The following is a 72089-nucleotide window of genomic DNA, read 5'->3' as shown; positions in this document are numbered from 1 at the left end:
AAAAATTTATGAACAACATTTGCAGTGGTTTCCTTTTGGGTTTGCTGGTCCAAAACCAATTAGCAAACTAAAGAAGCAGTCTACAGTAATATTGCTGTCAACAACAACATGTCTATGTATTACAGAGAAAAAGATATATACACTCCTGGAGAATAACAAGCCAATGAAAGCCAAAGACATCGCTAAAAAGTTGGGAAAAAACACAGCGAAGGACGTCAATTCTGACCTGTATGCAATGGGGAAAATAAACCTCCTCACTCACAACAAGGAGCACAACTACTGGACAGTAAAATGCCAGATTGTTACAGAATGTAAAGATGGGAATAAAGGTAGGACACTGATAACTGAGAGGCAGTATAGAATGGACTCCAGCGGAGCAGAGTATTTCAGGAGAGGAGAGTTATAGAGGAAGGAGCAGAGTCCTCCAGCAGAGTATTTCAGGAGAGGAGAGTTATAGATGAAGCAGCAGGGTGCCGCTCCGTCGCTCTCCCCCTCCCCTCTCCATAGAGCATGAACGGTGCTGTATGTACAGCATCGTTCATGCATCGTGCAGTCTTTTATCGTTGGAAAGGATCGTGAAAGATCCTTTCCAACGAGAAAAATTGCACGTGTGTACGCAGCTTTACAAGCAATCTTGTCTGTGTCCCTATTAGGGAGATGACACTCTCAGCAAGGTCCCGCACATGTTATCTAACACTAAAACAAACACACATCTTTATTTTTGGATAACAATAATATTCATTTTTTATTTTTGTTTATTACAGATGCCATTGTGCAGCCCCAGCCTCCTGTGGTATATAACAACTATTATGTATACAACAGTAAAAATGTTTCCATAGGCAGTAATTGTTATCAAGAAGATAACAGTGGATGCAATCAGGAACTGGGCAGTGCAAAAGGTAAATCTTTGTTGTATCAGCAAACAAGAGGTTTATTCAATACAGAGGTACCAAATATTTTTAGGGGGTTGCAGATGTGAATTTCATTGCACTTTTTTCTTTCATCCTTTAGAAGATTCATCCACTCTGGCCGATAGCTTTGATGCATGTGACCCAGTGCAAGAGCAGGGGCAAGAAAGGAACCCAGAGCGGGCTAACAGCTCCCAAACTGAGGGTGATTCTCTGAATGATTCCAATCTCACAGATGCTGAAGGTAAATACTTATGGTTCATTATTGGTTTACAAAGCTCTCTACATGCCATGATGTTGCAGGTTTCTGAATAGATGACCTTGGCGTGGATTATAGGGAAACGTGGATTTGCCAATGCAAAGAGTCTTTAAAAAGATATCAAACTTTGACTAAATGATATTCATGGTTTTGTGGAGCAAAAGCATAGCTACCCTTTCTTGCTCTACTCTCATTCTCTTTCTGATCATTGTTATATATTCTCCAATCAGCCAATAATCAGTCAATAATCCCAAAAAATAAAAATGTGGGATTATTGAAAGAAAATGTTTTTAAAATACAATCTAAAATACTTTGGATTGGATTAGTTTTTGGCTGGCATAACTGGTGCAAAAGAAACAAACAGGCCTAACAGGGTGGGAAACCTGAAAGGTCCAAGGCTATAAATCAAATAAAAGGATGTATTGATTGCTTTCAGCAACTACATTCAAATGGAATAATTTTTCATCGGACCATTGTTTTTCTGTAGAATTCCAGGGGCAACTACCACACACATCCTCCCCTGCCAACACTGATCAACCCAGACAAGGTTTAAACCTCTCTGCCATCTGCAATGGAATCGAACAATTGAACTTGGAAAACTAAGATGACTGCCTTTGATGAATCTGTTGCATCCTTATCTGAACAGGAATTGATTTGGGCTTCATTTCTTCTTCGAAGTGCAACCCCACCTCTGTTCAGATTCTATTGGCAGTGCCATTACCTGTTGCAAATGGTACGTATCTTATTCTGTTATCGGCATGGTGCTTCTTTGAGCGGTTTTTGGCCAGCTGGAAATGTTGGCTTGTTGCTCTGGGGATATGTAGACACATGAAACGTTGTGTGTCTGTAACAATCTTTGGATGGCTTTGGAAGTAAAAATATTCAACAGAGGAAACAAAAGATCCATCCAATCCAGTAACCATAAGGAAACTCCTTTAATAATAAAATAAATTAATCTCTTCTTTTCCTTTGTGCCTCATCACATCCTGCTGAACTGACAATACAACACCAGAAACTTTATAAAAGGAAATACCGGTATTATTTGCCTCAACAAACATATTACCTCCAGTTTTTGTAAAAGCAGGGCATTTTTTAAAGGAATTTCTGATCTGTGGGGGCTAAATTGTGACAACTGTTCAATAAAAATTTCAACAAGTCTTTTCCTTGGTTTGGTTATTATAATAATAACAACAAAGGAAAACATAATAAATGTGTAATAAACACAATAGGACAAGTAAAAGGGAACTATTGTTTATGATTCTACATATTAGAAGGAGTGTTTGTCGCCAACAGAGAAGAACCAGGGGTGCAATGGTTTGGATCACTTATTATTAAGCAAACATTTTATTTGCCTCCTACTTATTGCTATCACCTTACATGCTTTATATATACTTGGGTATGCGCAGTATGTCTAGCACATTAGTTGGCGGAGTGTTTTTGTATAATAAGAAGAGTCTACCATCTTGTGGTTTTTACTGGTAATGCAACCTGGAAAAATCCTAATTTTGTAAAATGTAATCATACTATTGCATATTTTATTAAATGTGTGATATTTTTATATAATATTTCTACTTTAAGCTAAAGGAAAAGAATGCTTGCTTGGATTTTGAGTGCCGCTCTTCTAAAGTTTTTATTTACCCCCCTAAACCCCTTTTAAACTTCCCACTGTACTATGCATGATACATACATGATAGCTGGTGTCATGGTGTCACAGATACTACTTCTTCTGGTCAGGTGTTAGAGGAGGTGTTTTTTTAACATTGCATAGAGGTTCCCATACGGTGCAGAAATATTGTAAGTCTAAACCAAAGTGGTAGTATTTAACCTGTGGGTATGTCCGTGACTCCTTTGGATTAGAGGAAGTGAGCTGGATGATACTAGGAGTCAGTTAACCCTGTAGATGATTGTATGAATGTGCACAAAATATAGTGAATCTTTTACTATAGGATGCTTTTTCTGGCCTTCTGAAAATCCTAGCTGCATGACTATTTAGCTGATCCACTGCATTCAGCACATTCTGTATCACAGACCTCCAGCAAGTAGGTCAGGGTCCTTAGCTCCAGGACATCCTATTGTTGTAAGGAAAACTGTTGGAGCCCAGTGAGCTGCGAACGCTCCCCTGCCATTCTGGGGGTTTTCTTCCTTCATTAAGGACTGTATCTATAATAAATCAGTGATTTATGTTTCTCAGGTATTTAAATATATCCATGTCTGACAGCAGCTGAACTGCTGGAGATTTACAAAGCAGATGGCTTGCTGAATAACATTTCAAGCAGTATATGCAGCTTTTATTTCTTGTGTCAGCTCTTTATTAATTCTTAGAACTTCCGATAGGAGAACAAGTTCAGCTATTTTGTAGTTGGCTAATAGTGTAAAGTGTTTTGGAAAACAAGTTTTTCTTTATTTGGAGACAGTTGTAATGTAATACTTACTCAAGGGCTGACTTCTAATTCTGTTTTTGGAGACCTAACCTTTTACTCTGTGTTCTTTTGAAATTGGCTGATGACTTACGTTACACAAAGGGCAAAATTAGTTCACCATGATCGCGAGGAGCCTGGAGCTTGGAAGGTGAAAGCTATGGCTAACACGTAAAAGCCTGTTGAGGGAGCAAATTCCGCTCCAACTTTAGAGTCTTCTTGCATCTTTCTAATGCTTTAAATTGCTTCCTTTTCTAGTTGTCTAATGACCTAAATTTCCCAAGGATATAGGAAAGGAGACCATAGCTTAAAGGGTAAGCGCTGTGTCTAATACTGTGAGTTCAAATCCCTGTGGTGTAGGGAAACGCTGCTACTGTGTGTAGAGTTCTAAAGACTGAAATCTGCAGCTTTAGATTGTTGTTTTTTCTAGTTGATCGATGACTTATATTCCTGAAACAGAAGAGTGAGCAGGTCACTCTAAAAGTGGAGCCTAGTGGTTAAGGTTTCATCCTCATGTGGATTCACACAGTATACCTCTGATTGAAGGTTTGTGATCTGGCCCATTCACTTCATATCCTGAGGTTCATAGTCCCTACTGTTTTCTTTTTGGTCAGTGTCTTAGATTCCTAAAGCTTGAACAAATTAGGCTGTTGTTTAAGTTGATAGCTCAGTGGGTTAAATCATGAACTTTTTACAAAAAAAGATGTGTTCTGATCTCTCTGAGCTAAATCTTTGTGGCTACCGGCAAGCCACTTACCTCCTAAATGTTCCATGAGTTGTAGTTTTATTCCCTTGGTTATCTACGCTCAGCTGATTTATTAAAATTACATCACAAAACACATTTTTAATCTTATCTGCAGGAGTTACCTTCTGATTAACTACATCAATATAAGCATGATGTCTCGATTGGGGATCAGAGTGGCTAAGTTCTGCTTAGGTAGTTCTATACTGAGAGATTTTGTTACCTGCCAGTTCTGACTTTAATTTGGAAAATACAGCTTTGGATGTGATAGTTTAGATGATAGGATCTCTGGCACGTTTATAGAAGGAAAGTCCAATGCTTTTGAGTGAAAGGCATCTTTCAATGAACAAACCACTTCACTGTAGTCCTAACCATATTAGTTGGTGCAATTTTCTAACTAGCCCTTTTTTAAAAGGCTTTGACGAAATTAGGAAAGGAAATGCATTATGAAGGTGAAGGGGTTTCCCAGGAACACAAACCTTAATAAAGAGGAATGCTGTCTCATTCTGCAAAAGCAACAGGTCTTACCCCCTAAGCTACAAACCACGCTCATAAAACTGGTTATTCACTTTGATATCTTAGGAATCAGCCAACTTGAAAAGGAAATATTCCCAAGATATGAACTTAAATTGGCAGGTGAAGCATCATTCACACAGCAAACAGGGTTTGAAACTCAAATGCAATGTTTTACCCTCTAAACTATGTCCTCCTCACAAGCCCTAAATCCCATCCTTATTTTGTTCCTTGAGAAATTTTGGTCATCAGTCAATTCAAAAAGACAATGTAAAAAACAAGGGGTTGGACCTTTAAACACCAAGAAGAAAAAAGGGGTTTGCCCTCTAAGTAATGACCACATGTGCTAACTCAAGCCCACAGGTCATCAACCATCTAGAAAAAGGAATAACTGAAAGCCAAGATGCTAGAGTTGGAGCAGCACTTGGACTTTTGATCTTTGAAGAACTTGATTCATCAACCAAGTAAATAGAAAAAAGCATAAACTAAGGGTTTAAGCCTCCAAACAGCAGGAGAGTGATTAGAACTCACAACTTGATTAATCTGTAGATCAGGGAATTTACCCTCTGTGCTATCTCAAGTGCTATACCAAAGGTGCAGCACTTGGGTTTTCTTATTTCAGAAGATTTTTAATATTGGCTAAGTAGAAACCTGCAAATAAATTGTTAGGACTACAGTGAGGTGGCTTGTTCATTGACAGAAGTGTTAGGCCTTCCTTTTTAAACTTCACAGATATCTTATCCTCCAAGCTATCACATCTACAGTCACTGTAGGATTTTTTTTCCTATTTCAGAAATATTGGGCACCAGCTGACTAGAAAATAACATTATCTAAAGGAAAAGGAACCAACCAACTTACCCACTCTCATACCCAATCAATGCATCACGTCTTATATTGATATAATTGATCAGAAGTTAAATTCTTTGGTTAGGATGAAACATGTTTTGTAACCTTTTCAATGAATCAGCTAAGTAGAGATGACTAATGGAAGATAAAATTAGAATTCCTAGGACAATTAAGAGGTAATGGCCTTGTCTGTAGCCACAAGACTTTTAATCAGAAGGTAAACTTTTCTTTTTTTTGTAAGAAGTTGATGCATTGCCCCACTGAGCTATCAACTTCTACCACCCCATCACCTACTCATTCCTTATTTTAGGTATTGAAGGTGCTGGCCAAATGCAAAACAAGCTCAATCACTTAAGAGGTAGAGGGGCATGGATACAAACCCTTGACCAGGTAGATACTGACATTTTGTAGGTGGATGCAGTCTTTACCTCTTGGCTACAACCTCCACCTATGCAGGGGCTTGTTCACTCGGCTGTTTTAGAAATATATTGCCTCAGCCAACTAGAAAAAAGTAACAATTCAAAATGGCGGACTCAAGCCTCTAGAAACTTACAGAGACAGAATGACACAACAGAGATTCAAACTCACATTATGCCCTAGGACTTCAGTTTTTACCCTCTAAGCTATGGCCTCCTTTCCAAAATTTAGGTCAAGCCCAATCAGCCAACTAGCAAAGAAAACATTTTAAAGAAATACAGTCAAGATTCTTTAATACACTAAAGTTGGGTGACCAATAACACAACAGAATGTCATTTGGAGAGATATGAACTGACAGGCGTGATAAGCATAGCTTCAACCTTCCAAGCTACAGACTCCTCTTGGGCGCTGTAAGCTCCATACACAATAGAGATATGAACTCAAGTTATTCCATTGTATGTTAGTCGAAGCTTTTACTCTTTTAGCTATGTTCCCCTTTTCATTCTGCCCTTTGAAGAATTAGGGTCATCACCCAACTAGAAAATGAAACAATTAAGAACAAGATGCTAGAACACTTATCAGGTTCTGAAGGTGGGATTTGAACTCACTTTTTGGTAGGGGTGAGAAACATGTCCTCAACCCTCCAATATTCAAATTCCTCCCAACTTCTGTTAGTTTCAGTTTGCTTATTGAGGAGCATAAATCAACAGCCAATTTGAAGAAACCCAGACTTTGAGGTTAGGTCTCCAAATTAAGATGAAGTGAGGAGGATTTGATTGCAGCACTCTGATCTTAGGAGAGCCTTTACCCTTTCAGCTATCTGTGGAATAAGAGTGAACCCCCTAACATTATTTATAAGATTTTAAGTAGTGTATTAACCAAGCAGAAACTAAAATATTTAGAATTATTGGGAAACAATTTGTTCATTGAATGGATCAGATCATCTTTTTTTCCTCTTCACTGTTGCATGGCTTGCCAGAGATCTTTTCCTATAAGCTATCTACTCCACATGCTGTGGGGTTCATTTTCCCAAGGACTGCAGCCAATGGCACCCTCTACAGGTGAAGTGGTATGCCCAGGACCAGAATACGATTTGAAGGGGTAAAGTCAAGATGCATTTGCACAATAGACAATAGGGATTTGAACTTCCAGTCTGAGATGGACATTGACCATAGTCTTTAACATCTAATCTAGAAGCTCCTTACGAGGTCTTTTCACTTAATTTTGTTATTTAAGGAAAAGAGAAGGATTAGAACTCACCATCTTAATAAGTCTTGTAAGGAAAGCATGTACCCTCTCAGATATTTCTACTGTGCCAGAATAGGCAATTTCTCTATTTAAAATTTTTTATCAGCCATGCAACCATTGGGAAATGGCTTGTTCATTGACTGAATCTTTTTCTCCAAAGGATCAGATCTTCCTTTTCTAAACTTGCCAGAGCTCATTATCTAAAAAGATAGGGATTGCAACCAACTTCTAGAGGTGAAGTGGCATGTCCAGGGCCATTTTCTTTTCTCTCAGATCAAATTTAGTTCTTTTATTTTTTTCCAGACTGACCAAACCACTTTTGCTCCAAGCTCAGAAATCATCTTCTTTTTTTTAATTCTGCTCTCTGAGAAATGTAAGGTCATCAGCCAACTTAAAAAGAAAATGGGCCTCTTAGAGCCAAGAAAGTCAAAAAGATAGCAACAGAGGTTTTACCCTCCAAGCTATGCCCAACGCAGTAAATTCAAGGGGTCATCAGCAAACTTAATGTAAAAAAGCTAAAATTTAAGCAGCATTTGCACACACAGCAGGATTCAAACTAACACAAATTGTTACATTTCAGCCGTATGTTGAGCCCATTAAGCTACAGGCTCTACTCATATACCTGGTGTTTATTTTTGCTATTTCAGGAACTTTTGTCATCAGCCAGCTTAAAAAGATCTAAAGGTTTAGGCTTCCAATCAACAGGACTATGCAGTGATTAGAAGTCATTACTTGTTTAAGCAGTGGACCAGTAAAGTGACTCTTCCAGCTATGTCTTTAAATCTGCATCAGTACACCTTTTTTTTTAAGAGATTTTAAGTTTTTAAGCCAAGTAGAAAAATGGACCAACTAAAATAGTTACCACTAAAGTGAAGTTGTTGGTCCATCGAGAAAAGCTTCAGTTATGTGGCAATTAGTTTATCACCTTTACTACATAGAAACCCAGGGTCAGTGATTTTGAAGGTATTCAAGATAGAGGATCAGAACTCCTACCAAGCAAGCTGTATTTTTTAGAAATATTATTAACATAATCTGTCAGTATGCTCTATGTAAGCAGAACTCAACCACTTTCGTTCCCAGCTGAGACATGTCACCATGCCCTAAATTGATATAGATGATCAGAAGGTAAATCATTTGGCTAGGAATAAGTTTTATTATTTTTAATTAGATTTTCCTATCTTTTTAATAAATGTGTCTTATGGAGATGGCTATGAGGTTGAAATTACATTTGTAAGAACAATAAAAGGTAAGCGCCTTACCCATAGCCACATGGTTTTTGCTCAGAGAGCTGGGAACATATGATCTATTTTTATTTTGAGCAAACAAAACATTACCATTCTGAGCTGTCACCTCCTTTCACCCCATTAGCTGATAAGTTTTAAATTATGGGAATAAAAAGCTTTGGCCAAATTAAGAAAGAAAATACTATGAACCTTAGTCATTAAACCAATTAAGAGACAAGGGAAGTCACCTATTTTGCTTTATTTAGAGGTGTTGCTCGCTAAGCTACAAGATCTGCTCTTGTGTCTGAGTCTTCAATATGCTATTTCAGGAATATGTCAGCAGTGAAATGGAAAAGGAAATGGTCTAAAAGCTTGAAATCAAGACACTATAGCCATTCCCACAACCAACTGACTCGTACCCTGTGGTGTTGAATGCTGCATTGTTTTTTGTGTGTTAGTTAAAGTATTACCCTCTAGGCTATAAACTTCCCTAAATCCATGTATGTTTTATTTTGTTCTTTGAGAAATTTAAATCATCAGCCAACTTAAAGAGAAAACAGACTGGGGGATTTGATCTATAAACAAGCTGTAAGGTAGCATGGCTGGAACAGAGGTCGTACCCTCTCAGCTATGACCTAGTCTCTAACTTTTAACTGTTCACTTCTATGTTTCAAGAATATAGGCCAACTTGGAAACGGAACAATATATAGAATTCAACTAAAGCACCTAGTGGGCTTCGATCACACGTTTTTTTTTGTATAGTAACTTGCACTTTAACCCACTGAGCCACGGCTTTCTCACCAGCATTGGGTTCCTCATTGTACTCTTTGAGGAACTTAAGTCATCCACCATTTTTAAAATTCCTATACTAAGGGGTTAGACCTCAAATAAAAATGAAAGGAAAGAGACTAGAACTCACCATTTGCTCTACCATGATAACAGAGTTGTTGCCCTCTGAGCTATCACTTTGGAGCTGTACCATGAATTTCCCCCATTTAGGAGATTTTAAGTATTGGCAAAGAAGCAAGTGTTAGTGATTTTTTGATGATATAGCCACATTTTTCAAGGCCAGACAAGCCGTATGTTTTAGAATCAGGTTGGAAATGGTAAATAGCAATCGCTCAGTATAGGTCTGTTTAAGTAGAAATCATCTGCTCTCATTTCCATATGAGATTTGACTCCATGCGTTAGATTGATATAATTTATCAGAAGCTAAGTTCTGTGGTTATGAATAAAAATATATTTGTTCTTTTTAATAAGTCGGTCAAAAAATTCAAGAAAAAAGCAGAATAGCACCTATTTGGGCAGATGAGAGGTGCAAGACTTGTCAAGATCTCAAAAGCATGAGCTAAGAGAGATTAGAACGTCCTGAAGATGCTTTAACCGAGTCAGCTATCACCTTATGGTGACATTAAGCTGCTTAATCTTCAGTGTTAGGAATATAAAGCATTTGCCAGATAGAAAAAGACGTGTGAACGACGACTATAAACCTCAAGCACTAGTTGAAAGAGGAACAGGACTGTGCATGGCCACACAACCTTAATAAAAAGGCAGATTGTGCTTTAGCTAGAGGTAAAACCCCCTAAACTACACCCTCAGCTTTTTTCTAGCTTGTTCACTCTAATATTCAGAAATATTTGTTATTAGCCAAATAGAAAAAATTTAAACAATCATTTACTGAATATGATTGAACGTCACATTTTGCTTTACACAATATGCTTAGCCATTACCCTCCAAGCTACTGACTTTTCTTAAACATCCCTATTTAATGTTCAGTGTTATAAAATATGTTGGAGCTATAAAAATCCTGTATAATAATAATAATAAACTTCAGCTCTCCGAGGAATTATATTAATCAGCCAAAAGAAATTAAAAAGAGGGCAGACTAGGCCTAGAACCAGCAAAAGAATAAAGCACTGAGGAACATTACAAAGTCTTATCTGCTAAGCTATGACCTCCTCTCAAGCACCCAACCATTCACTTTACTATTATATGAATAGATATCATCAGCCGACTATAACTACAGGCAGAATAGGAGGTTAGAACTCAGGTCCTTGGATCAAACACGGAGGAAATCAACAGCATTTATTCTTCTTAGTGTAGAAGTTTGGGCCTTTATCCTCTAAACTACAGCCTACACTCAACTATTCAGTTTGCCATTTCAGGAATTTAGGTAATCAGCTTAACAAGACAGCAAAGTTAGGCTTCAAGTCAACAGGAAAGAAGAATCATTAGACTTCACCCACTGAGCGTTTGACACCTTTATTTCCCCTATTTAAAGACATTTTAGGAATCCATCAAGTAAAAACTTGTTGAAGCTGAAACAGTACTAAAAAGAACCAGCTTGCCCAGTGATAGAAACCATTCTTGCAGAAGGAATAGAGATTTTATTTTTTAAATTTGCCACAGCTTCACCTCTTCACAGCTACTACAGCATTCATTTTCCAATTCAGGATTCATTGCATTCCAGGTGACTGGAAAAAATATATAATAATAGATAAGGACTTCAGACCTATGAATATCAAGAGGAGAATTAATTTGAACACAACCACCATGGCAGGCCATTAAAAAAACCTAATATTGTTTGCTTCCTCTTCAGGGAATTAATGAATTCATTTAGAACATAGCCAAGTATCGAATGGAATCATGTAGGAAGTTAGAACGTTCATTAATGTAACCGCAAGACTTTACTTTAAAGGGATTAGAACTCTCTTTATATAATAATGCCAACCAATAGAACCTTAACTATTACAAAGAATAAAACATTCAGCTGAGTAATTTAAAGTAGAAAACTGAACCAATGAAAAGGAGTAAGAACTGATGGAAAGTTGGCTTTTTATGAATAGAAGCTGCTGTGGGATTAAGAACTATCCTCTTCCTTATTTTACTAGAGCTCTTATCCTTTTATTAATCACCGCTTCTCATGAATATTGGGAAGCAAGAAACTAAAAATTAACAGCCATTTAAATCACGTGGGGGGTGACATGCCTCGTCTATGTTCTCTCTGGATTTAAGGGCTACATTCTGGTTTGCCTCCTCTTTATATGCTGTGTATTACAACTTTAGCACACAGTTTTCCTTTAGGGTTCCCATGAGTAATAGAACTTAGCAGTTGTGTTTTCTTATTAATTGCTCACCAGAACCTGCCAACTACTGTTTATATTGAAGTATGACCACTGTATCAAAGTAGGAGGAATAGTTCTAGGATCAAAACTGACTTTCCTATTTAAAAAATGCAAATTGGTCAATAGGAGTAAAGTCATGGATGGTGGCACAACTAAACCAGGACAGCAGATAAGCAAAGTAACTTGTGTTTATGTATAAATAAAAAAAAAAAAAATGTCAGCACTAACTGTCTCATAACAGCAGGTTAAATTTTAGGAGTTTAAGGCTTTGACAAACTAGGAATAATATAAACTAAGGGATTTGAACTTCATGAATAAAGCTGAGAGAAGTTTTGCCTATGACCTAAAATCAAATCTTGTAATAGATGAGAATTCCCTTTTACTGGAGCTATTATAGCAAATAAATCTTTGAGTCATAAGGAAAATATTTTATTCCAGATTTGGGTAGAAAGCAGCACCAACTAAAGTCCCAACACTTCCTATCAATTTGCTGATGTGGCTTGGTGACCACAAATAACTTACTCTTTGCACCATCTGATGCTGGTAATATCTATTCTCTAAATATAACCAAGACATTAAGACTGAAATCAAGAGACTTGTTCGCGGATACATGCCCTAATGTTTGTGTTTATGTAGCCTTTTAATTTATCATATATAATTCCTTTTAGTAGAACACAAGTTTTAGTAATAAAGTTACTATAAATTGATTAGACAATAGCCTGGCTATGTACAGACTGCAATAAAATGTGCCTGCTTTAATTTTTTTTTTTTTTAATTATATGTTCTTTACTTCATTCTGAGGGAGCCCACATCTTCACCCATTTCTCTGGATTCAGATTTTTAGCCTTCATGATTGAGCAGGCCACACTTGTTTATAATCATTCCGGACAGGCAGAAAAAAAATAGATAGAGAATCTCTATCCAAGAACACATACTACAGTTCCCCTAGGGCTGCAAGAGCAATCACAGGAGCAGATCTGACAGCTCCGCTTCCAATTGCTCTTGCAGCCCTAGCGGAACTCCCGTGCCTCCAACCAGCTGTGACCAAAAGTTCCCACACTCCCCAGTCTGTACTTATCAGCCCCGTGATTGTGGGAACTGAACTCAGATGAACTCTCAATGGAGAAACTGGAGTTCATCTGCGTTCACAGCTGTTTGGAAGCACTTGTGTGCCTTTAATAAGCTGTGACTGCAGTTCCCACGCACCCCCTGAACTGAACTCAGAGTACTTGGCTGAGGAAAGGTAAATCCTGATGACAGCTCAGGCATCATCAGGATTTTCCTTTCCTCAGCCAATCACAGAGGGGAATGAATGGGGAGACTTGTCCTCATTTAACCTCTAGTCCCTGGGGATCCCACACTGACCTGGAAATCACACATTCAATAAATTACTTTATTAAAGCTTTTTTTTTTTTATTTACACATTTTTGCGAAGCCAAATCCTGTGTTTTTCGGGTCGGGTCTATCCGAACAGCCATATTTGGGTTGAATATAAGGACAACCCGAATTCGAACACCAACACTAGTAGAAAATATCTTCACCAGGCAGCTAAGTTTGTTATTGCAGAAAGCATGCAGCCTGGCACACTAATGTGAAATAAACCTGCCTGCCAATTTACAGTACCTGACTGCTTTAGGTCATTGACCCTGCCAATGGAGCAGCACCAGGCCTATGAGTTTCATACTATAAACTGAAAGACAAGGCAATTTTTATCCATAAACTTTACCTATTTGCAATTGGGATATATTATAACCATGAACCAAGTTTCCATAGTCTTAATTAAGGCTTGCATTTTAACATGGGTAATAGACTGGGAACCCTACAATGAAAACTATAAATGACAAATATCTACTGCGCTTCCTGCATTTCTTCCAGACAAATAGCTACTTGCCAACTATTGATCTGTAGTTGGACCTCCAAAATCATTACCATGTAATATAGATATTTGAATTAAACCATTTAGGAGGAAGTGGAGAAGCCAAAATTACATACAGAAAAACATTTAGATTATGTATACCTTTCAAAGGGAACTAACAAGCATATGCCTAGAATAATCGCAGAAGGACCTTTGGATATTTAGGATAAAAGTTTGGTATATTCGTCCTCCCTTTGAACTTAAAGGGGAAGTTGTAGTAGATTCCACCACATGCGTTTCTGCCAAAAGCTTGGGTCTAATCAGTGATTGGAAAGCCAATAATCTAGAAGACAGCTTTTTCCTTGCAGGCACCAAGGGTTAAGAAATGGTTTTGGTATCACAATTACTACATAAACCTGTACAAGCAGTTGCATAATACTGAGATCTATGAAGGTCATACTCTACTAATATCTATGAGAATGTCTGCCTACTGCATGCCGTCTTTTGTTCAATGCTTTTGAGCAAATGTAAAATATTGATTCCAAGTTTAAACTAAACCATGAACTAGAAACCTAGATCAGTCTCCATGCTTTCGAAATTCTTAGAAAAGATGCCAAAATTCACATATATCAAGAAAAACAAGCGGCATAATATTCTTGCACTTTATTAATTTGACAGAATATACATTCTCCTCTCAATCAAGCACAAGGCCATAATAAAATCAGTCATACTTCAAGAAACTAGGCCATAAACACATGGAGTGAGGAGTGTGGAATGAGGTTTCCAGGACAAGTGACTGTCAAACTTATCTTATCCATGCATGGGGATTTGTGTATTGTGAAACAGATATTGTCGTCATTAAAAGAAAAAAAGTGTAGCAGTTCCAGGTGTCATTTTCAAAAACATGCAAGAAAAGGGAATTAAAATATTAAAATATTTACAGTTTCTTAATTATTGTGATATTTACCACCTTTTAATAAATATGATTAGATTATATAGGCACATTTTATACATATGAGTGTTTTCACTTATTTTGGTGATCAAAAAAGTTTAAAGCAACATTGACATTTACATTCAAATTAAAGTTTTAAACCCTCTCCCCACCATGGGGTGTTTGGAAAGTCAAAACTAAAAATGTGTTTTGGGCAGACATCTTAAAGTAACAAGACAATTTTATTTTGACAGGCCTAGTCATAAGACAGGACACACAAACATTTATTAAAAAGAACAAGTCTTCTCTGTTCCATCAAGGATCTCTATATGTTGACCTCAAGATTTGCTCAAGTTCAGAAAAGTCAAAGTTGGCTCCAGCTAAAAGGAAGGGGTCTTTAAGAAACCTTCCAAAGGTTTAATGTCTAGAGAACGGTGTGGCAGATACAGACATGCTCCGAGACTTTAAGCTTCCACCAGGGACCTCCCAGTGACCATTTCTTTTGATCATGTCCAGAATGTATTCTTGGCATCTAACGCATATGGACATTGAAGTCCAGTTATGTATTATCCTTTTGTGAAAGGAAAAGTCTCCTGATACATTTTTGGGACGAAACATCACCAGTGGAACACTAAGAAGAAAAGCCAAAGGTTTATTAAGTTACAACAGTTAAATTACAGTTAAATTAAAATTAAAACCTAATTTAAACCCAATCACTAGAAATATTGCAAAAGAAAATTCAAATGTACATTTTGTTCGTCTACCTGTTCTGTGCTCAGGCAGGTACCTTTAGAAATATTCCAAGCTCCATTACACTGCTGTGTTGTCACCTTATCACAAGGGCTTCTAATAGACCATGCAGATTCCAGGAACATTACCAACTTTATTGCGGAAAGAGCAGATATTACACAAGGAGCAAGACTGTACACACTTGTGTCTTATCAGCGTTGGGTTGATTGCCCTTAAGCTCCAACACCCACCACCAGACTCCATTTAGGTACCCAAGGACATTGCCCCAAAGGGTGACAACACTAGTGATTTGGGTCTATGTTTCCAGGCCCTTGTGGCTTTCATTAAATGCTCACCTGGAACTGTTCCAATGGTTTAACTCCTTGGCTCGGGTAAGATCACTCTCCTGTGAAAGAACCAGAGCCTTGAAGAAGCTGACTGGCAAGTGCATACACTTTTGGTGGGGCATCAACATCTGCAGAGGACAGTTTGAAGTTCAAATAATGGCATCATATTTGCAGGCATTTAAACATTTCCTTCTAGTAAAAGCATCAAAATGTTTTGAAGCATATCCCAGCTTTTACCAGCTGGCTGGGAGACCTATTAAAAAACCTATTGGCTTCTCTACAAGTGGTCTAAGGAACAGAAAGTACTCAAGTCACCAACCCACAGATGTCTGCAAACTACTTGTGCAGCCCTGCAGATTTTGAGCCTGGGAAACACGTTTCCTACTAATACCATTTGAAATGAGAAATGGACAAATTATTGCGTATGGTAAGTCAACTTTATAGTTTTTGCATGCTCCTAAAATTTGTCACACTCAAGAAAACTTGCAGATTAGAAAAACTAAGCCAACTGGGTATTGCTGAACCACAGATTTGATAGTCTGCTATCCAGCCTAAAAAATAAGCCATTGCCTTAGAAGCAGCTTGTCCCCTGCCTACATGCTGCAGTGCTCTCTGCAGTGATCCAACACTTGTTAGGGTTACACTTGACATTCAGCAAGTAGCAGGACCATTGTCTACTTTAGAGATCCAAAACTGACTTGGTGAACCACTGTATAGTATAGGTGAACCACTCTATAGTATAGATTTGGCAGAGCTAAGGTCCCAGGAAGCATTCTTTAAGGACAGACTTGCTTAGGTTGTGCCAAATATGCTGCATATTTTCATGACCTACAAAATGGTACACCTTTGAATGACCAGAAATTCATACTTATACTGATAGGTCAACCAGTTTTTAATGTCCATTAACAGACCAGTTTCTAGGACAAGATAGAATTCCATGGTAATACAACTTTTTTGTGTATTGCTGCAAAGTTTACTGAATACATTACAAATATATATATATATATATATATATATATGACTACCCAAATTCCCAAAGAGTATTTACCTCTACACGGCATTCTGGGCAGATGTTCCTGGAAAACAAAGGGCATAGATGACCCAACAGATGTAACAGTTTGGAAGTTATAAGAACACAACAGGGTATGCGAGGTATATTTTTTAGTGAACTATGAGTGTAAATACCCAATGCCAGTTTCATGCAATCACTATAGCAGTCAAGAAGAGTAACAGAAGGATATCCATTGTGCTGCTGTTACCCAGCCACAAGCTATGGGCACAACCTTGGCAATGCTGTGCTGCTGCAGTAATAGGGGTCAGGACCTTTGCTTTATAACAAGAGCATCTAAATAAAGCTATTTGTAGAAAACTAAACTTTTTAGTTAGCTTAGCACTGGCATTTTGTGGGTTTGAAGTGAAATAGGACAAATATATGATTTAATATCAAATTTAGGGATGCCAAAAAAACAACTCAGGTTTATCATGACATAGCATAGGTATTGGAACATGGCTATATTACCTTTCACAGAATTTGCAGAGCACCCGCCAGCACAAAAGTTTCTTGCGACAGCTTGAACAAGCCTGCCAGGCAGAAGATATTTTAACAATAAATTTTAGGCATTTGCTATACTTACATTTTAAGGAGCATATATACACAAACAAGCAAAAGGTAAGTATTTAAGTATCATGCTTTAGTGTTCTCCTTTGGTCTACCAATAGCACTATACAAGACAGCATAGTATGGTAAGATATTTCAGATAAGAGCTGCAATTTTATACTATAATAAACTTTTCTAAGGTTGTATCTATTGGGCAGCAGTGGCTGGCATTCTGGCCTTTGTAGTGCTAGGACACAGGTTCAAGTCTCAGTTTCCATGGGTTTCTCCCACATTTCAAAAACATGCAGTTAGGTAAATTTTTGGGGGAAGCCAATTACCCTTAGACTGTATTAAGACCTATGACTATGGTAGGGACATTAGATTGTGATCCCCTTTGAGGGACATTTAGTTACACTACAATGGACTTTTATAAAGCACTGCGTAATATGTTGGTGCTATATAACACTAATAAATTTACTCTAGCACTAGAGTCCTTGAGGCTGTTTCCATTCAGGACAGTTTCAGTATTTTCCCAATGTACAGCTCCTCGATTCCCACTTACCTTTTGCCCCAGAACATCTCTACTTGACATGAAGACTGGCATCTCAGTTTTCACCATCATTCGGCGAAGAGGAGCTAGTTCCAGGACAGTTGGTGGTAGACTAACTCTAGAAGAGTCCCAGCCCTGAGATAATGGAAAAAGTGCTAAATTTGTCATCACAAACCTAACAGGTGGCAAAGAGATTTCTGCAGGACTGAAGTCATATGCAGCATGTTAAATCACTTGCACCAGTACAGATGTATGTTGAAGGACCCCTGTAATACCTGTTCATCCTGTGCTTCCCCTTGTGCAAAAGCTTCAAAGGAGCTCGATCGCTTGTGGCCAAATGCCAGCCTCTCATGGCTTGACCCAGACGACATACATTTGTCACTAGTTGAGCCAAACCTTGTTTGGCGATCCACTTGAGTTGAACAGCAGCTCATGCGGAGGTCCAATTGGGATGAAGTCCACACCGGCAGGAAGGAAATCTCTTAAATATCAATTTGAGGGCACATTTACAGGATGTATTTAGGCAAAAAGTATTATGCATTTAAAATGTACCTAGTAAGCTGCAATTGCTTTCAGAAAATGCTGGCTTGGCTAACCTGAAACTAATTAAATTACTACAACTACATACTAGCTAATTCTTCCTAAGGTTGACCAAGCATTCTGTAATCAGTAGGTTTTTGCACTAATAGGGAATGTTTACTATAAATGTATAAATCAAGCTTTGCAAGGGTCTACATATAGTCCAAGTTCACACGCTATATTACAAATGTCTTGGACAACCTCCGATTTTGATTGATTTAGTGATCTTGCCATGTTGCTGGTCTCAGACCCAGCCCTGGAAGTGAGTAGGTCTTTATGGTCATTCCAAGCTTTGCTAGATCAAGGAGTCAACCACCAGCATCAGCTGTGTGCACAATGGCTTTTTTACTTGTTTGAAATGTTCAATCTGCACCATTCAGTTAAATCAATCTAAGCATCCCAAACTGATGAGAAACAAGGCCACTGGCAAATATTCATCACCAGCTTTCAAGAGGATTTCGCTGCATTCTCTAGACCTAAAGTTTCAGGTATATTCACGGTCTGCAGCTAAATCAAGCAGCAGTCACCTGAAGGAATAGGATGTAGCAGCAACCAAGAAAAAGGTAGTAAGGGAAAGGTTGCTACATTTTGCTAGCATCAAGGTACCCAAAATGCTCACCTGAGCTGCTGGACGTTAGGTCAAAAAACTTCTGTTCCAAAGAGGATTCCTGGCTGAATTCTGTGTTCCAGCTTACCCTTGTCTGATAATGAAAAGAGAAGACTATCAATTCAAAATGCTGCCATTACTTTAAACCACACAACTGGAAGAAGTGAAGACCAACAAAATTGTTGCTCCTTATCACAAGTTCTAAAAAATGCCAAACTTTCCCCTATAGGAATAAAAGTGAGGTTTGGTAACTTGCAGAAGGTGACATTTTTGGTGGGACGTTCCTTAACTTTTTATTGGCAGGTTAAGTACTACAAAATACTTTGTGTCCTATACCATGTCACTTACCTGCTCAATTAAAAGATTCAAATTTCTGAAAGCCTACATAAATCTGCTTAACCTACCAAAAAGTTGTTTGTGCAGTTCTGAGTCAGCTTTGCCATTGGACACATTTGGCAAAGGGGCAAATTAGATCTGCAAAAATGGAAGGACTGAAAAGATTAGGTTCATCTTTGATTCTGCTTCTCAAGTACGCAGTTAGCTTTGCAACACCGATTGGTTCTTTGTACACAGTTTCCATCCTCTTTATGAACATTGCACAGAACTGCAAGAAGCCAAAACTTAAAGGAAGTTATTTAAATTCTGCTTTTAAAAAAGGCATTCGAGATGTAATCCAAAGCTGCACTCATTTTTCTGCTTGAAGCATACCTATACTTTGTAAAACATTTTGCTAAAATTCAAAATCCCTTAAGTATTCTAGGTAATTCTCAAGTTTACCTCAATCTGATTATCCGGTAAATCAAACATTGGCAAGTTCCACCTGGATTCTAGTCGGCGTCTATAGAATGGGTGGTCGCGAGGAGCAGAGCACTGGCCATCTGCAATCCTAAATTCTTCATCTAGGCAAAATAATGTTTAATAAACATGTACTTAAGGCCCAATTTTGGAGGGAAATTTTTCAACAGGGTCTGCTAAAATGTGGACTTACCAATACTCACCCTGCGAAAAGACTTTTTTGCCATACATAGCAGACCTAAGTTTTGACCTAGAAGATTTGATTTCGGACATCAGGAGTTCATGTAAGCTTGGCTCCTCCTGGGGTTTCTCTCTCAGCTTACGGGCCGAGGCCTGAAACAAGACGGGTCCTTAAAAGACCTTAAAAGACCTAAAGGCTGCAAGTAAAATCACTTAAAAATACAATATTTAGATTGGAACGTTGTGCTGTGGTGGGAGAATTATCTGGAACCCATCAAGTGTCTGGAGCCCTTTCTGCTTCCTGCCAAACCAACTGTAGCTACTTACCGGTTTCAGTGAACGAATCAAATCCAAAATGATATTATCTTCACTTTTGCTTGATTTGCTTTGGTCACAGTCCTAAAACATTTTTAAAACTAGGTTAGAATATAATGAAATCTTTTAACTGGAAAGTCCCAGCAGTAACTATACATAACCGTTCCTTTTGTACTGCACAATCCATGTTTGTTGCGCACTCTATATAACCATTTCAGCTTTGTGTTTGGGATCAGTACTAAAAAGCAAGACAGCAAGACATGAGGCCACCCAAATGGGAGGCAATTTCTGGAATACCCCAAAATGTAATCCCTTATTGCTGCTGCCTTGACCCAGGAACAGTAACCCCCCCCCCAAACATACATCATTTGATAGGATGGAATGTCTAAAATTCATAGACCCAATTACTGCACAATGAGGCTTTGACCTTTTTAAGCAGATATCCCAATACATTTTATATACCATTGCTGCCACACATTTCTCTGCTGAACCACGTTTGTGACCACAAGAGCTTATAAAGATACAAAAATTGTTATAGCCATGGTCAACAGCAGCTGATTTGGATACCAAGGTTGCCCCTGCAAATTCATCACTAGCTTAATAAGCAGTGAAAAAAGATCTGTGAACTACAAACAAGATACAATCACAATGTTTAAGTATGAATTTATTACTTCTACAAATTACTTCATTAGGTAGGGGACAGGCAAGACTAAATAAACCAATGTGGTCATAAGTACATACCAATTTCCCATGTATAGCAGAGGCATAATAAATTGTTAGGTATTCCAAAACTTCCCATATTAGTGTCAGCAAGAAAGTTTGCATTAAGTATGCTATTGCAGTAACACTGAAAATCAGACTTCTAATAAGGGTCATTTGTTGAGGATCTATACATTTGTATACTCACATGAGTGAATAGACTAGAAGGCTTTGAGAGAAGGAAAAACCATGCAAACTGGATGGTAGAAAAATGTGCCTGAAGGTCCCAACCAGTGCAATTAAAGGGTACATACTTGTGGGCCACAACCAGTGGGATTAAAATCAATAAAGACTGAACCTGAAATTAAAGTGAGCTACAGTATTAGATACTCCCTATATATAATAAACCCCAAATTTGGTGATGAAAGCCCCAGTACTCATTTTATAGGGAATACTATATAGGAGCAGCCATCACCTAGATCGCCATTTTATAGGAAGGTTGTATGTAGTCAATGCTTTTCCCCATGATGTCCACTTCTAAAAAAGCTAATTTCTTAAATATATGGGATACACAGAACCCCACGGTCAAGCTCAGAGCGAGGCAAGAGGAGCGAGGCAAGAGGAGCGAGGCAAGAGGAGCGAGGCAAGAGGAGCGAGGCAAGAGGAGCGAGGCAAGAGGAGCGAGGCAAGAGGAAGATGAAACATCTAGAAGCTGTCGAGAAGTCACCCTCCACACCTCCACACAAGTCTATTACACGGGCTTTTCATGATCTCACCAGAAACCTTAAAACTTACTTGGACTTTTCGCAGTGTGTATCTTCTGCATCGTATGTCTTCCATTAACAGTTCATATGGTGCAAGTTCATATTCAATTGGTTGAGCATTATAAGAACGATGTCTGGATCTGCAGAGGTTCATTCCAATACGCATTTCATTCATCACCCCTTTCCACAAAGAACTCTGCAACAAAAATTCCAACATTTTCCAGTTTAAGTAATGTCAGAACAAAGAGGGCTCCAAAATAAATTACACCCCAATGCCTGACACTTGTACTGATATATACAACCCATATCCTAAAATGTTCATCTATTTAGAAAGTATTACAATTTGTTTATTTTTGCTACTAAGTGGGGTTTCCCAAAGCCTTGATCCCACTGACAGTGCTATTTACTATGTTTTACAAATGATATGCAAGGAAACCAGACATTGCATAGAGAACAATGTTTCCACTTAAGCATGGAGATGCATTTTGTTACTGCATGCATTTGTCTTTTTTTGCACTAACCATTCAGTGTAGTAATGACATGAGCATTGCAATGGAGAGCCACACAAGTGCCAAGTGTTTACGTATAATGCATGGCAAAGCATTTTTGTGGTGCAAGCACTAAATAGATTTCCCATGTTTTTGCCATTAGAATGTTCAACAGCAATATTTTTTTCTTTAAGAAGAGTATTGGTTTTAAATTCTTTTAAAATCTTGGCTGGATATATATAAGTGGAACATGCAAGTGAAAGTTACGGTGTCAACCTTACCCAGTTATCAAAAACTGCAGAGTCATCTCTCTCATTGGTCTCCAACTTCATTAAGTTCTGAAGAAAGAAACAATCTTTAAGGCTGTACAAAGCATAAAAAGCTTTTGATTATTTAAAAGCTTATTCTTGGACTGATTATATTTTCTATTAAGCCAAATGATTTCTTATCCGAACTCGGAAGTTAATTCAACAGACCTGATTTTATCTTCCTAATGGTGTGATTGGACTTGTTGGTAAACATCAAGCACGCAAATTGTATCCTATGTACAAATGATTAAGCAAACCTATCTAAAAGCACACATTCCTAGCATGTTCCTATAGTTCAGGAAGACAAAAAACTGTGTAAGCATTTTCTGATCAGCAAATCAATCAATCAAGCTCAAACTATTCAGCAAATGTGCCCGTGCCCAATAGGCCTTAAGACATCTAGCTAGGAGTTTAAACAAATCTGAGTTTATTACACCAATTTTAAGTGTAAAACCATACGGTACCTGTTTCGATTGCTTTATCGTCTGCAGGAGGTTGCAGATTTCTGCATATACTCCATATTGCTTGCGGCATACCGCTTTGTAGTGTCCAGGTGCTTCAGAGGGAAGGAAGAGCCTCTCTATGCACACCTGAAAAATGACAATGACAGACTGCAAGGGTCATCTTTTAGCAGATCTTCAGATGTGGGAATGCAAGGGAAAATAATTCCTATCTACAGACCACCTTAAAGTATCCAAATAAGCATTGCATATAATGGAGAGAATTGTGGGACAGCAAAGAGATCACTGATCTCTCCTGGTTACATCAAAGCAATAAGCCAGCATGTAAAAGTAAAAGGCTAAAGATATTGTATTACAAATATGGCATAAAAAAGGCACATTTACTTTTCCCTAAATGCACACCCTCAGCATATTTCTAAGGATTCATGCAAAAATCCAGTGTTCAACTCATGGACTACTTGCTCATGAATTTCCTGTAATAGCGACTGACCAGTGCTGCAATCAAATGGTGCAGTGACTGGTCCTGGATCCACCGTCTTCTATGCAATTCCATGCAGTGCCCATCAACAGCTCTGCTCAGGTTATGTGCAGCACACATCTATCTGCTATTATCTTGGTTTTCAATGTGTGTCTATATTCATTAAGGCTACTTTGTAAGTGCAAAGGATTGACCATCGAAAGGTGCAACTATAGCCAAATTAACCAGTATAAATTTTGTATTATACAAAGTCGGGTCTATAACAAGGAATATTGGAAAGCGTTTGGAAAGAGTTTATACATAACTACCACTTACAGCCTGTAGATGGAGTTCTAAGCAAATTTTGCAGCTGTTGTGCTCTGAACTTGATGACTCAAACCTTTACTGGTCAGAATGCATGGGCATGCAAGGACAGCTTCTAAAACCTTAAGGTATTTTCAGCAAAAAAATAGACATACCTATTGTTAAAGCTTACTGCTGCCATAGTAAAGAGAAATCATCTGCTAAAGCAACCAACAGAGGGCATGTCAGTGCTTTGGTATAACAGGCAATATTTTGGGTATAAAATCCAAGCAATATATTGGTTCTGAACATTCTTCAGTGGTCAAATTTTACCCACAACAGGTAACAAGGATCACCATCAGTGATAAACGGGACAAGCTGTAGGACATACAAACCGCTCAGCATGGAACAATGTTTAGTTTTACTAAATAATTTACTGCTAAAGAGCAATTCCTGGCTGTGTTAAACTTTATCAAAATACGTCTCTATCCTAGCTTAAAGGCAATTAAGGATTGAAGACTAAAAGTTTTGTTTTAATCACAAACCTGTTGCTCCTTCAACCTCCCTTACCATCAAGTGATGACAATATCCCTAATTCTGTCTCGGGGATTTCTTGTCCACATGCACTTATTGCTATGGACCAAATTCCTAGTGATCATGATGGACCATGCCTGCACATGTGCATTGGTATGGCTGCTTTTACTAGAGGTTCATGACTGGGTGACTGCAGGAGCACAAATCGAATGCACGGTTATTACCAATGGCAGGAAGTTGCTGAACAAGGCTTCCTTTGCAGAATCACCTTTTAAGATCTTCCAAAAGTACATTTAACCTTTTATAGATAAATTTTATGCTAGCTTCTTTACATATGGCTTCACAGTTCCATATCATACCTTGGAACACAATGTGGAGAACCAGAGGATCCCAGAATTAAAAGAAACAGAGCTATATCTTACATTTCCAGCAAAGTTAAGTGCTCACCTTTAGGACTTCATCGAGCGTGACTTTCCACAACTCTATGCTGGGGGATGTGCAGTTGGCACTCAGTCCTACCATACGGTAGAGCAGATAGAGCATCTTATCGCTTAGAACGCGTTCTGTGTCACTGCCAAGGCCCCAGTCTAAGGCTGAATACACCGCTTTACCAAGCTGCTCAATAACCTGGAGAAGACATTAAAGAGTTCACTTTATGGGTATCGTCCACCCAACTAGAGTTCAACTAATGCGGCTCAAATATCAGACCATTCCGAAGTGCTGTGCCAATCTTCCAGAAACAATTAAAATATTTAATGAATTACAGGTATTGCTCATTAAGTTATGCTCATGGGTATTAAGCCTAAAAAAACTATTTTTTGGAAATAAATGCAAGATTTTCAAAGATTGGCTGCACATTTGGGGAAAAGACTAAATACAAAGGGATCTAATATGGACCCCGTATCAGCAAATAGAGCCAGACCATATAGGTTGGCGAAGATGCATTGTACACTTTAGATGAGTGCAAAACGACAAGCCTGACAATTTCTGCCTCTGCTGACATCTTTATTAAAATTTGCAGTATTAGGGAAGATAGTGGCAGTGAAAGGAGAATGCATAGGACGTTTATGCTGGGGCATGCACTTTGTGATTTGCAACTGTAAAGCTGCAACCTGGAGAACAAAGCACTATTTAGTTTAAAGCCCATTCTCTCTTCATTGCAGTAATCTGGAAATGAGAATTTTGCTCACTGAACTTTTGGCAAAAGCACCTCAAATTGATTTCATTTCATTGATAGTACAATAATACCAATATTTTTAGCTCTAAAGCACTACACCCCCACCTTACCCATTCAACATGACCCAATCCAGCAGGTGCAAATACCTCACTCAAATAAGCATTCACCAGAAACATGCAATTTGGAGAATTGTGACCAAGCTCAGGTTTATAATGAGCAAAAGCAAAATAATTTGTACCCATTGGGTTGGGCCATGTTGAAGGGTTTGCAATAACGTAGTTCGTTTATATGGCCCATTAATGAAAATCTTTCAACACACAGCGATGTCCTAAAACTCCACTACAGATACTTTATTTTCATAATTTCTAGAAACCATGTTACTTTTCTTTTCAAATCTGCAAACACTTTCCAAAACTAAGGTACCTTATTCATTATGGCCAGTTAAAAGATTTCTGTACATGGTGGGCAAGAGAAGTTTCTGGCATTGGATTCATTAGAAGACAGATTGTCCCACTTGTTGAGGCAGATGTACAAATCTTTTTAAATATTTTGGAGCAAAATTCTGTATTTAGATAACCTAAGGATTGTTTCAACACTGGTGCACAAAATACACATCACTGCACCAAAATGCATCAAGTGTTCGGTGATGGTGCCTTAGGATGTCATTCACGGAATATTTCATACAAAGCACAAATGATTTATTAGTGTGTCTGAAAGGTAGAGAAAGTAAAAGTGTATTACCTTCTCTTCTGACAGACCGGCACCTGGCATACCTGGAAATCAAACATTGTTAGAAAGTTAAATTTGAGATAACCATGTCCTTTCAATGGCTAATCAGTAAATCTGAAACAAAACACACACAGCTATTTATAACTACAAAGAATAACTGAACAGGAAATCTTCATGCTAGACTGGAAATATTGCATCATATGGCGCTTTTATATGCGAGGGGTTACCCACCTTCACAGTAGTCAGGACACCGGTTATGTATAGTAAAGGATTCACATCCTGAAACACTAAAAACAAGCCATTTGTACCTCTACCCAAAAGCATAGTTCAGAAATTGTTTAATTTTGTAGTGTTTGCAGCTGAAAACCCTATTTTGCTGTCTTCCAATGTACACATACTACTAATGTTTCTAATCTGTTAGAGAGCAACATGATTTTGAATTTATGTTTTGGGAATTACATAACAAGCTAAAGAGGTCAAGGCTAATTTGAATGCTTTTGTTACTTAAGTATTGGACTATGTTTATACTGGCAATGAGAGTGCAGCGCATTTAACATCGCAATGCCATACTACCGCAGCCCCAGGGGGGAACGCTGCATGTAACTTCTCCAGGCAGCAGCTCCATTGAGAATGATTAGTGCTTCCAAACCAGTACTGCGAGTAAGCAAAGTGCAAGCCACTGAGCATCACAAGATCACCCAATCCTAAAGCAGGTCTGAATCTCCCCTATAATACATTTCAAATAAACATTCCACAAAGACGTAAGATCTGCTTCAAAAAGAAACGTGAAAAAAAGAAATATATTAACCAAACCTTATCCAAAACTAGATAGGCGGCCATTATTCTTCCAGGGAAGATCTGTGAGCATTTACCTCTAAAAAGTAGTCCACTGCAAAAAGTTTTCTAGAACGAGATTAGCTGCTTTAGGAGATAAAGTTATTTTATCCCGTGAAAGCCTTTCTCTACCTTTTGCCTTTTAAAGCATCTCACGTCAATGTGAAAGATTTCCTTACAGTTGGATGTAAGTTGAAGTATAGACACATATCAGTACTGTCATTCTTGCAGCATTAGGGCCTGACCTATGGCACCAGATGGGTTCATTGAGCTTTGGTTAACTGTTCCCATTGTCCTAAGGAACCCCAAGGTTCCACGCACCCCAGCTGAAAATTACCGCTCTAGGATACGACTCCTAGTTCCTTCACTTCTGTTTGGATTCATTTTACCCTGCTATGAGTGAATTCAAATAGAATTCCAAAGCATAAGAAGGCATAGCATTTTAATGAAAGGTCTGCTTTCATATCTAAACTGATACACATTATGTTATTGTGCTACAAATATATAAAAATGTTGATGCTTAACCCAATCTTATTGAAAGCCGCAGTTTTTTTTAGAAACACTGCTATGGCTTTAGTAAAGTTACCCAAAGAACACAAATGCATCTGTCCCCAAAAGTCTAGAAAAAAACATCTGTTTTAACCATTTTTGGTGCTTGCCTAAAATTATAAAGTATGGTTGTATAGATAGCTAAAACTCAGGATAGAGCCATTACACAGTGTACAAAGAAAAGGTTCCTCTCTGTTAAGTATTATAATAGAATTTGTATTGTAATCTCAAATGAAAGTGAAAGAAAGGCACAGAGGGTTAAGAGGCTGTTTTTAGGAAAATAGGTATGTATTTAATAATTCATACATAATTAAAATACAATCAATATACAAATATCCAAGCCCATTGTATACTCATGAGCATCAGGTCATCGATCTATACACAAAACCTATGCTAGTTTGATTTAACCGTTGTCTTTTTTTGCCCGTGTTTCACCTAGTTATGCTTCCTCAGGGGTATACAATGAAGACTTTTCAGTTTCTGTATAGATGGACAAATCTAGCACTGATATGGTTACAATCTTAGGGTAGAATAAGGTTTGGCTGGTGTTCCCGTTTATAAAAGGTAAAATAAATGGATAATATATTTCCTTGAAAATATGGAAGGAAGACTTGATTCTAGGTTATTGAAGGATGGTTATATACATTAGGAAAGCTTTTAAGTAATGTGATTTACCATGAAAAATAAAGGCTTAAAATATTCCAGATATAGTTCCAGCAAAGGGAATGTCGGATCTATTCTCAATCCAGGTGCAGAGACATGGCTGAGGGAGAAGATGATGAAGATACAGCCCAAACCACGCAATACATATCAGGTAAAAAAAGACTAAGTTAAAACAACCTACCCTAGATGCTTTTCTGTAAAGATCAATGATCCAAAGCTCATGAATATATAATATTTGTATATTGATTGTATTTTAATTATGTATGAATTACTGGATGAAAACTTTCTAAAACAGCCTTAACCCCATCTGTTCCTTTCACTCCCTTTATTTCACACCATGTAAGCTAATGTTTAATCAAATAGAAAAGGTAATGATGTATATCCTGAACATTTTCAGTTCCATATCATACAGCTTTCCATGTAAACCAAATTGTGCTTCATATTATATCTTAGGACCCTGCATGTATTGACCCTTAGGTTACAAACATTATTAGGTTACATTCACTCTTCAATGGAGGGGCCAAGAACCACATTACATGGCTTGCTTACAATTCTGCTAAGGAATTGGCACCATCACCTTTAAACAGGGAAGAAATGCAATAAGTTTGCAATATTTATGACATCACCTGATACCACAAAAGAGACCTCTCCATCTTGGTGAATACAAATACTCTCCAAACCCTTGAGGCCAGGTAACAGCCTGGAAGTGTGCATCATCTGCTTGAGTTTAGCACTGCATTGGTAGCACAGCGCCCAGGCTTGCTCCTCACTGATGGGTTGTCCAGAACTCTTCATTATCTCATGCAGCGTCACTTTACACCGAGGCTCAGAGGAGCCCCAATCAGTCATAGTTCATGTACCCCTGTAAGGGTTTTAATCGCTTTATAACAATGAAAATGTGGTCTACAAACACCAGCAACCAAACATATGGCTTCCACCAAACCTGAGCTCCAGCCCCTTCCTGTCTTTTATAGGATTCATCAAGCACAGCAAAATGCAATTGCCAATTATCTCCAATTAGGGCCAAACAGTTAACCTTATGATAGCTGCATGGTCATGTGGTATATACTGACATGGACTGCCATTTATTAGTTTATTAGAAAGCTATGAATGGGACCTTCACTAAAATCGGTCTAATAGTGAATCAATCACTGTCATGTAAAACAAATTCACCTGCAGTAAGTTATGCTGAATGTCCTATTCATTTCTTTCTAAATATGATTATTAGTTTACTAAAGCACTGTTTATTCTTGCTCATATCTCATACAGCCACATTTCATCTACAAGCACTCCAGCCATGGTTGCACGGCATATCGGGGTGGGTTTTTCTGATGGTGACAACAGCGGTCTATGCCTGGGCAATGCATGCTAAAAAAGCCGCTTGTAGTCACCATTGGATGGTAACACAGAAGCATAATAGGGTGCAAGGGACAGAGCATTGTCACCCTATAACAGGAGGTATCTGATCAAAGACCTACATGGCAGGATCATTGATAGCTAGAGATTTCAAAACATTAGAATTAAACAGGAATAGCTTGATGGAGATTTTGGAGATTGGGTACTATAAGTATATAATATAATTATATATTATAGTATTATATATTTTATACCTATATAATTAAAAAGCACTATATATAAAAAAACACCTTGCTGATCTCTTGAGCCCCAACATTGGACTGACCCAAAAGAAGCATGCAACAGGAGAAAGTTGGGTAAAAGATAGAAATCATTGTTTACACCAGTTCCAGGTCAGTGATTCAGAAGGCACTGAAACCAAATCATAAGCATCAAAGCCAGGTAACCTGCATACCTAGGAAGCAAGGTAAATTGCAGCCTACATGTTCCTCCTATGACAGGTTGTGAGCAGGGGTATTATTGCAGTGCACCTTTGACTTCCTGCCTAGCAGATCCTCATTAGAAAGTGTCATCCTGCAATTACAGCAGAACTCCTATTGTTTGGTGCAGATACAGGTAACATACACCTCTGTCAATGATATCAGGAGAATTGCATGCACAGAGCTGCTTTGCATGATATAGATTTATGCCTTGCTTGGTCTGTTTGCAAGTAATCAAAGGAAATGTGAACATATTGAGTACATTTTCTATACTTTGCAGTTTATTTATCAGAGCAGCATACACCATTCAAGGAGAGTGCAGAAAATATTATATTTGTGTCAGCCATTAATACTATAAATACTCTAATACATTTCTTTTTCCTTAGGCAGCTTGTATGTCTTGAATTTTCGTAAAGATACAGAAAGACTGAAATGTAAGAGATCTACTGGATGCAGGTAACATTTATAATATATATCATCTTCTAGTATAGTTATAACTGTTGTTGCTGGGACAGAACGTAATCTGAAATGCAAAACTTGACAGTTGTCACCAAAAGGTAGGAAGAAATGTTCCATTCATGTTCCAGTACCACAAAGCAAAGATCTGAATACATTTCTGTATAGTGGTAATACACACAGCATTTGCTGCCATGACATGTGTGCCATTTATTTGTAACTGCGCCCCGAGATATTAAGGTGCAGCATGCTACAAAGCGTGGCAATGTTCCTATATTTTGCTTTAAAAGGAGAACCCTTCTTTTAATCCAACACATAGCAACATTGTCATGCTTCCTAGCATGCCTAATGCAACACAAGTTATCGCACAACACAACGCAATGTTCATTATTGCACCTCAAAGAAGTAATTAGCCTTATACTCTGTTATATAAAAATTGTTATATTACACTTCCTATCCTAAAGTGATGTCACAAACATTACGGTCATATCAGAAAAGAAGGGAATAAACACTTATCACTGGCTGCACTGCAGAATACCACAATAATTTTGCAGAATCATCCAGGGGTGAGCCATCAGGACCCTACACTTCCAGAAGTGTCGATCTGATGTGTACTTTACTGTACTTTGTGGATTCTCCAGCCAACCCCACCTGGCCATCAACAAGTCAGATCCTACAATATCAGAGTGCTTCCAATGGAAGTACAAAAAGATCAGGTGTGAAAGTTTCTGTATATTAAACAATGGCAGCGGGCTTTGTATGCAATGGCTTTTAGGGTCTATCCAGCACAATGTAAGGGCTAAGGGGACAGGAGGGCATTGGAGACAGGCCATGGTCCTACAATATGACACTCCTAGAAAAGTCGATTTTCTACAACTATTATCCCAAGTCAGCAGACAGGGCTTCTGTCACTTAATAATTTCATGTGTCTGTTTACTATATGTGTGGCATCAGGACCGTTTGGAGAAAGCCATGTTTGAAGACAAAATGCACCAATGTTATTTAATGGGGCTTGCCAGGCCCTAGATGTGGTGGCTGCATTTGCTTTTCTTTAAGCTATATTTGTTTTCTACAAGTGCAGAAATATATTACTCAGCCCTGATAGAAATCCAGTATTCTGTGTAGTGAAAATAAAATCTCAAACTATGTTATTAGCTTTCCCAGCTGTCTGTTTTAGAATACCTACCTCTAATGTATGGGGAACAAGAAGGAGCGGGACTGTCCGTTGTCCAAATCATAAGAGCAGAGCAGTGAATGATAGTTCACCTCCACTACCTTACAAGGGGGAGATGCTAACCCCTTACAAAATATTAAAAATAAACAGCTTTGGGTAGAGCAGATCCTAAAATCCAACTCTGGTTTTAGGAAACCTGGCTTTGAGAATACACATAAAATATATCTGCTCTGCACTGTGTAGTGGGTGGGAGTACATGGGTATCTGTTATTCGAAGATTGACCTTTGCTTACTGATGGAGCCATATTGACGCAATATATATTATTGCCCTGGTGCAATCATTAAACGGACGGTTATTGGCTAAGAAGTCGTGTGTTTTTTTGCACCGGGGTTCGGCTTGATGTCTCAATGCTATAATATAATTGGAATGGTGCCCAGAATGGAGAATTGCATTAAATGACCTGTCTGCTTGTAAAGGGAAGGAGGTGGCATGGAAATAACAATTTAATCTATATTGTTGTTGCTTATATATATTTGTTGTGTAGTTTATATTCATAACACATTTTTATGTTGGGCTATAGAATGTTGGGCTGGACTTTAGTCTCATTAGATTTCTTCAGCAAAAAAACAAACCCACGCTTTTAACAACTACAAAAATAAAGTCCTAGGTCTGGCCAGGTCTCTTCTCTGCAATGCAGAACTTTGTCCAAACTATGTTTTAGTTCTACGCACCTTCATGACATCACCGCCGACCTCTGTGTTTACTTAGTGACATTTGTCTCTGCTAATCAACTTTACAGCTTTGTCATTTCTCATAAAAGTCAATAGATTGTGATGTCAAGATCTATAAAATCCTGGTGGGGCTCCACTTCTCTATAAATTAAAAAACATTCATTGGAAATAAATATGTTCCTTCGTCATTACAAAGTGTTCTGTATTACAGACAAGCAGAACACTGGGAAATAATCACAAGCACCTTCCAAAGTCATAATTCAGCAGATTTCTGCCCATCCTTTGTAATTGCACTTACCCTTTTATGAATCATGTATAAAAAAGCAATGGAGAATTAGAAAGAATGAGTAAACCCATACAGGTGGTATCTGCATGGGGATCAAACCCAGAAGGGGTACAAGTCACAACTACTTTGGGTCTGCATTTACCACAAATGGGCAAGTGCACAGAGCAGCAAGGAATGGGCTAAATACACACATTACAATTGTAATTTTATCTGCTACTGAGTGTTGGATTAAAGGGAAAATATACTAGCTCCGGTAGAAGCTTTTGGTAGCAAAAAACTGAATTTTTGTGACGTGGACTCTATGATATGGGAAGTACGCCTCGTGCAAATATGCTGCATGTAGGCTAATTTCAATCCGGTGGTACAAAAGGAATCCAGAGAGGAACCAAAACTGTTAGATTGGTGTTATGTTCAGTGATTGGATAGACTGGCCTTTCACTGAGTAGATATCTGATATGTAGGAAACCATAGCCCTTCAGGATCAGAAATCTTCAAATATTCAGTTTTGAGTAATATTCTGATGTATTTTTAAATATTGTTGTGGAATATATAGATGAAACTATAGTTAAAGCTAAACTCTGAGCAAACCTCTGCATATACTGATGACATATATGTGCAGAATAGGGGCTGTTCTACCTGGCCAAAGATATACATTTATTTCCTATTTTGTCTTAAGAGCTGCACAACAGGACCAGGGACCTGATCTTTCTTTTTTGCAGTTTCACAAGTCTCGTCACTAACCCCAATTTTGATTAGACAGTGAAAAGAGGAAGAAGAAGATATGTATATTTTTTGTATATTCTGTGCACTGCAGCAGACCTCTGCTCCTTGTTTTGCTTTTTGCTCCTCATTGTACACTGGGGTGAAAGAAGCTAGTACCAAGTCATATTCAGGTCCTTGCTCTTCTTGCTTTGAAAAAATACATTTCATGTAACGATTTTGGAGCAGAGCTAATATGCATGTTATATTTATTGTGTAGTAATGTGCAATACAAAGCTTTACCTCTTGTTTTCCAACAGATCAAACATCAAGGAAGACCTCCAATATTTCCTTATAAAAACAATTTATTGTGCCATTATCAACTTTCAGAAAATAAAGATTTACAGTACTCAAATATATATATAGAATAATTAGCATGATAAAAAAAAACATAAAGAGTTTTCATATTCACAAGAAAATGATAGCTACCTTCTCCTATATTCCCCAGAATTTCCTCTACCTTTTCAGAATTCTCACAATATTTTCTTGTTTATATTCTCCTCCTTCCTCGTAACTTTTTTCGCACCACCTTCAAGTTTTCCTCTTCCAAGCTTCAAGATAAGTTGTCCTCCTTTTCACTCCACCCTCTCTATTTTACAATACAAAATGCAGAGAAGGAACACAGAAAGAAAGGAAGACAGGCTACAGTACCTACTACTACTTAGGTCACCCACGATACAAAAGCCCAAGATTATGTGGTACACAATTGGAACCGTGTGCTTATTTATATAGCTGGGGACCCAGGTTTTTGATTTAGAGAAGAGTCCTTCTCTACAAGTGAAATAAAGTCCTTCATTTCTACCTAACCCTTCACAACTGTTTCAATCTATCCTCTAAAGAATCCAGTTCCCATTCTATTTCGTACGGCAAGTCAGCATTGACTTGGTCATCATAGTATTTTCTAATGTCTTGGACTTCATCTTCCCAGAATTCTTTAGATATTTCAAACAGCTCTTCCATGTTGATGTCTCCGAGCCCCTTCAGGTTCAGAGAGCCTTCAGCTGGGATGTAGCCAATGGCTGTCTCCTTGGCGCAGTCTTCTCCGTTGATCCGGTTGAACATCCATTCAAGAACGCGAATGTTTTCTCCATAACCGGGCCAAAGGAAGTTTCCTTGCTTGTCTTTTCTGAACCAGTTGACGTGGAAGATCTTGGGAAGTTTAGCAGATGGGAGGTGCTCCATGCTGAGCCAGTGGGCAAGGTACCGGCCAAAGTTGTATCCAAAGAAAGGTCTCATGGCAAATGGATCATGCATGATGACCTTGCCTATAAATGAAACAACATAGGTTTTTAGTTGCTGTCTTTGGCCATTATATTTAAGATTTATTAGTAATTAATATTTGTTGGACAGCTGATATATATTGAATTTCATAGTTATTCACCTTTATGTTCGGCTGCAGCTGTTGCTTCAGATCTCATGGCTGACCCAACAAAGACTCCATGTTGCCAATTCTTTGCTTCATAAACCAGTGGCACACCTTAAAATTAAATGGATGAAATGGGTTACATAAGTCAACATATAAAACAATCATGATAATTCAGCAAAACTAGATACTAAACACTAAATTAACTGCTGTAAAGTTTTATTATGTTTTTTTCCTTTATGATCTATTGCTTTCATTTGCTTTAGATTACTTACCAGCAGGTCTACGGCCACCAAAAATGATGCCTTCAATAGGTACTCCTTCCGAAGATTCCCACTCGGAGTCGATGATTGGGCATTGGTTGGCCGGAGTACAGAATCGAGAGTTGGGATGGGCAGCCGGTTCACCTGGAACAATAAAGGATATAATATAACTATTTTGCACAAACCTTAGCAATAGGTAGTGTTAAGATTGCCATGTTTGCCCATATTAAAAGTCCTAAATTTAACAAAAAAGGTGTGTAAATAATATGGTAATATTAGCATTTTGATACCCTATTGGTCTTACCATCTTCAGGTGTCCATTCTTTGTTTTTCCAGGAAGTCAAAGTGATTCCTGGTTCTAGTTTTACGCCCATGCCCTCCCAGTAGACTCCACCATCGCTGGTCTCTGCTACATTTGTGAATATTGTATTCTTTCGGATCGTCTCCATGGCATTCGGGTTGGTCTTCACAGAGGTTCCTGGAGCCACTCCAAAAAAGCCATTTTCAGGGTTGATAGCTCTGAGATTTCCTAAATAAATCAATTATATTTTCCAATTAGTATGCACATTCATCAACCAAAAAAAAACATGCTGAGGGCAAAGACCTCACAAACTTTATGTTTAAGATTTAATAAATAATAAAATGTAGGCTAATAATCTGCACCTCTTTTTTGTATAGAGTCAGTATTATTTGTAGATACAAACTAGTAATTACCATGTTCATCAAATTTCATCCAGGCAATGTCATCACCAACACACTCAATCTTCCAGCCTGGCACTGATGGCTGCATCATGGCCAAGTTGGTTTTTCCACAGGCACTTGGGAAAGCAGCAGCAAAATACTTCTTCTGTCCTTCTGGATTGGTGATTCCCAGAATCTGTGAGGATCAGGAAAGAAAAATGCAATATAAATATAATACCTATGCCAATCAATATTCCAGTATAAGACAATCTCATATAGGATTAAAAACAGATAAAATTGTAGTAAGTGATGTTTGATAATAGTAGAAGTATGGAAGGTTTCATTCTTGGTTGCCTCGTGGAGCTGTGCTATCAAGCAGCCATTAACTTGCAGAAAAATTATACAGAGGTCACATAAATAAAAGATGTTGTTCTCTGGATCTCATAGGATTGCTGTAAGAAAACGGGGACATTACAGGACAGGGCTGAATACAGATCCAAAAAGGATATGTGTACTAAATAAAAACAAGGATGAGGGGAATGCTCTATGTGGGGAGTATGTCCAACCTTCATTAGCACTTTAGGCAATGGCCACCTATGTATTTTCTAAGGTACAGGATTCCTCTAAAGGGTTCTGTTTCAAATCATGTGTCCAGGGTTTATTCTTACCAGCATATGTTCTGACAGCCATCCCTCTTCTTTTGCAATACGGCTGGCAATCCTAAGGGCAAAGCATTTTTTCCCCAGCAGCGAGTTTCCACCGTAACCACTTCCAAAGGAGATAATCTCTCTTCGGTCTGGAATGTGTGCGATGAGTGTCAGTTCTGGATTGCACGGCCAGTTGTTCACCAATGGTTCTGTAAAGCACACATCATGGGTTAATGTTTTGCCCGATATTTTCTTCTTCACTTCATGTCTAGTACACATGCATATATCATTTTATTATAGTCTTACAGACTTACTTTTTAATGGTAAGGGGCAGCCAACAGAATGAAGGCAACGAACAAACTCTCCTTCCCCAAGAGCATCCAAGACAGCTGTTCCCATTCGGGTCATGATTTTCATACTGGTAACTACGTAGGGTGAATCTGTCAACTGAATGCCAATCTTGGAAAGTGGGGAGCCAATAGGACCCATGCTGAATGGGATGACGTACATTGTACGACCTGTCAAAAAAATCCATAAAAATATTAGCAACAGAACTAGTTGGATGATCTTCTAAAAGAATCTAAAAATTCAGTTCAGTGGGTCTTTCTGGGGAGCCATTACCATACCTTTCATGCAACCAGGGAATCTGGACTTGAAGGCCTTGCCAAAATCATCTTCGGACATCCAGCGGCCTAGTTGGCTGAGTCCACTTTTGGCAACGGGCACTGTGTCTCTTTGTTCTTGAGTAACTATTACAGTTTTACTTTCAATTCTTGCCACATCCTGGGGATCTGTACGAGCCAGCCAACTGATAAAGAAAAAAAAAAAGTTAAAACCTGTGAACTCTGCAAATGCTTTGGTAAGGTCTATGACCAGTTTATCTGGTAAATTCTCAATTTGTGCCAGGCTGCTACAGAAGAGACTTACGTACCAGTTCTCATATTTTGGCAATCTTTTGATCATGCCAGTTTCTTCCATCTGGTGGAGGAGCTTCTTGTTCTCCTCTTCGGAGCCATCGCAGATGTGAATGTTTTCTGGCAAGCAGATGCGGGCATAGGTAACTATGAACTCCACCACATCCGGACTTAAGCTGGTCAGCTCTCCGTAGGTAACGATGCCTGCAATCTCAAGCTCTGTCTTCTGCTTTGATGGCATTTTTGTATCAGGTATTTTCAGTCAACCTTTTAATAAAAAATTGGAAAGTTTGAGATTATGAGAGTTTAAAAACAGCAAAGGCAAGTTACCCCAAATCTCTAATACAAAGCCAATAATTGGTGTATTCTTGAAAAAATAATAAGTGGGGAGCTCACCTGTAAGTGATACCCTCCCATGTATGGGAGACAGCAAGTAAATCTAATTACTACCTGCTACATAATAATAGTGTGACAAATGGGGGGAAATCATTTTTAGTAAGCTCTTTTGAGCTGCAGTGTTTTCCATCTTTCTAAATGATTTTCTTCACCAAGAACAAGACTTTTTTGTTATGCCCTAGATGTATATGAATAAAACTTTTACATTCATATAATTTTTATACAATGGGGTAATTACCATAGCCATTGGCCATGGGGAGCAAAAAATTGAAAGCCAAGGGGGAAAGTCAACATTAAGAGTGGACGTGTCCAGCCTTGCCACAATGCAGGAGGCAATGGGTGGAACCATATAAACAAGAAAAGGAAAATTTACATATAAGTAAGTCCAGCTGTATGCACTCTATATCCAAGTTGCATATGGGGTCTGGTGAGAGAAGGATGCTGGAGGGTCAAAGTCACCAAGTTTATTAATTTGCAATCCCAAACTCACCACTTTCCCAAACCTAAAAGGGCACCCATATTAAAAACTGACCCTGTCCAGCCAATTTGTTTTGTAGAACCCAACCACAGAAACCATTATCAAGAAGACCAGAATCATCATGGTGCCAGGTCCTAGTGAATCTGTAGATAATGTTCTCCCAATACTAGCAAACCAATAAAATAGCTGAATATGACAAATACACAGCAACAAGACTTAGCAAATATTCTCTGGCATTTATACAGTTAATAGCAAAAAAAGCATGCAGGTAAATTCACAAATTCTGCATCATTTAAAGATAATTCAAGCATACAGTATGGGAAAAGTTTACAAATAAAGTTTTCTGCACTTACAAGGAATAAGTTGTAGAAAGTTGTAATTCTTTCTTGTTCTTTCAAGTCAAGGTAATCAGCTTTCTTCTGATGACACCAGGTAAGAAGCCGGTTCTTTAAATAGTGTCAAGTAACCTAAGCTCCTCCCCCAGTTCCCCCATTCAACCCCCCCTCCTCCTCTCACAGGTCTGTCCCTTTCGTCATATCGATCTGTTCCCACTCTCAGTCCTGCAAACAAGTTTTTCTTTGTCGTAAGTTCTGATCAACAAAATTCCTTTAAGAGCTAATGATTGATAAGGAAGTGGAATACAGGACACATTGTGTACCATCTTATTATCACCTGGGGGCCACAGAACAAAATAACAAAAAAACACCTTTGTTTATCCAACCTGAAAATAATTCCTGCTGGAAATGTTTATTTTTTTTTTGTTTTAAGTCCTAAATTTTGTCTTACTGTCTAAATCATTTCACAAAACATAAGTAATCATTTTGTACTGTTTTATCATTTCCCTTAAAGTTGCTTTTATGACAGCAGTATTGAAGGATTAATATTTAAAGGTACATTTTATTTCTTTATTGAAGGACTGGAATAATACATAAGGTTTTATTTTGTTTCTAATATTTCTTTTTTGAAGGATTAATACATAAAGGTACATTTTATTTTACGTTTTACTTTTTATTTTATTTTACTTTACATAAAGTTTTATTTTATTTCTAAAGTTCCTTATTGAAGGACCGGATTGATATAAAAAGTTATTCTTTATTTCTAATATTTCCTTAATTAAGTTATAAATAAGTTATTATGGTATATTTTATGTTATATTTCTATTAATACATAAAGTTACATTACCAGGTGTATAAGGTAAAAGTGACCCCGTATATATTTGTCCCTTGCAATTTTATTGCAATTGTGCAGCATGCACTGACATGTACTACTCAGCATTTTATGTATGTAAAGAATAGGTAAAAGGATTAAAAATGGGGTTATGTCGTCTATAGACCACCAAATAAAACAAGGGAAGATTTAGGACATTGAACAAAACCAAGAAAAGATGTCAGGAGGAGTGAGGAATGGGAATGCATTGAGGAAAGGTGTTCTATTCACAGGAAGGACTGAGAACAAAACTAATTCATAAGACTATAGCAAATATACAGAACAAAGATAACAAAATGCTTTCATTTGTATATCTAACAAAAAATAGTCATTATGGGAAGTTTATTGTATAGGAATGCATGCACTTTAATTTGCATTTGTGTCATTATATTACTCTGTGTAATGCAAATCACCCCATTGGTCTTTATGTAAAGAAATGACTGCGAGTTTTCACAATGCCGGTATGGAGATGCATAGCAGTAACAGCGCTCCTGGCCAGGCAGTGACAAAGTTCAGTAATAACCTCGCACCTTAAATGCAGCAAAGAAAAACCTTCCCCTAACCTGAGCCTTTCGCCTTATCTCAGGGTAACTGATATGTGATCGGTCAGTTATATATATCATTTTGTATTTTATTCAGGGGTCTTTCTGATATTTATTGGGGTCATTTTTTATTTTATTAAATACAAATTTTGGCATTTTATAAGAAGAGTTCCTAAATATGGTTCTTTTCTCTACATTTTAAAAAATATATATTATTACTTAGGGCTCTTTTTTATATTATGAAGTATCTGTGAGCTCTATTTTTAAAGCTAGGAATTCATTCACTGGTAGAAATTCAAACATGTTTGAGGGAATGTATGATTCCCTGCTTGATAAATAAAGCCCTTTGTATTATTAGATAGGATTTTCTAAAAATGTTTCATTAAATTAAATTGTGTTGGCTTTATATTTGGAAATGATAAACAACTTATTTTAACTTTTTACAACTTCTGACTTTTAGGATTATTTGTTGTATTGATAAATTCCCATTTTTGTATTTGTCATTGATTCATAGGGGAGATTTTCCCTAAATCTGAAAATCTCTCCAAAGTGAAGGAAGAGCCTTTATTAGCCAGTTGTCACCAGCACAGGCCCCCTTCCATATTCCACCATTATTCTTGCTCAATGGCAACGGATAAATGTTGAATTTATCATCAACGTATATCCTGTTCGACAAATTTGGCCTGATTTATTAAGGTTCTCCAAGGCTGGAGAGGGTACACATCAGTGAAGCTAGGTGATCCAGCAAACCTGGAATGGATTTCTTCTAGGCATTTGCTAGCAAATGTTTTGAATCCTGGACCAGATCCATTCCAGGTTTGCTGGATCGCCCAGCTTCACTGATAAAAGTGTATTCTCTCCAGTCTTGGAGATCTTTAATAAATCAGGCCCATAGAGAGAGAGAGAGAGAGAGAGAGATGATTTCCCCAGTGCAGACACAGCAGTATAAATCTGACCCTACCCCACTTTAAAGCTGAACCCAGGCTACAAAAACATCATTATTATTATTTATTATTATTATTAATAAACAGGATTTATATAGCGCCAGCATGCTGTACATTAAATAGGGATTGCAAATGACAGACTAATACAGACAGTGATACAGGAGGAGAGGACCCTGCCCCGAAGAGCTTACAATCTAGTAGGTGGGGGAACCTCACACACAATAGGAGAGGAGATTTGTAGTGGTGGGAAGTAGTGATGGTTTCAAATGACAGAAGAAGACGGGTAGACAAGTTTGAAAAAATGGGTTTTGAGCGCTCTTTTAAATGAGCAGAAAGTAGGAGCAAGCCGAATAGAATGAGGAGACCATTCCAGAGAGTCGGGGCAGCTCTAGAGAAGTCTTGGAGCTGTGCGTGTGATGAGGTTATGAGTGAGGAAGTCATTAGTAGGTCATTGGAGGAGCGGAGAGAGCGGCTGGGGGAGTATTTTTCTATCAGGTCAGAAATGTAAGTGGGACAATAACTGTGTAGGGATTTGAAGGCAAAGCACAGGAGATGAATTTGATTCTAAGGTGAAATGGAAGCCAATGGAGAGAACTATAAAGAGATGCAGCGGAAGAGGAGCGGAGGGAAGGATGAATGAGTCTGGCTGCATATATCAATAAATATATAGTCACAAAGAAGTATGTATGAACGACAATAGCCCCAATAGCCACATGTAGTGTGTGAGCAACAATAGCCCAAAAACCATATCCCATGTGTGAGCAACAAATACAATTTCAAATCTAGTAGAAAAAATGGGGTAACATTGGTATTGGTCCTGTGGAGACAATCAGAGAATTAGGAGAAAGCCTCCCCACTACATGGCCGCCTGCAGAAATCTACAAGTGGGCGGATAGAAGACCAGTCACCCTGTACAAGCAGATACAGCAGCGGTGACCGGTCTTCATCACAGGAACGGATTCCTGAACAGATCTGGAAGAAATGCACAGAGCACCCCAAGATTCAGCTCACAATATACAAGACTCTTGTATCTGCTTTTCTTGTAGTTCAGCTTTAAATAAATTGCTACCGCAAACATAAAAAGTTGCACAATGAAGTAGATGGGACCAAGTGATAAAACATATTAATGTCCTTAGTGTTTATGGCTGAACCTAGTCCATTGACATAAAACTATTGCATGTATTTTTCTGCCCCTTATAACTATTGCAAAGGTCTTGAGTTGGAGAAAACATGTTTCCAGATTCCTGCGCTTCTCAGCAAAAACAGATTCAACTTTGACCCAGTTGAAAACTGATGCAAGAAGTACTGGCTGTTACAATGGGAGAGGATCCAGGTAGAATTACATCAGGTGAGGTCTGGTATGGTGGGAGGGCCCAGGTGCAGGTCTGGCCCAGAGGAAGCCTTCTGATTGGCTGCTGCTCCAGGGGCTCGTGTTAGGTGTGTGGTAAAGGCTGGAGAGCTTTTTGGCAGCTTGTCACTCCGTCCCGTACAGTCGCTGCTATTACATTATCAGTCTCTGCGTACTTTGCTTGCTAATCTTTTTTTTTTACTAGCTGCAGTTGCATTCATCTGGTTTGAGCAAGCTAGGGGACTTCCATGATTATTTAGGGGGTAGGTAGAAGTTTAATATTTGCAGATTGTCCTGAGGCTGCACTTTTATTCTGGGACCATGCCCAAAGGTTTGTAAACACCAATGATACCTATATGAGTTTGTTGGACGCCCATCTGGGCTATACCAGCCTCCATTCTTCTGGGAAGTCTTCCCTTAAGGTTGTGGAGGGTGTTTGTGCCCATTTACTAATGTTGGATGAGAATACCTGGCTGCTTATCGATGTTCCAACTCAACCTGAAGGTGTTCAGTAGGGCTGACATCTGTGCAGGACACCTGAACCCCTCCGCATCAAATTATTTTCCTATGGTGTGCAGGGGTACATCGCCTTCCCCAAAATGTTAGCAATGTACAATTGTTTCAAATGTCTTTGTATTTTGAAGTATTCGTCACTGGAGGCAACAAATACAAGTGTACGTGAAAGGGGTTCACATTTTTTTGTCCATGCAATGTAGATCCACTGCAACTTGAAATACGAATTACATCAGAATATTGCTCCGTCATCGCTACCATTTACATAACCTTTCTCCCTTATATAGCAATTTTTGATCATCCAGCAATAAATGTTGCAATCGTTCCTTGTTCATAGGACATTCGATTGCCTATTAGTGTCATTTCTGCCAAATGCATCAGATATAGACCTGTGTAGACTGGATTGTTGGGTTTTATTTTACATTTTTTCTCCCATTTATTATTTGAGGTGTGTGCAAATGCTGATTTTATATTTTCAATATGTTCAGCATCATGTCTGACTATATAGTACTGCAAAGTTAAAGGGAGATCCTGTCTGTTGCAAGCTGACTAGGGTAGACCATTGCATTGTAGTTTGCAGCAGCACACAGCTACCTACATATATACACAGCATTCACCAGCTGTAGGTAAGTACTTTAGGGTAGTCTCAGACAAAAGGGTTAACTCGCTATCTATATTGTTTACAGAAAGTATACATAATAAAAGTTTTTCATGTTGACATTCTTTTGTTGTATGTAAGCAGCCTACAAGAATGTTTGACACGAATACTCAGCCTGTGCCAGCCTCTGTAACATATAAATAGGTAATAGTGGACTGCAGGTAGGTTCAGCTATAAAAAATGGATTAATGAATTAATGTAATGTCCCCTAGAATGAAACATTTTCCCCATACTGGCCCTACTTTTCAATACAAACACAGGACGAATACAAGTGGGTCAATATCATATATTTCTGATGCAATGGTCCTGATTTATTAAAGCTCTCCAAGGCTGGAGAGGATACAATTTTATCAGTTAAGCTGGGTGATCCAGCAAACCTGGAATGGATTTCTTCAAAGTCAGTGTTTTGAATCCTCCAAAGTGTTTTGAATCCTCAAGCAGATCTATTCCAGGCTTGCTGGATCACCCTGGATCAGCCTTGGAGAGCTTTAATAAATCAGGTCCAATGAAGTGATCAGATCTGGAGCGAATGAAAAGAGTAATTAACAGCAGACCCAATGTTTGGGTTTCTGATCAGGCGGGTTGGTAAATATAGAATGAAAGTGCAAGTCGTGTCGTCTAATAATCTATTGGGTCCAATCGGAATTCTGATCAGAAAGGCGAGTTATCATACTTGTGTGCAGTGTATTGCCCAAGCTGCATCTCATAAGCCAAATCTATGTAGCTATGCCCCCTCATATTGCCCCCCCCCCCCCAATACTGTACCTGTGCACGTGTCCACAATATGGTAGGCTCTCACATTCTCGCCCCAGGTTCCTAACCCAACCCTGACTCCTGTGCATGCATGTTATGCATGATCATTCAGTTATGTAGGATGGAAAAATACAATTACAAAAAAGCCCCTTTCAGAAAATGACCTACAGATTGATTTTTCTGGACTCATGGCTCAATTTATTAATCACTTAACTAAAACTCTGAAGTCTTACAGTCAGATTATTATTGCACATTGTGCAAGCTGCAGGTCTTTCTGGGAGATTGTAGGGTTGGGTGGATGGAGCGGTGTCCTTTATGATTGAATAGATGATATAAGTCAGTAGGAGCATTGTGTGGATTTGATACCTGTAAGCCGGGGTGAAAGTTTATGGGTGGAGGAGCGCTTGGCTGGAGAAGAGGGTGCAGAAGCAAATGGTGTGGGTGCCTGTGGGCAGCAGTGGGCATGGTTTACAGTCATCATAGCAGATGTTTGTTATCATCGAAGCTGTGGGGGCATCCAGATGGGAGGTCCAGTGGCCTCCCCAAACCCCGTTTTAGCTGGGCGCACCACCCGGCACTTTTTGGTGACCACCCAGCTGTTTTTGGGTGGTTATTGAAGATTTGGGTCACAATACAGGGGCTGCCACCCACCTACAATTTTATACCACCTGGCTTGAAAAAAATTCTGGGTTAAACACTGAGATCTCCATTTTTAGTTTAGGCTTCAGGGTAGCAACAGCAAAGATGAACCTAAGACATTTACCCTGATTTATTAAAGCTCTCCAAGGCTGGAGAGGATACACTTTCATCAGTGAAGCTGGGTGATCCAGCAAACCTCAAATGGATCTGGTCCAGAATTGCAAACGATTGCTAACAAATAGCTAATGACATTAAGGAAATCCATTCCAGGTTTGCTTCACTGATGAAAGTGTATCCTCTCCAGCCTTGGAGAACTTTATTAAATCAGGCCCAGTATAGCAGAACCAGAACTGCAGCAGAAGCTTCTCTACACTGAAGTTACACCGGTTAGTAAACTCATTGATCACAACTTTCATGTACACAGGCTGTTTAAGTGAATATTCCTCCTATAGACGTATTAGATTGCCAGCTTTGCAGGACAATATTTATAGATACACAGAACTCTTTGTACAGAGTACACAGCTACAGTGAGCTCAAAGGGCCAGGTTTTTGCACAAATAGGAGCTGTTTTTCCTGACTGCTAAAGGCCACAATGTTTAAGCTTGTTGACTACTCACTTGCCAGACGCCGAAAGTAGGTTAAAGATCAGGACAACCAGGTGTGACGTATGTGCCCATACTACTGACTCCAAAAACTAGATTAGTGGTTAACAAACCTGAAAACAGGGAGAGGATAAAAGAACAATGAACAGAACAAACCTAAAAACTGGACATTTTGGACGTTACATATCTCTTGCTTTTGCCTGAAATAAAAAGAAAATAAAAAGTTTGGGTCATCATGCACTGGGGTATCATAGGGTAATGAAATCACAAAAGATAGACACAACATGCTATGAAATTTAAAAATTACTTTCAACAACAAAAAAAATCAAGCACCCATTCATTGTATAATATTCCAGCCTAATGCGCTATATTAGTAAAAAGGAACTGTTAATGCAAAAGACATTTTAGACAATTGTGCCCTTCCAATCTCGGGATACCAATTTACAGAAAGCCTTTTTCCGCTGGCCCATGGTTTTGGAAAGGTAAATCCAACAAGCTCATGCAGGTTTGATGGTCTAATATAAACTTTTGGCAATATATTGTATGGTGGATCTGTTGTTAGGGCATGACCGTAATAATTAGTTATTTTACATAAAAAATGCTAAAGCTACGTACACACTTCCAATTATTATCGTTGGTAAACGAACGACGAACGATCCTGCACGATATCTGCGAGCGATCGTATAGCACTGATCCTGTACATACAGATAACGACACGATCGTTCGCAGATATTGTACACACGATAGATGCGATCGTTTGAACGATACAGGAAGTGACGTGCACGACAGGAAGTGAACGAACGTTCGTTCACCGCGCATGCTCAGACCATGGACGATCAATGAACGACCGTACACACGATAGATGGTCAACGATCGTCGTCCAATCCGATCCTCCGGTCCGGTCGTTCATTTCCAACGACTATCCTCGTTCGTCGGCGTCGTTGGTTACTTTTTTTACAAACGATTTTTGCCCAATCGATCGTTCGTCGTTCGTTCGTCGTTCATTTCCAACGATAAAAATTGGAAGTGTGTACGCAGCTTAAGACTGTCAACTTGAATCAGACAATCATGTTTCAGTTTGAGCACCACTACAGATATTAGAAGTGAGAATTATATGTAATATTTAAGCAATTATTAAGTAAGGAACTCCAGGGAAACTTCAGTTTTCTACTTACAATGTGGTAATGTGTAAGGGTGGTAGGGGTTGTAGCCAAAAATGGGCTCCTGTGCAGAACTGACTTGGGCCCCACCAGCTGAACTGACTTTAGTTAGCCTAAGGAGGATCTGGGGTCCCTGTGCAGTGACGGACTTTGCACCTCCCTATGTCTGCCCCTGTGTGGACTTTTCAGATAGAACCCTGCATTGATAATGGACGTAGGGGTGGTGAGGATATAGCTGGAGGTGCACTGTGCAAAATGGAGAGCAGAAGAATGTGTCAGAAACAGAAGTGCCAATGCACAGGACCCACAGAGTTGCCTGGGTTGTGGGCCCCAAGAGCAGCTGAATGTATTTGGGCTGTAAAGTTGAAGAGCCCAGCATTGGCCACCGAGTTTGTTCTTCCCTTAGAAAGGGCATCCACGGACTGTTACAGATAAAACAACATATTTTATTATCTTGGCGTCCTTATCACTCATCATTATTGTATAATAACCATCTGTGAATGTTAAAGACCCAACTAGGCTATGGGTGTTACTCCATTATATAGCATTTAGAGTTCTGTTGACAAGTTTGTATCATTCCTGGGGATCCTCTGGGGCAGCAATCTTTATATCCGCATGGGCAGGGGCTAAATGTAAGTTTCCGACTTTCTGAGCAAACTCAATTATGCCATAGGATAGATTATATCTTTTAAACTGCAAGAAATATATTACAATAAAAATGGGTCCATCCAAGTGAAATATGATATTTTAGGTACAAAAGATTTATAAATAAAATAGGGAAGAGTCATTTGTAATAACCAAAAGATATGTTGGAAGTTTAAAGTCTCCCAGCAGTGAGATCTCCCTCCGCCATAGTTCCTGGTATCAATGTCTCCGACTTTCGAGTGGTCCTGCTATGCTTTTTATGTCATATTTTTTAAAAATAATAATATATTATAAATTATCATAATCATATATTAATAAAATCATTATTAGGGGCCCCCACTGGTGTTTATATCTTGGAAGGCAAATACAGGGACCCAAATGGGATTTTCCCCCTGTCCTAAAGAAACAATGTGTCTGCAGTACGGGTAGGGTTAATGCTTCAAACGCCCTTTTTGATTGCTATAATAATGGTGTTTTTTTCATGCACTGCTCCCTTTTATATAGAAGACCTTTCACCTGACAAACAAAGTGTTCCCAGCTCTTATCTGCAGGCCGGAGGCACAGCTTGCTGCAGTATATAATGTTCTCTTCATACAGTAAAACAGCAGAATTGTCTACATCAAAAGTACACTGTTAGGGCACCTGCAGCAGAAAATGAAATGGAAAACAAGAACGGTGTCAAATGAATATTATCTTGTACTCAGCAGTTCTTTAGAATGGCTTGTGTGCTTCAAGTGTATCCAAACCCAAAAACAAAAATAGAATATATTTTAGCTTTCTGGTCCCTATATGTGCTAGCTGCTTTAGTTTGTTTTCGGGTATTTTCCCCATTATCTGTTCCTGGTAATCCTTTGAAAAAAATGACTTTGCCATCTCCATTACATTATGATAAGATTAGTAGTTTAAGCACAAAAGATAATGTTTTATGCTTCCAGGACATCTGATAGCAATTGCAATTCTGGCACAATCAACAGCGTTTTCTTTACTTGCTGAACATGTGCACCCACCACCCGGATACCTTCAACATTATCCTCCCAAGGTGGATAATAAAAGTGCTCCTTGCATCCATTGCCTATGAAGACTTGCATCTCTGAACGCACATGGGACATATTACAGGTTTTTATTGCACACTTGCAGCCCTATCTGCATATGTACACTAGCGGACATACTCAACTATGTGCACGAATGAATGTGAGGATGCACGCACATAAGCGGACTTGTACTCCACATGTGCCTATGAGGGCTGTTTAAGTTCTAGGCACAGGTTGCTGGATCAGGTTATTACCTTCTACTCTACCCAGAGATATTCTGCCTGTTGGACTTCTCAGACACTGATCTCGGCTTGACCCTGACCCCTCTTTCTGTTCTCTTTTGCTCTGATCTTGACCGTCATTTTTGCCTACCGCCTGCGCTGATCTTGGACTTTCTTGACCTTTATTATTGCCTGCCCCGACCCCAGCTCACCAAACATCCTGCTGCCCATCTTGATCTTGACCTGTTGCCTTCCTTGCCTCCTGGTAATACTAAGCTTATCTAGTAATCGTACCCCACTTAGAACTGGGGGCTGTGACCTAGTGACTTCCCTGCAGCAAAGTAATTTAGTGGCCACTAAGGTTACTAGCCCCTCACTCCTTACGGGGGGCTCTGGTGCTGACCAGGGGTCACCGGATTCAGTGCCAATGGTAATCCTTGGCTGGGGGCCAAACCCTAACAGGAAAATATTCCCTGCTTCCGAACTTCTCTCTACATTTCTGTTTACACGTGGCATTTTGCCAGGGTTCACACCTTCTCCAAGGCTTTATTAGACAGAATGACATTGGTACATAAAGCTGTGCATTTGGGGCCCCCACTTTGTTTGTCTAAAATCTTCTCTACCACATTTTCCAACATGATGCCCAAAAAATACTCTGTTCCTGACCCTCCACTAGGATGTCGCCAACATGACCCCCATAAGATAGACAATCCTCTGCTTATAATCTTCCTTCTATCTACTTCATTGCACCCTTCACCCGGATATCACATCCTCCAACATGACCTCCATAAGGTAGACAATCCTCTGCTCATATTCTTTTTTCTATCTAACTCATTGCACCCTTCACCCGGATATCACATCCTCCAACATGACCCCCATAAGTTAGAATATACTCTGCTCGTAATTTTTCTATCTTACTCTTTGCACCCTTCACCAGGATATTAGATCCTCCAACATGACCCCCATAAGGTAGAAAATACTTTGCCCCTGCTCTCCCCTTTATCTTTTTGACTATTCTCATCAGAGGGATATCACACTCTCCAACATGACACTTTGTAAAGTTGAAAAAGTTTTATTAGCCAATAAAAGCTACAAATATGATTCCCTCCAGTATGAGCATTTATGACCTATTCAGGGTATGTTCAGAGCTGCTTCCAAAAAAACGTGGCGGTTAAATGCTCCTGGAAGCCACTCTGCACAGCTAGGCTTCCAGGATCGTTTTCAGGCAAAACAAAAGCTTGTATTTGCAAAAGGCTGTACAGGATTCTATAGGCGTTTGCGTGTCTATAGAGACGTTTGGACAGCCAAAGGACCCTGGAAGCTACATGGAGCTTCTGAACAAACGCTTGTGAAAGCCTGTGAAAAACAGACTAATTCACTTTCATTTAAACTTTTTTACAAGGCTTTCGTATGCGTTAACATGCTGTAAAATCACTTACAAAAGCCTGAAGAAACAAATGTCTGAACATGCCCTTACTCTTACTGCAAGTGAAATGATCTTTCTCCATGAAAAATTAAGACCCCTAAGTGATTGTTAAAAAGTCTCATTATTTCATTAAACTTCACTTCTTTATATTAATTTCTATCAAATGTAACCGCTGCCATAAATAGAAAAAGGGTTTGTCCACATGTGAAAGAGTTCATTTGTTTGGATTTTCCTGAGTCAGGCTGTTTGTGAATGACATTCAAACCAGTTTGGATCAGAATGTCCCCTTATCACTTTCTGTACTATATGTGTAATAGTTAATATTAACTGCACCCATAGATGCTGTATGGCACAACGTGAACTTTGGAGAGATCTCCTATTGTAAAGTGTAAAGTCTGAGCTCTGTCATTTCCTCAGTATATAGCGGAAGGATGAGTTATGTGCAACGTGAGATAAAACGATCAGTGCTTCTTGTAAATCTAAGAAAACAACATGCAAACATTTGTTTCATAGTGGATTTCTTGTTCTCCTGGTTGCCTTGTAACAGAGGTAGGGACAAGAGTTTTGTTTTCTACTCCACGTACTGCTCAGAAATGCCAGTCTTGCTCGTTGCAGGTAGACTGCACGTTATGACAGTCCAGGGTTGATATCCAATATGGTGGTAGGAGATGGTACGAACAGGAAGATTGAGATTGTCATATTAAGGCAGCTTGACATCTGATAGCTTTGCTACCCTGGTATCATTGTATCTTCCTTCTCCCAACTCGCTTTGGTGTTTCCTTGACCGGGGGCGCTAGGCCAGAACGGACTATTGGCTAGGCCATATCTGGCCTAAAGGCGGGAGTTTGCTGGCTCCTGCTATAGACCAATGCTATGCCATGCTCATGAATGCCCAAGTGCCCAGCTCAGTAGAATCCCACACCATGACGTTTGCAGGGGTTTTTATTTCATGGTTTCATGCCTTCAGGGATTAAGCCTCCATTTCAAAGATTGCAAAAATAATTTTAAAAGTGGCTTTGTGGGGAGAAGTTGCTAAATCTGAACTTCGGGATATGCAAAAATTGTCTAAAAATGAGACTCATGTGTATTCAATTCTAATGTGCCCTTTGTATTCTTCCAAATCTCTGCAGAAATTCACTTTTTAGGCAAGTTTCTGTGTTATAGACCCATCATTGGTTCTCCACCATGTAGGGTTGTGTATTTGCCCCTGTAGGTTTCCACAAAAAGCCTGTACTGAGTAGCTATGCTGGTCTCTTCCCCTTCCCCAGCACAATTACAATATTGCTGCTATTTGTAAAAGATAATATTTGGGTTTGTAAAGGCATTTAGAGTACATAGGAGATAAATCAAACATCTGGGATTCATCTTTCTAACAAAAACTTTTTTCTTTTTTCTTTTTATATAAAATATGTAAGTACTTAAATTTGCCCTAGTAGTAGCCTTACGCTCTTATAGGATGGTGAAGCACACAAGTAGCCAATCATTTGGGCTGCAGTGCTTTTACTCAAAAAAGCAACCTGTTATTAGGAAGAGAAAGCAAAGTTACAAAATAAGCTCATCAATCGATTGCTTCTCATTTTGCTGGTGGCTTGTATGTGTTACTTAATGGCAGCATGGAGAAATGACGTCTGTGTCCCTGCCGGGCATGGCTCTTCCGTGTGTCTGTGCTGTGTAAATCTCAGGACTGTATAGACTGAAATACAAATACTTTGGCTGGTAAAACATTTCTCTGCTATGTGTTTCATCAGTGTATTTAGCTACTTGGCTGGGCTCCAAGTTTAAACTTGGTTAACAATTGGATCTTTAGGAAAGGTAAAATACCTGCAGACCAAATACAAGTCATCTGACAAAAATATATGTGTGGTGCACAGATTCTTAACTTTTCCATTACTTCTCTCTATAGGATTCAAACACTGGAGTAAAGGAGTTTTCCAAAAATTTGGAATAAGCAATTCCAATGATCCTCTTGGCCACCTACCAAAAAGACTCTACTTGTCTGCTCATCACCTAAATGGACTTAGATATGGCTGGGTCTAATCCATAGTCTTTCCAACCCTAACCAGGCTTCCATGGAACTTTAAGGTTCCTTCAGAGGCTGTTGGGGGTTCCTTGAGCTGTGACGGATTGTCCTGCCATTGAATGGTACCTTCACAGTTCCATCACTTGGCAGAGTCATCTACAGGACACTATTGTCCCTCACACCAACCACAAATGTAGTGGACATTCTTCTCGTTGACCCCCAATATTTTGGTTTAAACGTTCCCATGAGACCTAGGTTCTCGGTGTCAAAAAGGAATAAAAAGAGACCTGAGCTCACTGTCAGCCAATTTATTCAATACCAGCTGAAGTAAAGGGTAAGAAAACATCTGCCTTTGGACCACCCTTGACCTTTTTGCAGACAAAATCTAACCTTAGATCTCATGAGGAAGATCGGTTGGCACCATACATATATCACGAGATCATAGCTGTTGGAGGTAGTTCTTGTTGTTGTTTAAAACACAGAGGAATTGGTCAACATGTTGCAAATGCATGTTGAAAAAAAAAAAAATAGCCACAAAAATAGCCCCAGGGCAAAACACTTCCATGCACAGAGAGAGGCATTCCGGGCTGAACTTGACGTTTATTTGTCAACCCAAGGTTTAAATGGTTTATTTTTACAGAACGAGTTCTAGGTGGAGACAACAGCTGAAAAACAGCACCTTTTACCTGGCCAGTGCTTCCTGGAATGCTAAGCTAGAGAGAAAAACATATCAATCAGTAGCTGTATATGAGTGTGAAAGTTCCTCCAGCCTAACCTTATCTGTTTAGGCAATCTGGCCTTGGAAACAGCCACAAATATATATAATACCATCATTTTATAGCAGAAATAAAAAGGTTGCACAGATATGTTGTCTACACGAGGCCATAGATAAGGTACCATCTTTGCCCCCCACATTTCTTTGATTGAAGACACCAATGGCCTACTAGAACATATTCCCTTGGAAAGTTTGAGACGGGTAGTTTAGAGCAATTGTAGGATCCCTCGGGTTTACTGCAGGTGCATTAAGGTTGTAGCTGCCCCCTTATTTATCTTCCAGGCCCTAGGTTCCTGCTTAAGTTGCCTGGAAGGCCACATGGTTCGGTACTTACTATTGTTGTGATATAAGCACATCTTAAAGATAAATTCCCTCCAAAATGTAACGTTCTGTCCACAATCCTTCCACAGACTGCAATATAATATTATAGTAAACCTGTCCATGGACAGACAAAAATCCCCATGATGGGCATGAAGATACCTGCGCCTTTGTTTGTTGAGCCCCTATCCAGCACTTTTTTTACTACTATGTGATAACTTACACCTTCATGCCATTCTATGGAGAACATGTAATGATTAGACATGTCCAATGATGACAATATTAGACCTGGCGTATCACCTGGTCAGATTGGACAGGACAGAACCATATTATAAAACTATTTTTTATTAAAGATTGTAGTACTTCTAAATCATGTAAATTGAAATAAAAGTAGACTTGTTTAGTTCATCAAGCCTCCGTCCTGCACACAAGGAGTAGGGAGTAGGAGTAGGGAAGCCTCGTTCATATCTAGGAGTTGTCCATATGTCAGATGTCCTTAACTGGGGCACTACCTGTATAAGGGGGGTAAATGTTGGAAGTGTACTTTTCTAAAGATGGTGCTATCAGAAAGACAGGTTCCTTTGGTTCTTACAGGGGGTTGGAGGTATCTTGGTGCTCAGTGTAATCAGAAAGTTAAGGAAAGGCCATGAGAAGAGTATTTTCTACCTTATTACCCCCAAAGCGATATGTAACTTGGGGTGGATTTTACATGCAAAAAGTCACACTCAGGGTCGCTTAAAACATGAAAAAACCCACTTACCTTATTCTGATGTCATCCCCCGGCATCCTGCTGGTCCCTGCAGCTCTTCCGAACACGTCTTCTTTCTTCGATCTTCAGCCGCTGACTTCAGAGTTGTTCTCCGGAGTTTCCTGGTGACGTCGGTGCATGTGTCGGGAGGAGCGGTGGGAAATTGAAATAATTTTGTATTGGATTCAATACAAAATAGCTGTATTGAGTCCAATATGGAGAAATCTTTATATAATATATATATATATATATATATATATATATATATATATATATATATATATATATATATATATATATATATATATATATATATATATATATATATATATATATATATATATATATATATTTATATTTTACATGCTACTGTACAGTTTATATCACGTTTAACTATTTTTTTTTTTTTTTTACAGGTTTTGTGTTTTTTTATTTAAAGTTTATTATTAAATGTATTAAAATGATTTTCCAAGCAAAAAAAGTAACGCTTTTTGCGTTGAAATACAGACAGAATTAGAACGCTAAGGGGGTTAAGGGTCATGTTGAGGAAGAGATATCCTGGTGGTGAGTGTATTCCAAATAAATAGTGTATTAGGTCACAAGCAGAAAATATTCTACCTAATGGAGGTTCATATCGTATCTTAGAGATGGGTGTAAGTAGGATGGTGAAGACAAGGGGCCTGATTTATGAAAGCTCTCCAAGGCTGGAGAGGATACAGTGAAGCTGGGTGATCCAGCAAACCTGCAACAGATTACCTAAAAGTAATTTGCAAATGTTTTCAATCCTCTATCAGATCCATTCCAGGTTTGCTGGATCACCCATCTTCACTGATGAAAGTGTATCCTCTCGAGCCTTGAGAGATCTGGCCCAAGGTCAGAGTACCTTCTATCCATTGGAGAACCAGTTGGAGATATTTGGTGGTGGATATCAACATAAAGGGTGACGGGAAGGACAAGAGCGGATCATTTTCCACCTTATTAAGGGGTTTATTGGAGATTATGATAAGTTCTAGAACCAGCACCACTTTCCCCAGGTGACTTCTCTGCAATTAATAGAATGTGATTTCTGCTGTTTCTTAACACTTTTCAGTATTTGGAACCAGCTCCACATCCATCCAAATGCTTTAATAAACCTTTATGGCGCATGAACAAAACAAAGCTTTAGAAATGTGAATAGCAAAATCATAAACAACAAAAAAAAAACAGTTTCACATATTGGCATTTACATGCCAGGCAGCTCACGGGGCTGCTGATGAATTTTTTAGTCTCTCAGCATGAGCGGCAGCGAGGCGACATCTGTGACAGCTTGTTCTTTTATCAGCTTGAGACCTCTAGAACAGAAATAAACAGCTTTTGCCAGCACAGTACGGTGAGTCTCTTGAAGCTGTCGGCAGGAATCTCAAAAATATGGATATTTTTAGCAAATTCTTCAAATAGTACTGTTAAGAAAGTCAGTACAAAAACACAACAAATACTGCGGGATCTGTTTACCGCATCTCAAGATTCTGCAGGCCGACCCAGAGCCCAGTGACATGGGTAATATAAAGCTAAGATGTATGGATTACAAAAAGCAGATCTGGTACTGGTAACCTGGTGCCCGGTAGGTTTCTCTAGTTAATAATAACCCATTGGTTACCCATACCTTCTTAGGGGTCTGGCCATTCCCTAAAAGTTTCCTGTTTATGGGTTACTATTTTATATGTAATCATTTTGTTCTTTGTTCTTTCTTTTTTTTTATATACGGGTGTTTACTATGTATATATATATATATATATATATATATATATATATTTATTTATTTACTATAAATAAACTTTTGTTCTACCAACAAAGACAAAGGATTCCCAGAGTAATATGGCTTACCACAGCAGTAGCCCATTTTTTTATCTTCCCTGTTTGACTAAACCTAGGAATGGGACCATCCCATACCAAGTCTTTGCAAAGAGTCATTTGCTTGCGTGTGTAGATTCCTGTATGGTAGTTCCGCATATTAACACACCACAGTCTGATACTGTAAGGAAAAATACAAATCTGTTCAGGCCTCTGCTCATGTGTGAGTCTGTAGGAAAAGATTTGAGCAGACATGTATTAATACCTCTATGACAAGTACGTGCATGTCTCTTCGTGAACGGTTCGCAGGCATGCGCACACACGCATGCACATGCACGCATGCATTCCTCAGTTAACTCAAGGCAGCCTGCTAAAAATTAGTTTCGTGCCTGCTGTCATGATGACTTGTCTTTAGCCCTGAATTTACCCGACTTGTGCCCCTTGTTTTGTGGATCACCTTTGTATGGGGTCTTGTTCACAGACCTCCTTATCCTATATTTCTGTACCATACCTGCCAACATGCTGCCAACCCTTGCCTAATCCTTGACCTGTCTCTGATATGCATTCCTATACCGCTCCTGCCAGCATGTTCCCAACCCTTGCCTATTACTTTACCTGCCTCTGATCTGTGTATCTGCAGCTCATTTATGGGCACTTATGCGCTTCTAGTGCCCAGAGCCCCCTATCACCAACATTAGGGCCACCAGGAATAGCTTGGCAAGAGAGGCAACCTTTATCGCTTGGGGTATCCACCAGGTTCATGACATCAGCAGATGGACCATTATGGTCAATTAATTCTTCCTCTCCGCTCATGTGACACATTGGGCCATGGAATTGTGATTCTGGCTGTTTATGGCCACGGACACAGAATATGAAATCTCAGCACATGTTGGTCCAATAGTACAGGTTCTGTTTGGATATTCAGCAAAATTAAATTACAGGAAAAAATTAAAGAAGATCCACATCACTATTTTATTAACTGATTACGTAAGTTTACTTGTCCTCCGCTCCCTGTTCAATCTCCTTCCCGAGCCAATGATTTGGGATTAAACTTTGTTTTTTTCCTGCATTACTGGGAAACACACAGCAAAATGTTGACTCTTTGCTGCATTTACCCTGTTGGGTTACAAATTAAACTCTTGTTTGTCACTGGTAGAAAATTTACAGTTTTTTTGTTATGTATCGCACGTCTACACTTACACATAAACATGCATACATGACCGTGGCTCTGCACAAAGGGCCAGCGTTCTGAAAACAGAGCATTTTCTGTATTCTCACTAAACTGTATACACCAAGGTCAATTGACTGTCCCTGACTCCCTGGTGGGTATAGACTGTAACCAGTGGGAGAAGTAAAATTCACCAAAATCATAGGAGTATACAATGCCCACAATGGCCAGCGAGAGTAACCTGTGCTAAGTACCCCATAATCGCTATCAGTGGGAGGAATATTGCCCCATCATTCGTGTCATAGGGGGGAATTGTAACCGTTTGCTATTGTCTGTGGGAGGAACAGTGCCCCATTTTCGGTATCATTTGAGGAGTAGTGCCCCATCATTTGTACCAGTGGGAGGAAAAGTGACTCATTGTTATGAATGGGAGAAATTGTGCTCAATTGGTGTCTTTGGGAGAAATGGTGCACAACTATTGGGGCTATTGAGGAAAATAGTGCACCATCATTCCTATCAATACAAGGGTTAGAGCCCCATAAATAGTGCTCTAATAATGCCATGTTGTTGGTGTCAGTGAGAGGAATAGTAGTATTGTTGTTTTTTTGGAAAGAATGGTGTCATTGGAAGAAAATCGGTGGGAGGAATAGTGACCCATTGCTGGTATCAGGGGGAGGAATAGTGACCCATTGCTGCTATTAGTAGGAGTAATAGTGACCCATTGGGAGGAATAGTGACCCATTGCTGGTATCAGTGGGAGGAATAGTGACCCATTGCTGGTATCAGCAGGAGGAAAAGTGACCCATTGCTGGTATTAGTAGGAGGAATAGTGACTCATTGTTGGTATTAGTAGGAGGAATAGTGACCCATTGCTGGTATCAGGAGGAGGAATAGTGACCCATTGCTGGTATTAGTAGGAGGAATAGTGCACCATTGCTGGTATCAGGAGGAGGAATAGTGACCATTGCTGGTATCAGGAGGAGGAATAGTGACCCATTGTTGGTGTCAGTGGGAGGAATAGTGACCCATTGTTGGTGTCAGTGGGAGAGACCCATTGTCCATTGGTTGTCCTGTTGCTTATGGAAGGAATAGTCCCCTAAGTGCTGGTCAAAGGCGATCAGGTGGTCTGCAGTTTGGGGATCTCACAGAGGTACAGACTGGGAGTAGAATCACAATTTTATTATTTTGGACATTTAAGTGACTGATAAGCAATCTATAAATTACAGAATCCCTTTTATTCTATGGAGATAAGAATCAGGGGAGATATTCTGTAGTTCAGCAGGGGAGAATTTAGGCAACGCTTAAGGCGTGTGATTTGTGTCCAGCAGAAGCAGTGTTGTAAGCTCAATACACAAAATTAGGAGCTCTCTGGATTTTTGTGAGATAAGCAGCAATGTTTTCTGTCCTAGTATTTGTACATGTGAACAAGGACTGATTTATACTTTTTCCCTAGGCCATATATCCTACATAGGGAGGTAGGAGGGAGAGAGAGAAGGAAGGGGAGAGATAAGTGATACCTTCAACACATATGTCCCTGTGCACAGATCTCTGCACTCTATGTGACCTACATGTAAGCACTTTCATTTTTTGCTTCCTGTTACTGTAGAGATGCAGGCCAGCAGCAGCAAATTCCAGCTCTATATGGAGATGTTGTAATGCTGCCCCCTAATGGTCGGGGCACTTTAGGCCATAGCCTTGGTGGCCTTGTGGCAAATCAAGCCATGAATTTTAACACATTGCAAAATATACACATTTTTTTGCACTGATAACACTTGAAATACATATTGTATAATAGATTGGATACATATTTTGTATTATTAGTAATATATCTATCATGTATTGAAACACAGATCGCCTTCTGGTTCAGGAGAGCGGGAATTGGTTGCAGGAGGTAACACTTCATTCTGCATTACCAGGGGTAATTTTTTAATTTGCTAAACTTTACAGAACGTCAGTTTATTTTTGCTGCCTGTGTGAATTTTTTTCACTTTCAGCCCTGGAGATACACTTTGCTATGTGAACAGTCTGTATTCCTTTAGTAAATCAACTCCAGTGTGTCCTATTAGCTGGAAATGTATTATACAAATGCATAAATGGTAAAATAGTGCCACCATGTGCTGAAGTATAGGTACTGCACAAGCAAATTACAGCTCACATTTTGCATCCTTTAGTTAGGGTCCCTTTACATCTCTGCCTTTTCTTGCAGCATAATAAGGTTGGGTTTTCACTTCTTTGCATCTCTGCATTGCATTATCATTCATGTGAGAATGTGTTTTCTAGCGCAATAAGGCTTCTTTTATTTTCAATCATCATTGGGAAGGCAATCAGAGGAATACTTTCTTGTTATTAAACAAAGCTAAGTATTGAGGTGATCCCAGGACTTTAATAAGTTGCAAAAAGTTACCAGTTCCTCTTGAAAGGCTTCATGGGCATTTATGTTTTTGCATTGACTTGTATTTTAATTTTAAACTAAAAACAATATCATCACTTTTATGAACATTTTGTTGCCGCTATAATATTTTAATATGTTTCAGTTATCTTATTTAATGTACAGAGCTTCGTAATAAGTTGACGTTATATAAATACAGTTTATTATTAATAAATGATGTGTAAAGTGTTCATGTACTACCCAGTACTACCTCTAGGTGGCGATACAGTTTGTAGTTTGGTTCTTGAATCCACCTGAACAGTGCAATGATTGCAACCATTGTAGGCACCAAGTCCCCATTTTTTTTCATTGATTTCCTGGGATAGAATCTTACAGAGGATGAGGTACCTATCACCTATCACTATCAATAAGAAAAAGGTAATAATATAAGCTCCCCAAAATTAGATTTATTTAGTACCCTATAGAGATTCACAAGACAACTACCCTGTCCTCTGCTTGTTCCCTGTATGCCAGTGTGTCCGGAAAGCTATTGGGTCAGGCTGGGCCCAGTAGAGGAGTGAGGAGGGCCCACCAAAACCCATAGCTTTCCTTGCACAAGGGCATTTCCTGTAACGCTTTGGGATCCGGGGCTCACTTGTGCAGCAGTCGCCAATCTTTCAGACCTCACGGATCACTAAAATCAGAATTTTAAATCTCGCAGTCCATTAAAATGAAATCAAAGGATAAATACATTTGTAAAATAATGATCTTCCTAACGGAGGTTCTGATTCATTGATCATCTCAGGGTGAAGTGAAGTATTACTATTGTTACTATTATCATTAGTTGTAATACCTTTCGTATTACTAAAGAAATGCAAAATATTTATTTGCTTGTTCTCACTCATTACTGGTTTATTCCAATCTAAGACCAAACAAGAAATGATAGTTATCAAAGACAAACTATTTAATGCCATTCAATATAACAGTTACAGAAATTACACAGCTAAGGTCATACTTACCTAAAAGAACATCTGAGAAATAAACAAATAAAATAAAACAATCGCACAGCGGGGTGACTGTTGTAATGGTGGAAACAATACTGAAGCGTACGGCTCGGCAATGGTCACCTCATACAACTTAATACTACACTGACGGAGCCACAACAAGGAGGCTGAAGAGCCGCATGCGGCTCCGGAGCCGCAGGTTGCAGACCCCTGTACTATACAATTATCCATGGGAATGAATGTCATTGTGAACAGAGCTATAGGAGAACATGTCATCCTGATGTTATTACAGAATGAGCTGAAACAAGCAGGGTGGGATTGTAGTCCTATCAGCTGCATGGTTCTCCGGGTTATCACCATCGGGGAACACGGCCATAGTTTTTCAAAAATCTTTTCCAAAAATGACTCCGAATGTTTATTAGTCGGGTGAATTACAGCTCCTGATCGGGTTTGCTTTGTACACGCATATGATTGGTTTTTACTGACACGTCCAGTCTGAAAAGAGCCTAAAAAAGTTAATTATAATTATTGACTGGTAATAAAGAACTAAAGTTCCATTTGAAAAATCAGTGATCAATGCAGAGACTGGCGATGTCCCATCTGCAATAATTATTTTTATGTGCCTGATCGCTCTATGAGCTGCCAAGGATATCTCTGCTTCTCCTGCCAAGGCCTGGCACCTGCATGGGAATTACATCATCCCGTCCCAGCCAATCAAAATGGCCAAGGAATGAAGGAAGGAAGAAGATGGCAGCGCCCTGTGACGGGGATTGATGAGGGTTTAATTCCACTTTAAATCAGATCTGATTAATGGATTGGAAATGAAAATCATCTCATTCAGTGATAACATATAAAGCTACGTACACACATAGAGAAATGAAGATAGCAATTAATCCTGTTGTGTAAATTCCTTTACCCCCCCAAAAATATATACCCAGTAAGGACAGAAATAGAGAAGGAAAAGTTTGTTAGCTTGTGTTGTATTAAATTATTGCGATTGGAAGCAATTCTTAAAATACATACAAATCATTATGTTCTTGACCTATGGGTTGAATGGGTATATTCAGCCACCATGACTATACAGGTATATTCCCTGACTATAACATGATAATGATAAACAAGGGTATTTCGTCTCTTACCCCGACGCGTTTCGCCAATGTGCTTCCTTAGGGGATATATCAAGATCTTTGCGAATTTGTATTTGTTGTTAGATCAGAATATTATACCAGGGAAGAAATACAGATAGGTAAGATGTTCAGGGTTCAAACTATCCTTAGTGGGTAACCATGAAGTTTGTCAGCTTGGAGGTACTGGAGTATGGATGGCAGAGGGGGTCAGGACCATAATGATTTGTATGTATTTTAAGAATCGCTGCACAATAATTTAATACAACACAAACTTTTTTGCCAAAAAACCTCAACTTTTCCTTTTTTTGTCCTTGTTATATACACACATACGCATCATGGGACTGGCGTACACATGTTATTATTAACATGTTATTATTTCACCCAAACAGTTAAGCTACGTACACACTTCCAATTATTATCGTTGGAAAACGAACGACGAACGATCCTGCACGATGTATACGAACGATCGTATAGCACCGATCCTGCACATAGAGATAACGACACGATCGTTCGTAGATATTGTACACACAATAGATACGATCGTTTGAGCGATAGAGGAACTATGTGCACGACAGGAAAGTGAACGAACGTTCGTTCATTACGTATGCTCAGACCATGGACGATCAACGAACGACCGTACACACGAACGATGTTCAACGATCGTCGTCCAATCCGATCCGCCGGTCTGGTCGTTCGTTTCCAACGAGTTTCCTCGTTCGTCGGCGTCGTTGGTTACTTTTTTACGAACGATTTTTTGCCCAATCGATCGTTCGTCGTTCGATTGGAACGATAAAAATTGGAAGTGTGTACGCACCTTTAAACTTATCTGGGGCAAAAATGTCCCACGTGTACAGCAGTTCCTGTGATCTCATCCATTATTACACCCTGACGGACTGATAAATGTCTGATTGGAAATGACTGAATTCTATGGAGGAGAGCACAGCAGGGTGCCGCTTGTGTGTCCTCCCCGCTCCATAGAACAGCACTCTCCTATCACTGGAAACAATTACAAAAGATCATAATCTGACATCTGTTCAAGCTTTGAAAGGTCACTAATTAGGATGTTAACCCTTCCCTGCTTTCTTCAAAACTAAACTTTTTTAAAGCGTTTCATCTCGTTTTCTGTGTTGGCTCTGAATCCATACAAAGTTTTCCTCGCTTCCTTCTATTTAGGTTTTCTGCTCCTTTAAATGTGGACGTCATTATGGCTGTGAATGGGTGACGAATGGTGGGACTTGGGAAAGGTGCAGCAGCACATGTCTGAACCAGTAAAACCGGCCCCGTCAGTGTAGGGGAGGGCCCCAAGCGAGGTAATTCATCTCTTCTGCTTCTTTCATTTCCTCTCCCAGCTCTGGTTAGCTTTCCCCGCTCTCGCTCCCTTCCTAGGCTGGCGAGGTGTACAATGAGGGTTTTGTGGGCAGAGGCGGCACGCCTGGCTCCCTAGCGTGTTGGAAAACAGATCCGGTGTCCCTTTGTTACCTGAGAGGCTGGGAAATCCAACGTCAAGGGGCTGATAACTGCCACATCAGCTGCCACCATCTCCTGTAATTCTATCGCCGGCAGAGGAACGGTTAGCTGTCCCCCATCCGTACCCAGTGCCAAGGGGGCACTAAACATGGCGGCTGTCTTGCTACTTTCTCTAGAAGTCTTTTATTTTGGGGGATCCAGTTGACTTTTTTGGGGTTTCTTTTTTTCCCCCCAGGAGGACGATGTTGCAGTCGATGGCGAGCAGCCGCTGCATGCGGATGATGGATAAGAATCGTCCGGCGTGGTACTTCGCCTTCCTCATGGTGAGCTATGTCCTGTATTTGGTGTTCGGCGCGGTGGTCTTCTCCTCGGTCGAGCTGCCCTATGAAGATTTACTCCGGAAAGACTTATTGGAGCTGAAGCAGAGTTTCCTCAATGAGCACCAATGCATGTCCGAGGAGCAGCTGGAGGGCTTTCTGGAGCGGGTGCTGGAGGCCAGCAACTACGGGGTCTCCATCCTTAATAATGCGTCAGGGAACTGGAACTGGGACTTCACATCATCGCTGTTCTTCGCCAGCACCGTGCTGTCCACCACAGGTAATGACAAATCATCACTGACTTTAATAACTTTTTATCATAGCTATGTGACAGGTTCTCTTTAAATGCTATGAAATATGCGGCTGACACGCATACAAAAATATTTCTATCCAGTCTGGCAGGGCAGGAGACCTAATTATCATCTGCTGCAGTTCAGTAATAATTATAGATCTTGTCCCTCCCCCAGCTTGGTACTGGACAGTGAAAGGAGAAGTAGCACACTGAGCTCATCACTCACCCAGTCTTAGTTGTAGTTAAATTCTCAAGAGCTGCACACATATTGCCTGGGAGGGTCTGCTTTCCCAAACCTGTGCTGGTGTATCGGCAATGTTCTAAGAGGGGGTTTACCACTCACTTTGACCAAGGTCCCCCGCCAGCATCATTTCTCATGCAGGTGCCCAAAAATCCTAAAATTTGAGTTGGCTTGACCCCACCAGTCCTGTTTTGCAAACCTCCTGGTGGAACCTGAAAAGACCCTGGCACTGGACAGCCAATAGGAAGTGTTCAAAGCGCCCAATCAGTGATGGGAACACCTGAAGGTCAAAGACTTGGGACTGGATAGTCATGTGACCAAAGATTTAGAGTTTTTATTTTCTATTGGAGGGGTGAAGGTAAGTCTATGGGGGAGCCAAGAGAGGAACATTGACCATTCCAAAAATAAAATCATCTTTGTTAGTAGACCTGATATTTCTCTTCTGCCATTCAGTAACACATACAGGTCTTGTCCCTCCCCCAGCTCTTTCTTTCACAGCTGATTGGCTCTTTGTACTGCTTCTTTCTCTCCCATTCTAAGCTATGCTGTACAGAGCCTGCCAGAGGTTGTTACCTGGTCACATATAGCTACATTCATTTATGCATTTTACCTCTAACTGGAGTTCAGCTTTAACATTTCAGTGATTTTAAAATAAAATATAAGGGAGTTGGAGGCAAAAATTCTATTTTTAAATAAAACCAGCCTGCCCATGGCTGCCTTTACCTGCAGCAAGGTATCGGCATGCATAGCTTCCTCCACACCCTGCAAGTAATTGTCCTGCAGCATTTTATAGCTGATGATAAGCCAATACTCCTCATAGACTTTAACCCTGAAGGCCGGCGCTGCGCTGGTGGTGATGCGTCCCGATAACACATGACTTCTCTGTGTTACTATTCTTAGATCTTCTCCCTGCCGATACCTCCGCATTGTCCTTCACATGTCACGCCAGATGTTAAGGGGTCACTCCACCTGAAACCTATACACACTGCTGTGACCATTAGGAGGGTTCCCACTGCTGGATTTGCTATTTATTTGGTGTAAAGCCGCATACACACCTGCAATTATTGTCGTTGGATAGAATCCTTCACGATCCTTTCCAATGACTGAAAGATGCATGAACGAGTGATGTACATACAGCACCACTCTGCTCTATGGAGAGGGGTGGGGAAAGAACGACGGAGCGGCACCCGGCTGTGCGCTCTCCCCCTTCCCTTGCATTAAGATCGTTCGTCGTCCATCGTCCGTGGATCCACCAGGACGGTCGTTCGGACGACAATGGGCAACGGGCGCTGTAAACACGCCAGATTCTCGTTTGATATCGGCCCTGAGCCTTTTATCGGGCGAGAACCATTGCACGTGTGTACCTTAGTAAGGTTGTATGAAGAACAATGGGGACACCCCAAGGTCAGCTCCAACAACCCCAGGACGCTGGCAGGTAACCCAGTCTACCAACTATAAGAATTATACTGCTGGCCCATGAAGAACCTCTTAAAGGATTGTCTTTTATAAGAGGAAGTCATCAAATTCTCTAAAACTTCAAAAAGGAGAACAGCTGGTATACTAAGCCAGCCACCCTTACAGAATGTGTCTGTGCCCGTTCCATGCATGCAAATTACCCTGGGTAATGCCCACATGTCATTCTGCACAGCCATGATTAAAAGAACTGGCAGGCTGGGGGGTTGGGTGATGCTGGAGTCCATCAGCCAGGAATTGAGGGCTGTCTCTGACTTGCTGCAGTTTCTAATGTATATTATGAGTGTGTAATGAAATCAGAGTAAATGATTTCAGTCCAGGAGAGGAGGTGTAAAATTCTGCATCTTTAAAACCGGGCTACCAGATGCCAGTCCTCGGGGGTCCGATACAGATCAAGGTTCAGTAGCCGCACGCTGGTTGCTGTAGTTTGCCACCCAGGTCCCAAAGCCCCAAATTCAGACCATGAGATGGATGGTAACAACAGCCGTGTGATGAAATGCTAACAGTTTCCTTTTGCTGTCTGCCTGCAATGAGTCTGCTTCCTGCCCTGTATAGGAAAACATCACCACCACCATCACCACCACATCCTTCACCGCTCTACCTGAGGTCCAGGGACAGGTTCTGCTTCTCAGGCCTGTGATGAATTCACCCCTCTAAATTCCCTGGCTCTCCAAATCCACCCAAAAATCCTATATTAAATGCTCCGGGTATTGCTGTGAATAGGAGATTCTGCTGAGACGGCTGCATAGGACCAGTGAACCCTTCTGCTATGTACAGAACAATACCTGACACCCTGTAAAATGTTCTTGTTCCCTTGGCCTGTGTTATACCGATTATCAGTGCAGGGTATACAAAGAGGTGAATGCAATTTTTGTAATACCTAAACACCATCAATGCGACCCCTGATAGGAACTTTGCTATCCTAAAATCTATACAAAACTAACCCAAAAAGTTTTGTCCATCGATACACCATAATGGGAAGTGGTAATTTAATCTTTGTGGTCAGCTAACATTCTGCAAGCCATGTGTTGGGAGAGGAGGGAGTGTCTCCGCTTATAGCACATTGTGGTTAGAGGACTTTAGTGAAAATCTCACCTCGTTTTGGGCGTATTTTGTAAAGCTGAATTCCATCTCAAAAACACTCGCCTAAATATATCTAAAAAAATCTGAATATATTTCTCAGTAGAAGCAAAACAAAGGTAGAGAAGTGCAAATATTAAATTGTATTCATGATACATATCACTGAAAAAAGTAAAATATTAGCAATTTATTGCATGGCCAGAGACTATATTCTGGCCATGACCACCCAAAAAGGGCACTAGACAGAAGAATTACAAACCAGCGTAGTTCGTATCACATATGTGTTGTCGATGACCCGACGCGTTTCGCCCAGACTTGGGCTTCCTCAGGGTGACTGTATGCCTAATGGATATGCGCAAAGACTTGGTGAATATCTAGGTTCATAGTAAATATACAAGATGCAAATACATTGAACAAGGATTGCATGTAAAGCAAACATCTTAATCAAAACATGATAAAAATATTTTTCCTATAATATTTTTCTTAATACAAAATGGCTGAACCACTATAACAAATACATTTGTAATCAATACAGATTTGATTTTTACGGAAATTGACATGGAATAGTCGTTGTGGTAACTTTGTATATGTGTTGAGATGAGTATAGATAAAAATATTTAGTATAGAAAAAATGGCTGACTATATATTGTATTAAGGCTACCTCTCATAGCTTTTCTACATAGGAAACATATTTTTATCATGTTTTGATTATGAGATATGAAATGACCTCCTGGGTTATGCACACACTGAGTGCGTTGGTCTGTTGGCGTTGCAGATGAAATCCCTGATGATTTATCGCATTGCCTTGGCAGCCTGATATTGTGACACACCTGTACTTCTTGTCGGATCTTGCTGTAAGGCGACCGCGTATTATATTTTACTTTATTTAAAGAGATATCTAACACACAGAGAAAATCTTCTGTTGTTTGGCTAAAGGATTACTCCTCGTCTGCCAAGGAGCTTGTCTGCCTGGATCAACTTAAGTATACATAAACCCAAAAAGCAAAAAATGTCGTATATGAAAGCTTACCGGCTATAGAAGCGATGGCTGCTTTTCATTTTAAAATGATGTTCTAGATGGCAATGCTTTTTCATTCTAGGGTGACAACGCCGACTCGCTGTGCTTTATCTGGGTTGTCACCCCAGAATGGAAGTATTGAATACCTTCCTCCTCTCATCTTCTATATAGGATTGGTGATCTTTAGTGATCTTTTACTGATAACAACCATAGAAACTAAATCAATGTAGCCAATGCGTAATATTTATACTTTAATGCATCAAATTCGAGCTCCTTGGTATAGATTCATACCCTTGTAGCGGGCTGTATACCGATTGCAGCAGCACCAGATCCCCGGACACCTGAACTATCCAAAACTTCCAGGTAAGGAGTTCTGGGCTTCCCTGTTACACACTAATCCATTTATTTTTATTGTAGGGTACGGACACACCGTTCCATTGTCAGACGGGGGAAAGACATTCTGCATCTTGTATTCCGTTATCGGGATCCCCTTCACCCTCCTCCTGTTCACAGCTCTGGTCCAGCGGATCATCGTCTATGTGGCCCGGAGGCCCGTCCTCTACATTCACCTGCACTGGGGCTTCCCCAAACACATTGTAGCCATCGTTCACGCCTTTCTCCTGGGGCTCATCACAGTCACCTGCTTCTTCTTCATCCCAGCCGCAGCCTTCTCCATCTTGGAAGGGGACTGGAACTTCTTGGAGTCCTTTTATTTCTGCTTCATTTCCCTCAGCACCATCGGCCTGGGCGACTACGTCCCCGGTGAGGGCTACAACCAGCGATTCCGAGAGCTCTACAAGCTTGGCATCACTTGTAAGTATTGTCCACGCTTTGTTTTAGGATATTCCCAGCAGAGCGTTTCTGTGTTTTACTTTCCATGAGCCAAGCTGAGTAAGGTATGGAAATACAAATATAGGAGTAGTTTGGGGGCCTTTCCTTCTGCAGAAGTATTTACCTGGAATGTATATGGTTGACAAACATCTACTCTTCAAGAGAACCAGTGCTTTGCCGGTTCAAGGCCTCCTCCATACTGCTTACCTTTAAACCTCAGCCTCTCTGAGGGGTTCTCCATCTGCCCATGTGCCAAGACTTGGGCAAGCTTTGGAATTCATTGCAGGAGGAAGGGATAAAAAAGTCATGAACCCTAAGTCACCTTCACCTCTCCTGTGATCCAGCCATGGGTCTCCACTCCAAAATATTGCCATTGCTCAGGGTTTGAGCAATGGTTCCACCAAGCACCCTTTTAACCAGTATCCTTGTGTTCTGTGCCACCCTCCACCCTTTGGGTATCAGTGATTCCAGTGTGTCCAATGTCTCCAATGGCACTCCTAGTCCCCATGTCATCAGTTATTCCATTGTGCTCACTGTCTGTATGGGCCCTCCTAGTCTGCATGTCATTAATTATTCCAGTATGCCTAGTAAATCCAAGGTCATTCCGAGTCCCAAGGTCACCAGTGATTCCATTGTGCTCACTGTCTATTAGGACACTCATAATCCACATGTCATTAATGATTCCAGTGCGCCCAATGTCTCCAAGGGCACTCCTAGTCCCCATGCCATCAGTTATTCCATTGTACTTACTGTCTATATGGGCCCTCCTAGTCTGCATGTCATTAATTATTCCAGTATGCCCAGTAACTCCAAGGTCATTCCGAGTCCCAAGGTCACCAGTGATTCCATTGTGCTCACTGTCTATTAGGACACTCATAATCCACATGTCATTAATGATTCCAGTGCGCCCAATGTCTCCATGGGCACTCGTAGTCCATCAGTTATTCCATTGTACTTACTGTCTATTAGGACACTCATAATCCACATGTCATTAATGATTCCTGTGCGCCCAATGTCTCCAAGCGTGCTCCTAGTCTACATGTTATCAGTAATTCCAGTGCGCCCAGTTACTCCAAGGGCACTCATAGTCCACATGTCTTTATTGATTCCTGTGTGCCCAGTGACTTCAAGGTCACACTTCGTCCCAAGGTCATTAGTGTTTCCAATGTGGCCATTGTCTCGAGGGGCACTTATAGTCCACAAGACAATAGTGATTTCAGTGTGCCTAGTATCTATAAGGGCACTCCCAGTCCCATGTCATCAGTGATTTTAGTGTGCCCGGTGACTCCAAGGGCACTCCTAGTCTACATTTCATTAGTGATTCAAATGTGCCCAGTGTCTCCAAGAGTGCTCCTAGTCCACATGTTATTAGTGATACCGGTGTGTCTGTAAATGCATTCTCAGCCCACATGCTAGAAGTGAACACAGTGGAACCAGTGTGGTGCAGTAAAAATGTCATAAGGGACTTCACAGCACCCCAGTGCTTCCTATAGGGCCCCTCTGCACCCCTGTGCCATCACCACACAACCTCCTATAAACTATAACCTATAGATTACAGTCTGTATCACTCACTGTATCACATCCTATAGCACTGAGAGTTACTCTTCACTCCAATTGGTAAGGGGGATGCATTTAGATGGAGGAAGGATACTAAGAGAACCTGTCTGGGGAAAGCCTTTATTTTTATTATGGCAAACAGCAGATTCAACCACGTTGGGTGACAACGACAAGCACTGACATGTCATGTGACCCGTAAAACCTTTGGTCTCTAACCCTGAGGGCATTTGTACTTTCTGTTCATTTCTACATCACTTGTTCCACTGTTTTGTATCCAGACTTAAGTGTTTTGCAATTTTACCTGTTCATATAACAATTAAGACCAATATTTACACGACAGGTTAACTCACTGTTTGTATAACACTTACCAGCTGACAGAATAGTTCTCATCAGATGTCATGCAAGGCCATTAGTAACTCTAGGAGGAAATATCATTTAACAAAATATATATTACAGACCAACCTAAAGAGACGCTGTCAGTAACAAGCCGAGACTAAATAAGTTTTCCTTTACAAGAATTATTTTATTATTTATTTGCAATGGGCCTTTGATCCCTCCAGAAAAAGTCAAATTTATAGCTCAGCCCCTTTCCTCTTTGCACATCATTGCGTTCTCCTCACCCTTCACCCTGATACCGAAACATATTTTGGCCAGAATTGGGCTTTCATGTTCTAACCGCATTGAATTGTCCTATTTTGCTTCCCTCAGGCTACTTACTCCTGGGCCTGGTGGCCATGCTGGTGGTTCTGGAAACGTTTTGTGAACTTCAGGAACTGAAAACTTTCCGTAAGCTGTTCTATGTGAAGAAAGGCAAGGATGAAGATCAGGAGAACATCATGGAGCATGACCAGCTTGCCTTCTCTTCCATCTCGGACCAAGTGGCAACACTAAAGGAGGAACAGAAGCTCAACGAGCCATTTGTGGCCCTCCATCCAGTCGTCAGTTACAGCAGTGATGGCTTTATAAATAATGAAAACTAAGTCCGTAAATACCTCTAAAAAGGATCACGACACAAGTCAACCTGTTACCTTGCTTTTATAGGAGGAACCTGGCTGGAGGGGACAAATTTCCTGGGAACTTCAGGGGTGGGATCCTCGGCTCTGTTCTCACCCACATTAGAGATAGGGGTGTGCCCAACCAATCGGACTCCTCCCATTGCAGCCTATAAAAGTAATTAAACACTGAAAAGGGTTTGTTTTCCAAAGCTGCACATACCTCACCTGACTTTCCTGATTCTTCTAAGAACAGGAAGATTGGTTTTATTTGGAATGACCTTTTGCAATTTATTTATAATTTTGTTTTAGAAACAGGTCCTTGCTAGACCTATTAACTCTTGAAAAAAAAGAGCAAGTACAATTGACAAAAGCTGAACCCCAGGAAGAAATAAATACCCTTTCATAGGGCTACCCCACCATTGCAAGGGTTTAATTGCTCATTGAGCCACTGCACTAAACTTTCTCCTCCCTCCCCTAGTGGGCGCTGTACACCTTCTCATTCCGCACACTCCGGGCTGTATTTGGTCACATACCAGGACTATGGGTCCTGCATTTTAGGGAAGGACATCGGTCCCTTTAACTGTGGCCCAAAGCAGCATTCAGAGGAGTACGCAGGGGTCTGGTCCTACAGCGGAAGGAGTATAAATGACATAAAATGGCATTTACTCTTGCCATGCAGGGGGGTAGCCTTTTTTCCCCTATAGTGAGTCAGGTATTTTCCCTACCCAGCTGTGATTGAACAAACTGGGAATTTCGGCGGGTCTGTGTTTGTACGCCACCCAGACCCAAATTTTCTTTCGGCACACAGCCTTTACCATCCAACACCACTTCTATAGGGTCGCACGAGACATTTTTTTCTTTTATTGACCCCACCCCTGCTTAAATTATTGTGTAAATACGATTTTTAGAATATATTTGTATTTTTACTGATAAGAGGCAAATACCTATACAGGGAAATACCCCTCCTCCTCCAATGTTCATATACACAGACCTTTGGGTCCAGACGTAAAATATGGGCGCATTGGTGCAGATAAACGGTACAGAAGTGTTGCTTTTTTTTTTGATAGGTGATTATTTTTAAAATAGAATATTATTATTAAAGTATTTTTGTAGAGTGTAAATATGCAGCAACGTGTAGGGTTATCTAAGCACAGACATCAAGGTGAGTTTCCATTCCAGTCCCTGCCCTTTCACATCTGTTTATTTTGGTGGATCTTATCAACGGTTTCCAACCTCGCCCTGCGATCCACCTGTTAGGGTATGTACACAGAGGTGAGGTGACAGAAGGCACGTGAACAAGGAAATCTTTACATTTCCTAGCTCTGTGCATTTCATGTTACAGATGTTGGGGATCAGGGTGCATCGTAGCTCTTCTAAAAAACCCAATCTGCAATTCTGTAACATGGTCTCCATTTAAACATAGGTACAAAGCGGGAAAATGGGGCTATTCAGATCTCCAGGGGGCGCAGTTGCAATCTTCATGCGCCTGCAGTAAACTAGGGGGCAGTACAAAACCTACCTGTTTACAGTGCTGTCTGATAGGGCCATACTAATGCACAGAAATGGTGGCCTTTCTATGCCTATTATCAACGTTTTATCATAAGGTTGGGGGGTAAGGCATTACTTTGCTTAGGGCCCT

General features: G+C 39.7%; 4 protein-coding genes and 1 long non-coding RNA gene across 6 annotated transcripts in view; 3 read left to right on the top strand and 2 right to left on the bottom strand.

Annotated features, from left to right (window-relative positions):
- ZBP1 (Z-DNA binding protein 1) overlaps positions 1-406 on the top strand; it is a 17156-nt gene extending 16750 nt beyond the window's left edge. Inside the window, exon 6 of the mRNA XM_072413658.1 lies at positions 126-406. Within this exon, the coding sequence (XP_072269759.1) occupies positions 126-406 (281 nt within the window). The remainder of the gene's footprint in view (positions 1-125) is intronic.
- Positions 407-764: 358 nt separating this feature from the next.
- LOC140332450 (uncharacterized) lies at positions 765-2325 on the top strand. The gene is made up of 3 exons (XR_011921127.1): positions 765-899; positions 1012-1152; positions 1655-2325. It is a non-coding gene; the product is annotated as an uncharacterized lncRNA (long non-coding RNA).
- An 11876-nt stretch (positions 2326-14201) lies between these two features.
- On the bottom strand, positions 14202-29034 carry LOC140332449 (protein spire homolog 1-like). The gene is made up of 16 exons (XM_072413704.1): positions 28776-29034; positions 26116-26147; positions 24645-24824; positions 22907-23032; positions 22416-22472; positions 21678-21842; positions 20196-20267; positions 19892-20021; positions 19671-19792; positions 18906-18987; positions 17983-18188; positions 17720-17842; positions 17080-17141; positions 16609-16636; positions 15570-15688; positions 14202-15115 (listed from the first exon to the last, which is right to left on the bottom strand). Exons 1-16 carry the CDS (start codon positions 28996-28998, stop codon positions 14902-14904), a joined length of 1941 nt encoding a protein of 646 aa, XP_072269805.1. The 5' UTR covers positions 28999-29034; the 3' UTR covers positions 14202-14901.
- A 4644-nt stretch (positions 29035-33678) lies between these two features.
- On the bottom strand, positions 33679-38592 carry PCK1 (phosphoenolpyruvate carboxykinase 1). The gene is made up of 10 exons (XM_072414236.1): positions 38487-38592; positions 37277-37526; positions 36972-37153; positions 36660-36863; positions 36367-36554; positions 35732-35894; positions 35322-35546; positions 35030-35161; positions 34773-34868; positions 33679-34656 (listed from the first exon to the last, which is right to left on the bottom strand). The coding sequence occupies exons 2-10, from the start codon at positions 37498-37500 to the stop codon at positions 34202-34204; spliced, it is 1869 nt and encodes a 622-aa protein (XP_072270337.1). The 5' UTR covers positions 37501-37526; positions 38487-38592; the 3' UTR covers positions 33679-34201.
- A 23764-nt stretch (positions 38593-62356) lies between these two features.
- The window catches only part of KCNK1 (potassium two pore domain channel subfamily K member 1), a 10760-nt gene continuing 1027 nt past the window's right edge, over positions 62357-72089 (top strand). The window contains exons 1-4 of one of the 2 annotated variants that reach the window (XM_072414234.1): positions 62357-62489; positions 62882-63243; positions 67485-67880; positions 70164-72089. The exon at positions 70164-72089 is cut by the window's right edge and continues 1027 nt beyond it. In XM_072414234.1, the coding sequence (XP_072270335.1) occupies positions 62889-63243; positions 67485-67880; positions 70164-70435 (1023 nt within the window). In that variant the 5' untranslated portion in view covers positions 62357-62489; positions 62882-62888 and the 3' untranslated portion in view covers positions 70436-72089. Of the gene's footprint in view, positions 62490-62510; positions 63244-67484; positions 67881-70163 lie in introns of those variants that run through there. The other variant, XM_072414233.1, reaches the window with a different exon arrangement.

Source organism: Pyxicephalus adspersus, chromosome 6, assembly GCF_032062135.1.
Source record: "Pyxicephalus adspersus chromosome 6, UCB_Pads_2.0, whole genome shotgun sequence".
NCBI lineage: Eukaryota > Metazoa > Chordata > Amphibia > Anura > Pyxicephalidae > Pyxicephalus > Pyxicephalus adspersus.
The sequence above is the reverse complement of the archived record's forward strand: the minus strand, read 5'-3'. Positions and strand labels throughout refer to the sequence as shown.

Bases quoted from the DNA above. Each gene is read 5' to 3' on its own strand.
- PCK1 (XM_072414236.1), bottom strand. From the start codon at position 37,500: ATGCCATCAAAGCAGAAGACAGAGCTTGAGATTGCAGGCATCGTTACC. The intron at 37,154-37,276 runs GTACGTAAGTCT...TTTCTTTATCAG, and splicing joins TTGCCAAAATATGAGAACTG to TTGGCTGGCTCGTACAGATC. The intron at 34,657-34,772 runs GTGAATAACTAT...TTTCATTTATAG, and splicing joins AGCTGCAGCCGAACATAAAG to GCAAGGTCATCATGCATGAT.
- LOC140332449 (XM_072413704.1), bottom strand. From the start codon at position 28,998: ATGACTGATTGGGGCTCCTCTGAGCCTCGGTGTAAAGTGACGCTGCAT. The intron at 19,793-19,891 runs GTGAGTATTGGT...TATTTTGCCTAG, and splicing joins CAAAAAAGTCTTTTCGCAGG to ATGAAGAATTTAGGATTGCA. The intron at 18,189-18,905 runs GTGAGCATTTTG...TTGATATTTAAG, and splicing joins CCTAACGTCCAGCAGCTCAG to AGATTTCCTTCCTGCCGGTG.